The 71,123-nt window shown below is 45.7% G+C and overlaps 2 protein-coding genes across 7 annotated transcripts in view; both read right to left on the bottom strand.

Moving 5' to 3' along the window:
* Positions 1-25,420, bottom strand: part of PAK6 (p21 (RAC1) activated kinase 6) — a 36,995-nt gene extending 11,575 nt beyond the window's left edge. The window contains exons 1-5 of one of the 6 annotated variants that reach the window (XM_081830883.1): positions 24,571-25,420; positions 23,667-23,760; positions 12,408-12,553; positions 1,016-1,224; positions 1-245 (exon numbers count right to left, since the gene is read on the bottom strand). The exon at positions 1-245 is cut by the window's left edge and continues 409 nt beyond it. In XM_081830883.1, the coding sequence (XP_081687009.1) occupies positions 1-245; positions 1,016-1,219 (449 nt within the window). In that variant the 5' untranslated portion in view covers positions 1,220-1,224; positions 12,408-12,553; positions 23,667-23,760; positions 24,571-25,420. The other 5 variants (XM_081830884.1, XM_081830879.1, XM_081830880.1 and 2 more) reach the window with 5 other exon arrangements.
* Positions 25,421-39,207: 13,787 nt separating this feature from the next.
* BUB1B (BUB1 mitotic checkpoint serine/threonine kinase B) lies at positions 39,208-67,784 on the bottom strand. The gene is made up of 18 exons (XM_081830878.1): positions 67,621-67,784; positions 65,913-66,127; positions 65,649-65,740; positions 59,482-59,711; positions 57,655-57,767; positions 56,834-56,949; positions 56,079-56,125; positions 54,466-54,526; positions 54,239-54,344; positions 51,373-51,647; positions 49,433-49,566; positions 49,003-49,143; positions 48,420-48,520; positions 46,250-46,399; positions 44,173-44,315; positions 42,314-42,485; positions 41,407-41,513; positions 39,208-39,857 (listed from the first exon to the last, which is right to left on the bottom strand). Exons 2-18 carry the CDS (start codon positions 66,081-66,083, stop codon positions 39,626-39,628), a joined length of 2,391 nt encoding a protein of 796 aa, XP_081687004.1. The 5' UTR covers positions 66,084-66,127; positions 67,621-67,784; the 3' UTR covers positions 39,208-39,625.
* Positions 67,785-71,123: the final 3,339 nt, after the last annotated feature.

Here is a 71,123-nt window from a genome sequence, read left to right as displayed (position 1 = left end):
CCCCCATTGCAGGTGAGGTAGAGGCCATGGGGGTCGGTGCGCTCAGCCTGGGGGCTCTGCAGGTACATGTCTGGGTCCGTGGCCCAGTGCTCGTCCCCCAGCAGCCCCAGGGACTGTGCCCGCCGCCGGCTGGTGGGGCTGCGGCCACGCAGGGTGTTGGAGCTGATGACCGACAACTTCTGGATGTCGTTGAGCAGCCCTGAGATGTAGCCATCCATGGGCACCGAGCTGCCCCGCACCACGGTCTGTAGGGGAGGGAGAAGAGTGTGAGCGAGCAACCTGTTGTTCACCGCAGGGAGCCCCCACGGGGCTCATGGGGAGGCACCCCAAGGACCTCGCTTGCTGTGTCATCTTAATTTTTCAGCCACTCACTGGGGCCCACAGCAGGTCAGGCCCGTGCGGGGGGCAGAGATACAAGGAGAAAGCCTATTGTCATGGGGCTCGCAGTCCGGCAGGGCAGACAGGGGGTAAGCCCCTCAAATGGTATGGGCAGCTGAGCTTGGGGGCAGGGGGTGGGGTCATTCTCTAGCTCTATCTGTGGCCTTATGGGACATGTACAGAGCGCCCCGAGGAGGTAGCAACCAGTGAAGGGCTCTCCTCCGCATATTCTGACAGGGCCCTGACTCCAACCCCTCTTGCCCTTCTTGACCCACACAACAAAATCCCCCTGGTCTGGGAGCCCCAGCCCCACAGGGGCTGCGGGTCCAAATATTGCATGGGACACACTTAATACGAAAAGATTACATGTTGTTACCTGAAATTCAAATTTTACTGGGCATCCTGTAATTTTATTCGCTAAATCTGGCAACCCTACCAGCCTGCAGAGAGGGGCTCCCCAGGCTCCTCCTCCCTGGAAATGGAGTCTTCACCCTGGGTGAGACTCATGAGTGGGCAATGAAAACAGCCAGCTGATTGATAGCTGGTAATGAGGTGCCTTTGTGGTCTTGCCAGGCACGGTCATCTGTGGAGTGGGAAGGACTAAACTCAGCCCGACCATCCTCGCCGCCCACCTTACCTTCATGGGCTGGAGCTGCACCCTCGTAATGCGAGAAGGGTCCACCACGGGCTTGGGGCGCCGCAGTGTGTCCAGGATGTTCTGCCATTGTGGTGGGAGGCCCACAAACTTGCCTTCTTTGGGGTCGAAGGAGGTGTGGACACGGTGCTGGAAGTTCTGTGGGGCCGAGATCTCAGGGCGTTTCTTCTTTTTCTTTCGGAACATGGTGCCTGCGTGGGGAGAGTCGGGCTGGGCTCCAGTGAGGGGCTTCATGGGCACCTGGCCCCGGGAAGCATAGGCGGCTGCAGTGGGTGCTGCCCCCCCGCCCCATTCAGGGCTCCCTCCCCCCAGCCCAGGGCTTCCCCTCACCTCTCATCCCTACTTCCTCAGGGATATGGCTAGCTCCCAGCAAAGCAGTCCCAGAAACAATAAAAGTGCCAGAAATAAGCCAACACAGACTATAAACAAGGAAAAGAGGTGTCTGTCTTCTTGTCTGTGCCAAATCTCCTGCCGAGCAGGCAGACTCTGGGGGTGTGTTTTTATAAGATCCAAAGCCCATTACAAATATCATTCTGCTGTCAAATAATTGAAAAAGGGGAAAGAGGGAAGAAAGCAGGCAAATTCATTTTATGAAGCAAGTACGACTTTGATTCTTAAACCAGGTAAGAATAGTACAAGAAAAAGAAAATTTGAACCAATCTCACTTATGAACAAAAGTGAAGATCCTAAACAAAACTAATAAATTGAATCCAACAGCATGTTACAGTTTTTTTGTTTAACTCAGGTTCGTCCCAGGATGGTTCAACGACAGAAAACCTATTTATGTGATAAGCCACATTCATAAAAAGCCAACATGTTATCCGGTCTGGGACCACAGATCATAGGACCAGGAACCCCCAAAAGGGCCCTCTTGGTCACCAAGTGCTTGGCTAGTTCCAGAAGGGTCCTGAGTCAAGGCACATCTGGCGTGGGGGAGGGCAGCTGCCTAGGGTTAAGTCTCCCCACTTTGGGCCCTTTTCCCTTGAGTCTCAGAACTCTGTGCAAAACATCACTTGCAGCCAAACCTCTAGCCCTTGCTAATCTGGGCTTTGCCTAAGGCCCTGTGAGCAACGTCAACAACTACTAGTGGCAGGGGCGTGCAGATTTGAGATGGGGAGACTGGAAACCCAGAGTAAAGTGAGGAATCCAGCTTGCCTTCAGGGAGTCCCGGGCCAGGACCACATGTGGATGGAAGACTGGTTGGGAGTGCTCACTTGAATGCTTTTGTATTGGAAGCAGCTCAAAGTAGCTCAATGGTTTTTTTGTTTTTAATTTTCTCTTTATCGTGGTAAATATACTCAATGGGCTCTAATGTCACCTGGAAAGATCACTTCTAGGTTTCAAGAAACAGACATCTTTGTTTCTTGAATTGAATGCTTGGATCATTCATCTAACCAAAGATTTGGTGGTGTGGTTCTGACTGTTCTCTTTTTTGTTGTTTTGTTCTCATTTGCAATAAATACAAGTTCTTGTAAATAAAACAAACAACCAAAACAAACAAACAAAAAAAACCCCACAAAGATTTGGAATACAGACAGAGCCATGGCATTCTCCTTTGGTTCCTGTTCTGGAAACAGCATTTTCCTGGTCACTTTAGCAGGTTCTGGAGTAGGTCACAGATGTGGGCAGCAGCTGGTGCCCACTCAGAAAGGCAGGGGTCCTCAAACGGCCACAGCTTTCCCAGGAGGAATTCAGCACGTGTGAGTCAATCTGAATCTACATCACACCTCTTGGAATGTCAGCCGCTTATGAGGTTTTGACGCTGGCAGTCTACCAAATGCTCCCTGTGGGCAAATCCACGTGTGCAGGAGCCCCAAGGACCAAGGCCTTTGGAATGAAATACACCTGCTGAGTTGCAGGCAAATTGTGGGCAGTCTCCCACTATTTTGGGGAGGCTCTGTGCAAGCTACCTAAATGTTTTGTGCCTCAGGGATCTTCATTTATAAAACAGCGTTAGTAAAGGCTGCCTCACAAGGCTTAGGGAGGTTTAAGTGAGTAGAGCCCCAGTGAATGGGGGCTGATTCTCTTTTCATGTTACCTCTCTGTGCACCTGTTCCCGAGCTCATTGGGACGTGAACAAATACAAATCCAGGAGAGATGCCCAATACCGTTCCTCGCAGATTTGCTGCTCAAGGGGCCATGCCTCATTTGGGGGACCTGGGCACCTCACCACCTCTCCATTATGTAGACGCTTTGTGGTTTGGTAAAACACCCTCCTCCCTCTCAGCCTTTGGCTCCCAAAGTCCTCATTCTGCAATCCTGTGTTTATAGCCTCACAGATAGCCCCTCTGTCTCTAGATTAGCTTCACTGATGGTTTCACCCTCCCTGCCTCGTTCTGTGAACTCAAACTCTTTTGCAGGTGTAGGGACGTATCTGAGAGCTGAAGAAGAGTGGGCTAATACTTTTATCCCCAAACATCCCTCTCCCCGACTTCCCCAGCCCTAACTGAGTGCCCAGCTTTTTCTGTAGGAATGTGCGGGGACAGCATCGTTAGCAAATGGTAAATGGCTCTGGGATTCCCCCTCCTCGGTCCCCTTCTGAGAACAAGTTTTTCCCAGAGGCAGTAGGAAAAGTCTGAGGAAAAAGAAGGACACCACAGAGTCCTAGGACCCAAGGTTGTGGTAGTGAGGGTGGGGAGCTGCTGGAAGGAATGAACTGAGCTCGGGTTTTGGAGGAGGGGGGGAGTAGGGCCAGAAATCAGAGCTAATGGGAAATCCCCACCTAAACAGAGGCTGCTAAGACTCATCCAAAATGTGGTGAGACTAACACTGCCTGGGACAACATGATTGTGTACATAGGAAATCGAGAAAGATCTACATACAAACTATTGGAATTAGGTAAGTGAATTTAGAAGGTCCCTGATTCAAGATCAATATAAAGAAAAAAATCAGTTGTATTTCTTCATACCAACAACAAACAAATAGAAAAAAAATTTTTTTTTAAAGATTTTGTGGTACAATGGGAAATAGATGTCTGGTCTTAGTTTCCTGTTCCTGGGCATACAACTCCTAACACCCTTGCGATCCCAGATGGAAAGAATGTTCCAACTTTCGGACCTGCCCCTGCTCTGGGGAGGGAGTGGGGCTGGAGATTGAGTTGATCTTCAATGGCCAATGCCTTAATCAGTCATGCCTATGCAATGAAGCCTCCATAGAAACCCCTCAACGACAGGATTCAGGGAGCTTCTGGGTTGGTGCACATATCAAGGCGCTGGGAGGGTGAAGCAGGCGGGGAGGGTGGGGAAGAAGTTCTGTGCCTCCTACCCCAGCCCTTCCCCTATGCATCTCTCCCGTCTGGCTGTGGCTGGGTTGCATCTTTTGTAATGAATGAGTGCCATGAGCCATTCTAGCAAATTATAGAATCTGAGGAGGGGCTCATGGGAACCCCCAACTTATAGCCAGTTGGTCAGAGGTATGGGTGGCCTAAGACTCACAACTGGCATCTGCAGTGGAGGGTGGCTTGTGGGACTGAGCCTGGGGGGACTGTGCTGACTCCAGGTAGTGCCAGAATTGAACAGAATTGTTGAAGAGCCAGTTGCTGTCTGAAAGTTGGAGAACGGGCGGCAGGAGGAAGGAAACCCTTCTTATTTGCTGTCAGAAGTGTTACCAGGGAGGGATGCCTGGGTTGCTCAGTCGGTCAAGCACCTGCCTTCAGCTCAGGTCATGATCCCAGGGTCCTGGGATCGAGCCCCTGGATTGGGCTCCCTGCTCAGCAGAGAGTCTGCTTCTCCCTCTGACCCTCCCCCCTCTCACTCTCTCTCTCTCACTCTCTCTCTCTCAAATAAATAAATATCTTAAAAAAATAAATAAAAATGTCAAATACTTGGAAATAAACCTAATCAAAGATGTGCAAGGTCCCTACATTGAGAAGTAGAAAACATTATTAAAGAAATTAAAGAATGTTCATAGATTGGAAGACTCAATGATACAAAGATATCAATTATTTCCAAATTAACCTACAGATTTGTTTCAATCTCAATCAAAATCCCAGCATATTTCTTTTGGTAGAAATTGACAAACTGACTCCAAAATGTACAGAGAAGCATAAAGAATCAGGAATAGTAGAGACCATCTTGAACAACAAGGTCGAAGGATTATACTACTAGATATCAAAATTTATGGGAACAGTACAATACAGTACAATAATTGATATAGGGTGGAACTGGCATAGGATTGACAAATCGCCCAATGGAACAGAAGAGAGAATCCAGAAATAGATCCATTCATAGAAGGTCACTTAATTTATGACAAAGTGACACTGCAATACTCTAGGGAACAGATAATCTTTTCCAAAAATGTAGCTGAAACAATTAGATATCCATATGGAAAAAAAAGAATCCTGAAAAATGAATTCATGTCATACTCCAATTAATTAATCAGATCTAAATGTGAAAGGTAAAATAATAAGCTGGAGGCAGTGATGGGGGGATGAGAGAGGGGGAAACCCACAGTCTGGCCATCACCTGCCCCAGGTCCAGTGTGGGTGACTATGTGGGGGCCCAAGTTTGGTGGGCTCTCCTGGAACCCCTCACATGCTGGGGCCCAAACCACCACACCCATGGGTCCCAGGGATAAATTAAACTACTAAGGTTTTCTTTGTCCAAAGCAGAATGCTCGATGGCAAAGGTTAGGAGTAGGGGATTCTTTCTAGGATTCCTTCCTTCCTTTCTTCCAAGATTTTATTTATTTTAGAGGTGGGGGGCATGGGGAGCAGAGTGAGAGGGACAAGCAGACTCCGCACTGAGTGTAGAGCTCAACACAGGGCTCGATCTCAGGACCCTGAGATCATAACCTGAGCTAAAACCAAGAGTTGGATGCTTAACCGACCAAGCCACCCAGGTGCCCCTCTAGAATTTCTTTCTAAGTGTCTGCCTTCAGCTCAGGTCATGATCTTGGGGACCTGGGATCGAGCCCCATGTCAGACTCTCTGTTCAGCGGGAGCCTGCTTCTCCCTCTCCCTCTGCCTGCCACTCTACCGGCTTGTGGTTGCACTCACTCTCTGTGTCAAATAAATAAATAAATAAATAATAAATCAATCCTTTTAAAAATTAAAAAAAACTAATAAAGAATACAAAACATTTTAGAATAAAGAGTGATCATGAGGTCTGAGTTTCTAAGAGACACACTCACCCGCTCCGGTATCCAGTGTTGCCCAGTCATTCGGCGTGAAACCCCTGAGATGCAGACATCCTGCATCTCTCCAGCAATGGCGCCCGTGTCCTTGGAGCACACCACCCGCCCAGACAGAGGCCTCGATTTGCCATCTCTAGGTCTCCATTTTCCAGCCTGATTTTCTACCTTCCGACCCAAGCCCAAGGGCTCAGGGGCCGAGGGAAGGTGGTTGCTGCATCAGCCATGAGGCCGTAGTGGTAAACCAGCCCATGCCAGCCCTTAAAGTTGCCATCCCAGTATCTCCATCTCTTTGCATGCACACTCAATTCACCTAGTAGAGATTTCCTCAAAGAAGATACCCTGAGGAGGGAGGAGGAAGGAGGAAGGAAGACGATCTTCCCTCCAAGAGCCAGTCCATGCCTTTCCTCCTGCCTAGCCTGACAGAAATCACCTGGACCTGACACTCTGAAGTAGAAACGGCCAGAAGCAGAGCACCAGCTCAGGCTCAGGGTGCCCTCCGCTGCCCTAGCCCCTCCTGTCCCAACACAGGGGAGGGAGATGCCGGTTCTTTCTTAGGCTGGGATCCATCCTTGTGATTGAGGAATGCTTTGAACTTCCCTCTTCTGAATGGCCGCAGACATCACCTGCTGGCTGGCCGGCTGGCCCCAGACTGGACCAGAGGGGGATGCTGAGGACGGGAGGGGAAGAGCCCTGCCCAAACCAGTTTGGGAAGGAAGCTCCCCAGGCACAGCTCCTGCCGAGGCTGCTTCCTCGAGCCAGAGGCTGGCAGATGGGGAGCCTGTCAGTTCCTGGCAGAGGCTTTCTGGAGGAAATCCTGCCATGCCCAGCTCCCGAGGGTGGAGCTGGTGGGAGAGTTCAGGGAGCCACAGGCCTGGCGTCACTGATGGGTAGGGCTGTCATGTCCGAGAAGCAGAAGCCACAAAGGGAATGTGCTTGGCTCTTTCCAAGGATCAATTCATTTCATTTTCTCACCAACCCCAGGGGAATAGGAATTACTATCATTACCCACGATTCTAGATGAGGCTCAGAGAGCCTAAAAAACTTGCCCAAAGGGACAGAATCAGGAAAGGACTGAGTTGGGGGTCTGAACCTACATGTGGTTTCTAAGCCCCTGCTCTGTCCCCCATGCTTGTTCTGAGGGAGTTGGGCGGTTCTTCATCTCTTTCCTGGGGGGTCTCCATGAATAGCCGTGGGGCTGAGCAGCCTGGGTGGACCCATGGGAGTGAAGAGAAGGGGATGGCCAGGGCCAGCTCTCTCAATCAAGATTGCATGGTTTTTTTCCTGGGCTCACCTGTGAGTCAGAGGCCAGAGGAGATCGGGGTTGTCCTGACTTGTAGGCTGACCCTTACTTTGTTTGGCATCAGGTTTTGTTTTTGCCCTGCAAGGGGTGGGTAAAATGTTCCAAAGTGCTCATGTTAATTGCTGTGGCATCAGGGCCTGGCATATATGAGAAAAGCTGCGGGAGCAGCAGGAGTATATTCTCTCCAGCACGGATCCACGGCCCCTCGGTGGGGTCTCAGCCTGAAGCCAGGCAACCTGCACGCTTGGCTCAAGGAATGGTGGGCAGTGCTCTGTGGCTGACACTACTGTTCCATGACTCCAAGGGGTCTGGGTGGTGGGCCCCCCGGAGCAGGGTTCTGTGGTGAGGCTGGTCTAGGGTCCACAGTGGGAATAAGCAGAAGAACCGCAGTGGGTGCATCACCCTCAAACTGCTCCCCTGGGGCGGAGGAGACATCCACCTGCCTGGGCCTGGAGTGCCAGAGCCACCAAGCTGTTTCCCCAGCAGAGTCACCTACCTTACCTTCCACGCCCAGCTTCGAGGGGGGTTTGGCTATTGCCCCACACCAAATCCCTTTCAAAGGAAGGATGTGTAGCCCATGAAGGGATCCACAAGAAGGGGCTGCAGGCTGGGGAGGTGGCTTCCAGAAAGTGAGTCCAGAGGAGTTTGCAGCTAATCTGAGGGGGGCAGGATTTGGTTGGTTGTGTCAGTCCTGAGATCTTGTTAAATTCTTAGGAATGAGCCCCGTGGGATTCCCCTCCTGTCTGGATGACTGGGAAGGAGGCACCATGGGCCCCACTCCAAGTGCTAGTAAGTGAGAGTGGAGGGACACGTGGGCTTCCTCTGAGGGAGGCTCGGCACCCGCTTATCTCAACTGAGCGCTGGCTTGGGGTGGCCCCAGAGAATGGGGTTCCTGAGTTTCTGCTTGTGACCTCAGCCTACTTTCCTCCTTTGTAGGCTGTAGCATTTCCAGTGGCGACGAGGGAATGGACCCATTCACCTCTGCCAGCTTCCCCAGATACACGAGGAGCTAGAACAGGGGGCAATTTTAGGCATCTGTAGTAAATACCCACTCAGTCAATCATCACTCAGGGAGTGCTTAGGGTAAGCACTGTGCTCTGGGCTGATCATGTCACATAGAGGATCTCCTCCTCACAAGCCTATAAGGCAGGGCTACTACTGTACCCATTATGCAGACGAGGAAACCCCAGTTCGCAGCAATCAAGTCATTTGCCCAAGTAAAGCAGCAAAGAAGAGGAAGACCTGCGTCCATCTGACCTGATGTGAATGCGGCTGCGGGCAGATGTCACCCGCCGCCACCACCACCCGTCGTCTCATTCTCAGACCCATTCATGATGCCTTGGGAAAGGAACTATTCTAGACTCATGATGCTGAGGTAGGTAAGCGCCCCTTCTTTTTTTTTAAGTGGGCTCCATGGCATGGAGCCCAATGTGGGGCTTAAACTTACAACCCTGAGATCAAGACCTGAGCTGAGAACAAGAGTCGGACACTTAACTGACTGAGCCACCCAGTGCCCCCCCAACCCCGGCCAAGCCCCAGAGTTCTGTAGCACTTAGAAAGGTACCTCCACGACTGCCACCATCCGGGCACAGAGTGGCCTAAAAAGGACCTTGTCATCTCCAGGGCTGGGCCCTTCCATCCAGAGATCTGTAGCTGGGTTGCCCGACCTCTTTGTAACCCACTTTGCGAACTGTCATCCAACACAGGCTGCTGTGAAGAAGGATGGGCCTCACTGGCCCCTGGTTGAGAACATCATGGACAGAAGCTAGCTTTTCACTGAAGTATTCTTATTGGCCAGGAATATTTTTCTCAAATGTTATGTTCTGGAGTTTGTTTAAGTATAAAAGTATGTTATTCATTCATTGATTCAATAAATTCATTTATTGTACATCAACTCTGCTCTGCGTTCTAGGGACTGTGGTGAATAAAACAAAATTCTTGGTCTCTTGCAGTTGGGCTTGCTATTCCAAATAGATGTTGCTAGACGCCACCCTGATCTGCACCACCTGCCAGAAGAGATGGTGGTGCACGTGCTTGGGGACTTGCTCATGGGGTCTGGCCTCTCCTCTGTCCCTGGCCAGCTTTCAGTCATTCAGTGGCATTCCTGACAGGGACGTGTCTGTGGCCTGCTCCTGTGGCCTGCTAGAATACATTCAGTGATGCGGAGCTCCCCCGCCTTCCTGAGGCCCCTGCCCTCTGTCCTTCTGTCCCCTTGCTGCTCATCCTTTGTATGGAGCTGATCTCTGTCCTCCCTCAGCCTCTAGCAGGGGTCTGGGCCTGCCGCCTACCTCTCTTCACATGACATGAGTCAGGAGACTCATTTCCTGGCCCCCAAGTCTCACCAGGGGGGAGGGCCTGAAGAGAATTTCATGGGCTTTTCTGCCCAAAGGTCACCTGCAGGGTGGCTGGGTCCTAGAGCCAGGCTGTGCCCCTCCCCACCATTGCTCGAGGGCCTCGTAGGATCTGCCCAGGGCCTCCATGCTGAAGCATGCAGGGTCCCCAGGATGCTGAGCAAGACCTTGAGGTTTTGCTGTCGCACTGGAGAGGCCCAGAGAGAAGCTGAGTGTGCAGGGCAGAGGGCATTATGCACATAAGCCAAAATGCCTGGGTTCCCTGCACTTGCCATCATTCTCACACTACAGGTCCCAGCAAATCCCCAGGGGAGAGATAATGGGGCTGTTGTTGAAAAGAATATGATAATAAAGCTCGTTCAATCTCTTGTGTCAACACTCCAGCTGAATGAGAGGCCAAAGAGCCAGGCTGGCCAGCCAGGAAGGTCAATATTGACTCAGGCCCGCCTCGCGGCCCGCTCCAGCCTACTAATGCCCTGCCGTGGTCCGGCAGCGGCGCGAGCCAGAGCAGCCCTCTGACCTCTCTGCACTGTGCTTAGAAGCCACAGCGCTGGGCTTTCCCGGGCTCGGGGTTATCTCCGAAGGAAGAGTAAAGAATGGCCTTCCTGGAAGGGCTGTAGGCCGAGCACTCTTCACTCTCCCCGATTTTCAGCAGCAGATGTCTGAGTCCCTGTCACAGAATACTTAGAGGATGGCCGGAAAGAACCACTAGAGTCCCCAGTCACAGGCTTAAGGCCCCTAATCACACAAAAAGATTATGTTTAGGGGCACCTGGGTGGCTCAGTCGTTAAGCGTCTGCCTTCGGCTCAGGTCATGATCCCAGGGTCGTGGGATCGAGCTCCACATCGGGCTCCTTGTTCAGCGGGGAGCCTGCTTCTCCCTCTCCCACTCACCTGCTTGTGTTCCCTCTCTTGCTGTGTCTCTCTCTATCAAATAAATAAATAAATAAATAAATAAATAAATCTTAAAAAGAAAAAAAGATTATGTTTAACAGCTCTTAATTTCCTGTGTCTCTGTGTTGTTCCCCTCTTCGCTTTATGCTTACAATACTGCGAGATGGGTCGAAGCTGCTTTACTGGGCACATCTTAAAGATGACAGGTGGCTGGGGAGAGGACAGAAGGGACCAGAAAGGGAATACACACACATATGGGTATAAAGTGTGTAGCATGTGTCAGACGCTGTGCTAGGTGCTTCTTTTGAGTGCATTTAATAGCCACAACCCTACAAGCTAGGTATTATGAGCTCTGCTTTATAGGTGAAGAAACTGAGGCTCAGAGAGAAAGACTGTCTGAGATGGTAAGTGTGGAGCTGGTATTCAAACCCAGTGTCTCTAAGCTTCTCTAAAATGCCTGGCGCCCAGAGAAGTCAAACGACCTGCCCCGGATCACACAGCTGCTGAGGACCGAGCTAGGACTAGAAGCCTCAAGCCAGAGGCTCCTTCTGCCCGAGGCAGCCCTGTGGCCACAGTGTGTCCAGGGTCTCCCATGGACATGTGAGTTCATGTGACACATACAGAACATGCTGCTGTCTCTGCCTCGAAAGCTGGACCCTCTTCCAGAAATAGCCCCTCCCCCGGGCCACCTCACTACCTGCACTCCACAGACCCTCTGCCTTTATTCCCATGGCTTGCTCTAACCCCTCCACAGTCTCCTACCACAGAGCCAGACCATTCTCAAATTCTCCAGGAGAACTCAGGGCTTGGGTAGTTTAACCTTTCCTAAGTAATAATTAGAGGCTTGGGGAGGAGGCTCACGACAGGGGCTGTTCGACATTTATTATTTATCACCAGGACTTCTCACAACTATCCTCTGAGGCAGGCTTGATTGCCCCGTTTTATAGGTGAAGACATTCGAGTTTGAAGAGAAGTAAAACAACTTCCTTAAGGAATAGAAGGCAAAGTCAGAATTTGAACCCAGCTCTTTCTGATTCCAAATGTGTTCTCAGCTACTGTCCTATGCATGGCCCGAGGAGAACTCGCAGTATTACAGTGCATGCTGCAACAGTTCCAAAAGGCCCCAGCACAGACATAGACTTGACCCTCCTCTTTTTCCGACCTAGAAAAACAAGTCAGGGGAGCCTAAAACACACCAGAATAGGACAAGATACAGAAAACTCAGCCCACACCCCGGGAGCTCTTCATGTCTTAGCCCTTGGTGTTCCTAGCAGCATCTATATTCCAGATGGGATGCCACTCATCATCCACGGGTGTGGGAACAGCTGGATCCATTTTAGCAGGTTGGAGATCTGGGGAATGAGCTATCAGGCTGGGATGCGCCGGCTACTGCCCTTCCTGTTTGGGAGCTTCTTTCCCAAGCAAGAATTCAGTGCACCAACCTTGGTGACCCTGTCTCGCCCCAGACAGGCATCACACATGACAGCAGAGGCTGGGCCAGGGGCAGGCAGGGCATCTGCCTGGGGCTGGGCTGGTGGAAGTTACAAGGCACACCCACTAAGTTTGGAGAAATGGCACCTAGAAGGGACCACTGCCCCTGCCTAACAGTACCAAGAACATCCCAGGAGGGCCACCTGCCTGCCCACTGTCCCTTCCAGCTTGTCCCTCAAGGAGGTCTTGAGAAGGCTCCTGAATACCTTACCGGGCTGAAGGTTCCTCACTCACTTCCTGGCCGCCTTCCTCGCCTCCTCTTCCTCCGGACTCCTCACCCTTCCGTGGGCAGCGCTCTCAGGCAACGAGGAGAGGGAAGACTGGGGACCTTCCCCGGCCAGTCCTCGGAGGCCTGGGTGGAAACAGATCAGAAAGTCGTTGTGACAAATGTAGCATGTGTCTCTGTGGATTTTGCGACTGGCCGGAATCCAGAGCATTTGGAGCCGCCCCAGGCCTGCCTCCCGACAGAACCATCATCTCAGGTACATGGGGAGGTGGCTGGCTCCCCGCACGGCGCACGGGGAGGAGGGGCGGTGGGCGCAGCTCCGCTTCGGGCCCCTGTCCCCCCGGCCGTCCCACTCAGCGCGGCCACCGGCCCCACCTCGCAGGCCCGAGTGGGGCGCCCCCTGGGACGCGAATTCGCAGGCCCCGCGCCTCAGCAGTCCCAGCCGCGGGGCCAGAAGCGCCGGCGCACACGCGGAGGTCGGTCCGCTCCCGGCTGCGCCGGCTGTCGGTCCCGGCGGCGCTCGGGGGCCCCTCCGCCCCGCGCCCTCCCCACGGCCGCTCCTGGGTGCACGGGGCGCCGGCCAGCCCCGAACTTTGGGGACGGAAAACCCGGGGAAAGGGGGCCGCGCGGGCGGGAGACCTGGCCCCGCGTCCTGGCCCCCGCCCGGGGAGGGGTCGCCGGCCTCCCGGGGTGGCCGGGGCACCCACCTGCCCAGCGGGAAGTCCCTGGAGAGCTCGGGAGGCCGCGGGAGCCGGGCCCGCCCTCGGCGGGAGGGACCTTGGCGCCGGGAACGGCGAAGAGAGGGCGCGCATACTTGTTTGTGCAGCGCAGGCTTCACCTGGCCGCGAGTTTGATTTCAGGGTGTGGCCTCAGGTAGGACAGGGCGAACACAAAGCCCGGGAAAAGTCGCCGAGGAGTGCAGGCGCCGCGGCCAGGAGCCTCTTCGCCCGAGGGGCGCCCCCCTCCTGCTCAACCCTTTCCTTCTAATCACTCGGCTCCAGCTCCGGTCGGCCCTTCGCTTTGGGGCCCTGATCCGGGTTGGGCCCACTGCGACCTGCCGGTGGCCCCCTGGCCCCTGGACGGCCGCGCAGGGGCCTGACCTGGATTATCCGCTGAGCGCCTCGCGGTGTAATTAACTAATTTGCATTGCAGATGCACATCTGGAGGCCGCGGGTCGACTCCTCTCGGATACCAGAGGTGCAGCGGGGCGAGTGCACCCACCCACATACTGCGGAGTCTCAGCCGCAGTCCCCAAACCTGGCATCTTGGCCTGTCTGTCCCATCTGGACAAGGCCCTAAGACTGTTTTGAGGTAGTTCCCATACGCTGGCAGGAAAGCCAAGATTTAAAGAGATTCCAATTCCCTTGTCACACCCGGCCTCAAGATACCCCCCCAGAAGGAGACCTTCCGGGCGCCCTGAACTCCCAGGGAATGGGCCTGGTTCCAGAGCTGGCATCTCCTGGTTGTCCCCAGCAGTGCCCTGGCCTAGGAGCAGGATGGCCATTCAGAGTGGTGGCTCCCTCCTGGCTGCCCTTTACCCTGCTTCTTTTGAATTAGAGGGTAGCTATGTTGTGGGGGAGAGGCAGGGCCACCCCTCTGTCTCTTCCCTAAACAAGGAAGTGAGCAGACCCTTGCTGTCCTGGGTTTGGGCCCCCAGAGAGGGCGGTGTCCTACGGAGTGCTAGGGGGATTCTGGCTTGGAAATTCAGTATATCTAGACCTCGAGTGGCTGCCCCAAGCAGTGGCTGGATGGCTGCCAATGTCACAGAGGGGACTGAGGACAATGCTGGGATTTTTGTCATTGTTGGGTGCCTCAGTCTTTCCTTATTGAGTTCACTATTGCCATGTCTCATCTTTATTCACTGATTTTTTAGATCTATCAATGCAATTTCTAGATAAAGCATTTGCATATGGACTCTATTGCTTATGCATGATTTACTATAGGGACCTGCCAAACCAGCTAAGGTGGCTAGCGGGAATTCGCCAGCCCAGAACACCTGCAGCCTGTCTGGCTACACCACAGCAGCCCCCCCGCCCCCCCCGCCTACGGAAGGTATGTGGTGGAGATGCTGTCCCTGGTGAGCCCTGGGTTAGTGTGTGGAAGCTGGGCAGCTAACTACAGGACCCCTGCCTGCCCATGAAGTATGCACTCATACTTACGTTTAGTCTCTGCTCCTCTCCTCCCCTCCTCCTCTTTGTGTCTTTCCCAAGAAGATTCCTTCTCTTTCCTCTGACAGGGCAACACTGAGGCCTGACCCCGTGACCCAACCCCTGACCTCCTGTGGCCCCTCAGGAAGCTGCCTGCTGAGCCTAGGCTGAGGGGGGCCATGTGTTGGGGAGGGGGCAGCTTTCCCCACAGAGTAGGTACCTAGCCATGTGGGAACACTGGCTGAATGCTAGCTACTGGAAGCAGGTTGTGTTGGGTGGGAGCGTTTGGGAAACTGGTTGTTGAGGATTTGAGATGAACCAGGAACTAGGCTAGAATGAATGGCATGACGTTGTTGAACCTAGAATCAACACCCTAAATTATTTTTACTGACTCAACAAATGCACACATGAATTATTTTCTTTTAATACAAATAACTTATATACCAAAACCAGAGCTCCAAGCAGTGCTTTTGAACTGTTGAACTATGACAAAGCATGACTGATCATTAGAATATTATCACAGTTGAACTGGTATTTAATTTGGTTTGAATCCAGGCTTGGGTGTCCCAGAAAGGCTACTAGTCAAGTCCCATCCTCACCCTGTAGGAGTGAGTCTAGGAAACCCTGGGGTCCTTTGGGAGCAGAGATGGGGTTTGGGGCCTCAAGAGAGGCAGAGACTCCCCAATATAACTGACCTGAAAGGTAATGAATCCCCCATCTCTGGAGGTATTCAAGAACCCAGATAACTATCAGTAGATATGCTAGAGAAAAAGTTCCCATCCTGGATACTAGACAAGACTAGGGGACCTCTTGGGCCTATCCCAACCTCAACTTTCTGCACTTCCAGTCCCATCTACAGGTGGATCTGCTGCACTGGGTTGGATGACCCTTTGCAAAATGGGACAACTGGGATGTGCAGAATGTGTCCTGAGTGATTAACTCCCCCACCCCCCGCACGCCCATCCTCCTCTGATCCACGCCCGACTCAGCCTTGCCCAGGCAGTGGCAGGAATAGTCTGGGGGACAGTGTCTCCTCCAGCAGCCATGTGCCTCCCTCTGGCCCTGTTCCCAGGTTGCAGTGCTGAGCATGGGGAAATGGACCAGGCACAGCCTTATTTGAAGAGCCCTGGTGGCTGGCCTAGGCTTCCTGCTTGTCCGTGCACTGCCATTCTACGGAGCAGACAGGAGCTCTGTACAGGGACACTGACAACTGAAATTTCACCATGGGCAATGCGGTTGGAGCCTCTCCAGCTCCGGGGCACTGGCCAGCAGAACTGTGAGAGGGCAGCGGGGCAGCCCCAGGGAGCAGGGTGGCTGCTGCCCAGCAAGCTCTCTCTTAGCCTTTGGCTCTTGGGGCCTGTTGGAACATCTGAGCACCTACAGCCAAGGCTGAGAGCCCAGGTTAAGGCCAAAGAAGAAAGATACAGATCTGCTTGTGGTTTAGAAACAAAAACACATTATCCTTTCCCTGTATCTTTCTGCTCCGTGACTCGAGAAGCTTCCTGGGGATCAAGAAAACTACTGACAGGCTCACTTACTCCTTCCAGGGCTCCTTCCTCTGGGTGACTCTGCCCTCTTCTAGTAATAGAAATAGCAATGCCTGCCAGGTAGTGAAGATTTACACCTGTCTCACTCAAGTCTTCACAACAGCCCCAGCACAGAAGCACTATACTATTATATTCTCACTTCACAGGCGAGGAAACAGGCTCGGAGTGGTTAAGGAACTAGCTCAAGGTCTTGTAGTCACTGAGCGGCGGAGCCAGAATTTCAACCCAAGTGTATCTGCCCCCAGCTTGTTCTCTTATTTAGGCTGCTCAGAGGTCCCTGGTTCCAAGGACTGTTGGATATGACTTGACCATGTGGGGTCAAGTCCCAGGGAACAGTTTGGGGGGAACATTGGCCTCCTTGCCAACTCTGACCACCACCCAGGATGGGTGAGCCACGTGACACAGTGTATGTGGGGGCTATCCCGCCCCCATTTCTGAGAAGGGCATGAGGACTTCCACGTGGCAGTGGGTATGTGGGGCAGAGGGGGCCTCAGTTTCTTCTACCCTGTCACTGGCTAGGAGCCAGGTGCTAGATTTCCCGTCATGAACCAGAACCCTGCTTGAAGTCCCTGCATCAAGCCATCTGTCCTTCACAGACCCAGACTTGGCCTGGTGTTCCCGGGCCCGCATGCAGCCCTGGCTGGGCCAGTGGGCACTGGCGTACGTGCTTGCTACTTGACTGGAGGAGCTCCTGGAGCCTGGGCCCCAGGAAGGGTAGCTGCGCGCTCACCCTGCAGCCCTCAGCCCGAAGAGAGAGGCACACTTGGGAAAAGTCTGCTTCCTCTCCCTCTCCTCCGGGGTGCCCAATACCTGTCCCTTCCTGCTCGTGGGACAGCCTGGGCCAGTGTCCCTCACCTGATGGGGCCGCCCGTCTACTTCTGCTGATGGGGCCGAGAGGCAGGTGCAAACCTCTAACGGTCTGGGAGTGTGAATGGAGGGGCCCTTAGGCAGGAGAGAGGTAGAGAGTCTTGCTGCAGAGACCATGGGTTCTTGCAGGATTGGAGCCCTCTGTCTCTTTAGGCTTCCAACATGTCTCAGTCTCAGTTTCTTGATGTGTATAACAGGGGAAACAGCGTCCCTTTCTCTTGGGAAGGGGATGGAATGACAAGGCTAAAGCATTGAGGTACCGGAGTCCCAAGGACCTGCACCCCCAGACAGGGTGAGAGGTTCTTGACCTTCACCCCTTATAGCTGCTGAAGCCAGGCAGAAACTCCCCTCCCCCTTGCCATGCATGCACACAGCTGCTACAAGGAGCAATAGAGCCCAGGAACACTTGCTACTAGGTCAACCCAATCGCTCTATCCACTACAGATCCCAGAGAGAGAACCCTAGCCCCAGGTGGCAGCCCTGCCTAGGCCCAGTTAGGTGTTTGGGAAAAGCCTATGGGACTCACCTGCCCAGCTGCTGGACAGATGTGTCCTTGTGCCATCCTGAACCTTAGCAGAGGTGAACCATACCCAGAAGCCTCCAGCCTCTCTCTGCCTGCCTTTTTCTCAAGTTCTGCATCTGTACTAGATTTTCAATGCTGCTGGGAATACAGAGGCCTGTCCTCCCCAAATGCAAACTGACACTGGAGGCTGAGCTTGCCCGACCTGGTGATGTGGCCAAGCTCTCAGACTCAGGGGCCACTGTCCACCCGCCTCAAGAGGCCAAAGCAGGGATGGAGCCGGCTTTGGCGCCCTTCCCAGTTTCATGGGGGTAGGAGCTACCCTGGGGACGACTGGAAACAGAAAGGGCCACCTACCTGCCAGGGACACTCATTTTAGAGACATGATGAATTCACTTAACATCTTCTCACTATGATCGCTTTGCAGCCCTTGCTCTTAATGGGCTCCAAAGTTCCATCCAAATGTCTGTTGCTGGTAGTTTAGCTCTCTGGCTGGCATTTTTGCTGGCAGAACTAACAGCTGGAAGCTGCTTGAATGGAAACCCTTCACTGTCCTTTCCTCTCTTCTGAGCCTCTCGCAGTTGTCCCTGGTCTAAGGCTGGGTCAGGGCCTGGCTTTCGGGAAGGACAGGTGAGTGCGGGGGAGCAGAAGGCTTGTGCCTGACCCGGAAAGGGTCCAGACTAGAGCCCAAGGGAAGGGAGGAGTCTGAGGAAATATGCTGTTGGTTGCCCAAGCCTGGTCCACAACCCTCTGGGGGGCAAAACCTTAGCTCTAAATGCACAAAGTTCATACACTCTGGGCTGTGGCCTCTTGGGAGCATTGACTCTGGCTATAGTGCTCCCCGAACTCTGCCTTCTGCATCTGCACCGGGTCAGTGTTGGAAGGCATGGCCTGTCTAACTGCCACTTGGCTGGGCCGGCCCATCTTTAGAGGGGTCTGCAGGGGCCCAGGCAGCTACTGCCATCCGATCGTGGGGGCTTTCCTTCCTTAGCCTCTGGCCCTGGCCTTGACTACCCCAGGGATGGTGCCTGCGGGAACTTTATGTGAACACGGACATGGCAGGGGTCCTCACCAGTGGCTGGCACAATGGTCTTTGCCGGGATGATGGACCGTGTGGGGCCAGCTCTTCCTGTCTGATCATCCTCTCCTCCACGGGAGCTCTGCATGCACACTCACTCCTGGCCTTGCCTTCTTGCCTCTGGGCCGGGCTTCGTCCCTCCCCAGGGTATGGGACCCCACGTATCTGAATCCCAGACACACCATCTTCCAGCAAGACCCACTATAGTGGAACATAAAAGTCTTCTTGTCCAGTTTGGGCCTGGTGACAGGGTGACAGATGACAGGCGACAGGCCTCCTGCTTCCGGGACCTAACCTCTGGTGGTGGCCGTCAGACATTTAATTTCCTGCCTGGGGTCAGAGTATATACCGGTGAAAAAACCAGCAGAAATAAAGGGTCTCCTGTGTGCCTCCTCTGACTTCTGCCCCAGAATTGCTCTTTCATTCCTAGAGAGCTTCATCATTACTTTCTTCTTTGGCTTCAGACGCTGCCAGCCTATGGTTAAAAGGTAAAATGCTTTCCAGGACAAGGAGAACTTAAATCAGTCCATTTACGAAACTTAAATCAATCTGTTTACGAATTAGCTGGATCTGTATATCAGAGAGTATCCTGGGGGGGGCGGGGGGGGCAAAGCCTCTCCTTGGGGGGCACTGGGGAATGAACTTGGGCTGAGCTGGGGCTGCATGCTGAGCAAGATGCAGGGGTGGGGAGGCACTGGGGCGGCTGGTGTGGCAGGGCCAGCCCCCTGTTAAGGCAGGAGGCACAGATGAGCATCAGGGCCTGTCTGGCCTCTTAGTGTATTGGGCCAGGCTGCGTCCTCAAGTCGTCAGGTTTTGCTTGCCCCTGCTTGGGGGTCACCTTTGATGCTGCTGCTGACAGAAAGGCAGCCTGGGTAGTGAGGGAGTACAGCACTGGGAGGTGGGGACCCCCAAGGCCTGAAACCAAGGCTTTGCCACCAGTTAGCTGTGTGATCTCAGGACCCACTTTCCTTCTCGGGGCCTCTGCTTCCCCCCATAAAATTATAGGGCTTGATTAAACATTCTTAGGGACTCCTTTTGGCTTGAATGTGCTACAGCCATCCAAGATGGCGAGCTCCTTTCAGGGGGCAGTCCTTTCCTCCTCTGCACCCCACCTCACTGACCCCGGACTGCACTCTGGATGCCCGTGAGGCTGTGGAATAAATGGTCCCCCAGTTCCCTTCCCTCTCTGTGCCTTCCTGTACAATTCCTCATCTGAAGCTAAAAGAAAGAAAATGGAGGCTGGAGGCTCCAGGCCAGGAAGCTGAAGCAGAGAACCAGTCCTCCCAGTTTTAACCCTGCTGCTGCTCCTGCAGCCTTCAGGAGTTGGGGCAGGCCGGCAGGCAGCACCTTTGTAATAGCTGGTTGCTATTTGCCCCGGGGCGGGGCGTGTGTGTGTGTGTGTGTGTGTGTGTGTGTAGTAAAAAAATAGCTGGTTGCTATTTGCCCTGGGGCGGGGCGTGTGTGTGTGTGTGTGTGTGTGTGTGTGTGTGTAGCAGACTGGGCTGGGTCCCTGCTGCACTGGAATCAGAGACCAGAACAACTCACTACCTGACCTGAACTTTTGGGACCTGCTTCCCCCAGCACCCAGAGGTCCCCCTCTCCACGTCCTGATCAGCCTGAGTGTGCAAGAGAGCACAGATCTGCCTCCACCCGCTTAGCCAGAGGCCCCAACACTTGGGCAAACCAGAGCCAAGCAGAACGATGCCTGCATTTCCTGACAGAGGCAGCACTTCGAGGGGAAAAGGTTACCGCAGAAAAACCCACAGGTGTTCCAAAAAAACCCATCATTGTCTTCCCTCTGTAAAGACCTGGGTCTCTGTACTGCCTGATGTGTTATAATGAGGTTTTATAGAAAACGCTGGCCAGCACGGATGTTCCTTTGCTGGGGCTAATGGTGCTCCATGCAGTTTGGGTGGACCCGGAACCCGTTTTTTGCATGCGAATTCCCCCCAGCATATGAAAGTATGTCATGTTCTGGGACATGCTTTGTTCTTGTTCTTTTAGGCGAATAGAACCTGGGATTACCTTTCCCAAATCCATAGAACAGATAACTTCGGCAGAAAAAGCATAAAGTCTCTGAATCTGCACCTTATGGTTCCTGGGCATTTCTAAGTCACTTGTCAGAGTGATCAAGAAGTCCCCTGTAGTCTTTGGTCTGGCCCCTTGCATGCAGCCCCTCCAAGTTTGTGCTTCAGATGGGGCTCATGAGTACATAGTTCCTCAACGAATCAGGGCTCCCATGTGACAAAATTCTAGACTCAAAGAGGGGACCAGGCCTCTTGATTCCTTCACTGTCTAATGCCTGTTTTAAGTCCTCAGGACCTGAAACTAGACCCCAGATGGAGAAGGAAACGCTCCACAGACTCAAGTCATTCCTTAGAGAAACTCAGTGGCAGACAATTTGCTATTCAGGAAAAACTGGAGTTGGTACCACATTGCTTCCCAGCGTTCCCCCTCTTGCATTTGTATATCTCCTTGAGCACGTATTCTCTACCCATTGCTGTTCAAACTGCTTCTTCCTTTGCCTTCCATTCTCAACAAATCTGTTTTTGCCCATCTTTGTTAAGTTCTATGTTAAGATCCATCTCCCAGTGTTGGTCAAAATTTATAAATTATCTGGGCTGGATGGGTCATGCCTGACAGCTTTAGCCACGAGTCTGGGGCCCAGGGTGGGCAAAAGAACGCCACCACCCTGTTGCCGATCAAGGCTCTGTAGCTCAGCTGGTTTCTGGTGGGGTTGGCTCCAAGCTCAGCTTCCCTTTCCACTCCTCTGTTGAAGAGCTGTTAACTCCCCAGGGGAAGGGCTCGGTCCTTCCTTTATCAGCATTTTCCCTCATTTCCTGTCTCCGCCACCTGTGTTTTGTACTTAGTAGTGAGGCAGCCCTGTTCCCTGCAAGCCAGTGAGCCAGGACCAGGTGCCAATTGCCATCTCCACGTGCTGCCTTGAACCCACGTCTTGCCAAGAACAGACAAGTCAAGTTCCCCTTTATCTCACATCTCGTGTCTCACCTTAGCCCTGAGTGGGCCCTCAGGCAGAGCTCAGAAGGGGGCAGCTTCCAGTTGGCATGCTCCCCTGGGGCAGCAGGGCCAGCTCGGCTTCAGGAAGTGGAAAGCTCTTTCCACCTCCAAAGCTTCCATTTTCCATGCTCCATTCCAACCTGTTGGCTATGCCTGTTTATGAGGTTTGCTAGCAAACTTCCTACTGCTCAAGTCAGTCCTGAAACCTGTGTGGAGGGTATCCTACGGGAAGGGCTCTGCTTCAGGCCACAAGACAGTGCACCCAGGACACACTGTGTTAGAAGCAACTCTGGGTGCACCTGGATGGCTCAGTCGGTTAAGCGCCTGCGTTCAGCTCAGGTCATGATCCCGGGGTCCTGGGATCGAGCCCCGCATCGGGCTTCCTGCTCTACGGGAATCTGCTTCTCCCGCTCCCTCAGCCCCTCTCCCTGCTCGTGCTCTCTCTCTCTCAAATAAATAAAATCTAAAAAAAAAAAAAAAGAGGCATCTCTGGGACTGTTTGGGTAAGGAGCACAGTCTCCTAGTGTCTCCACCTCTTTCCTGCCCAGCCCCCCTCTCATGGAGGTGGGCAGGTATAAGAAAGCCAGCCATCCAGAGCCCTCCCTGAGCCCTCTTAAAAGCCCAGGCAACCTTTTCTCCTACTGCCCCTTATGCCCCCTATGCCCTGCCCTCTATCCTCCGCTTCCTCCTCACCCAGGCAGCTGGTCTGCTGTTTGTCTGGCACTCCATAACCTCCACCACTCTGCCCCCAGCTGGGTACCAACAGCTGCTCAGCTCTGCACCCGTGGGAGACCCCTAGGCTTGGAGTCACCTTTTGCAAGGAGGCAAATGCCCCCACAGCTGGGTCATTTTCCTCATACTGGAGCCAGGTATGGAGATTAATTGCATGGGAGACACTTACGGTTCATCTGGACTCCAGTCCCATGTGCTCCTCTAGGACCGAGGGCATTCTTGGTCATCCTCGGGAATTATGCTGAGTGAGGTTTGCTGTTGCTTAGAGGCCCCAGACCTGCCTGCCCTTTCCCTGTGCCTGGTACACCCCACAGAGCTCAGCTCACAAAGAATCAATCTGTCTTTGGAAGGAACTGGAAGGCCTGTGCAGCCCCCACACTCCCACCTTGTGCCCATTCTCAGGTGTGCAGAGCTTTTCACCCCAGTCAGGTGTTTCCAGAGCCTTGCTCCTGGTGCCAAGCCCCTCCTGGTTAGGCACGCCTGTCAGTAGGGTTCCCAGGTTTGCCACTCCTAAGCTGCAGTGGGGACCACTTGCTTGGCCCAAAGGCCTTATTCCTAGCTAGATGAGCTTCTGTGGGGCTGTCGGGCAGCCCCGAGTCCATGCTCTACTCCTGGAACCCTGTTCCCACCAAAACCAGCTCAGGGAAAGACCCCCAAGCAGGACCCTCCAACCTTGCTCTGTGACACCAGGGAAAGAACAAACTGTGTACGCTGATTTGTCTGGCTTCTCAGTGGGGCCCCAGCACTTTAAACCGCAAACTCAGTGGGCGTGACCCCCTGGAACCAACCAGGTCCTTAACCCTACAGCAGAAGTGGGGAACCTGAGGCCTGTGAGAAGGGATGGTGCCTAGCCAGGCAGCCCTCCCCCAAAACCTGACCTGATGCCAAGTTTCAGAGTCAGAATCTCTGCCAGGTCAAACTCTGCATCAGGGTGTGACTGGGAGCCGGGTCCCAGCAATGCTCCATAAATATTTGTGGGATGACTAGTTGAGCGGAATGTCCCAGAGGTGGTGGGGTGAGAGCGGCCTCCCTGAGGGGCATCCCGGTGGCACAACACCAGCTTGGCCCGGCAGGAGGGGGAGGTAAGGGCAGGAAGAGCAGAAACAAGCATTTCTTCCTCCGGCCGGGAAGCCAGAAGCCAGCTTGCACGGGGCTGTTTCAAAATCAACCTGGAAAGGTGGCGGCAGGTCGGGTGGGGTGTTGGGGCTCCTTCTCCTAGAAACCCGCAGCCTCTGCTGCTGTCCCGGGTGGTGGGCAGCCCGGACGCTTGCCCCCTACCCACAGCCCTGCCTGGGGAGCCTGAACCCACCTCGGGCTGCAGGGACCTTACCGTGGCCACTCCTCGGGGGGGCGTCACACCTCGTCACACCTCGAGCTCCTCACTGCAGGCCGGTGCTTGTCTCTAGCCCAGGAAGAGGCACTCCCTTCAGGCAGAAAAAGAGAAAAAGGAAAAGAAAACAACCTCAGTGCTTTGCTCGCGGAGCCACTTCTCCCGAAGGCTCCTGGTCGGTGTCCTGCCTCTGTGGGCACACAGCCTTCCTCCCCCTGGCCGCTTACTCACCGGTGTGCCCGGGAGGCTGCCAGCTACACGGGGGAGGCGGCCCACGCCCCTCTGCCTGACACACTGGAGCATGCTCTGTGGGCGCGGGGGAGCGGTGGGCTCTGGCCTGGGCACCGGGCCGGGCGGTGGCCCCCAGCTGGGGCCTGAGTATGAGAAAGCCATGCCCGGCCCGCACCCCGCTTGGGGGAGTGCGTCCCTGTGGGCTGGGCAGAGGACACGACACGGTGGAATGACACAATTCCTAGGTAGGAGGCTATCTCCTTAGTTCCCTGGGGCTGTCAGAAGAGGGGAGAGTCAAGGCCCTGTCTGGCCCCCCCACCCCAAGGTTGGCTTCCATCCTCTGGACCATTCCCTACTTGGAAATCCTCCCGCGTCTCTGTCCTATGGGCTCAGAGAGGGCCTGGGCCTGTCTGAGCTGGAGCTGCTCCTCACCCTGTTGAGGCCGGGCGCCTGGTGTCCCTTCTCTACAGAGCCCAGCTCAGAGCCTGGGTGGGCCCAGCATCAGTTAGGATGAACTGCTGCCAAGTCCCCAGTCCCCAGCCCTCTGTCCTCAGCTGGAGGGGGGGAGGTGCCGACATGCACACTCTCTCTCTCTCTCTCTCTCTCTCTCTCTCTCACACACACACACACACACACACACACGTGGGGCCACACCCAGCACAGAGCCACCTACCTGCCCAGGCCAGCCTAAGCCAATCCAGCCTTGCTCTCCAAATGCCACTCTGACCCTAGAAGCCACTCATGTGCAGCAGTATCCTGCGGGAGGGGAGTTCAAAGCCAGCCCGGGAGGACTCCAGTTAGCACGCACCGCTCTCGCCTTCTCTCCTGACACGTCCAGAGGACACAGCAGCCCGATCACCATATCTGCTATTGCACTTGGCCGGCCAGCATCTCTCTCCCGGAACCTCGGGCCCCCACAGCATTCTCCATATCCTTAGGGGGTGGCAGCAGATTCCTGATAGGTCCCATCTTCCTCGGAGCCCAAGGTAGAGAGGGGAGAACTAGAAGGGGCGGGACCCAGGTGCAGCTCGGAGTTTCCAGCTCCCAAAATAATCAGATGCGAAAAGGAAGGAAGAAATCTCAGGGCCAGCAGGTGAGTCAGTGCCAGGGGGCCGGCTTAGTCACCTGGATGGCTGCTCCCAGCTCTTGGCACATCAGGCCAGTGCCCTCCCCCATCTGCTGTCGACAGAAGGGAGCGTGGCCTTGGCCAGGGAGCGCCAGCTGGCCCGGGGCTGCCTGGCAGGCTGGACCGTGAGCTCCTCGAGCTCCTGGAGCTCCTCGGGCCTCCTTCCCAACCGCAGCGCGCCCCTCCTCCACCACGCACCCAGGCTCACTTTGGGATTTCTCCATTAAATCCTCAGGCAACGACCTGCTCGTTTGGGGCGCTGAGCTGCTCCAACGTTGCTTGGCAATTTTGATATCGTCGGGGGTTGCTATGGGGAGGAGGGTGATGTCATTGACACAAAAAACCCACTGAATTTACAAATCAGCTGGGGCTGGAGCTATTTATAAAAACACGTTTTTCCCTGCCTTCCTTGACTGAGGGGGAGGGAAAGGAAGGGCTGCCTGCCAGGCTCAGTGGAAGCCTCCCCCAGCCCGCAGAAGCCAGACCCACCCCCCGAGCCCCCAGGCTCCCCACAGCACAGAACTGGCTGGCCCTGGCTGCAGCTGGGCCGAACTCCCCTTGCAGGGTCTCAGCTGGTGTTGCCGTGAAGGGCATGGGGAGGGCGGCACACGGTGGGTGCTGGGCAGCATGGGCGCCAGCTTCCTGGGTTCGCAGGGGCCAGAAGCCAGCCACTCGGACGGACCCTTCAGAACCAGGGGCATGTGCGGGTCAGCGGCCTGAGCCCCTCTGGGCGCCCACAGGCCAGCTCCCCTGAATACACCAGGTGGAGCCTGGTCTTCCAAAATGCCCTCCTGGTTTCTGAGCCCCTCGGGCTCCTTCCCTAGCCCCTTTCCTCCTGCCAGCGTCCAAGTGTGGGGCCCCCGGGGTTGGCCCCCTGCTCCTCTCTCACCACACTCGCCGAGACCCCATCTTCCCCGTGGCTTTGACTGTCAACCTGGACAGGCTCCCGCAGAACCCGTGTCTGGCTGCCCTGCAGCAGACACCACCCCTGATGAGGCAGCCTCTGCTCCGAGCACCCACTGTTGCTGACAGCCGGACGGAGGCCGCTGTCCTCCTGGGCTCTTCCCAGCCCTAGGCCCTATATCCAAGGTGGCACTGGGCTGCTCGTATTATTTTTGAGAACTCTCTCATAAATCTTTCATAGTGAAGTACTGTGGCGTCTGATTAAAAGCCCAGGTTCTGAGTTTTCCCAGTCCCGAGTTCACATCCCAGCTCTGCTGGTCCTCAGCCGAGTGACCTTTGGCCTGTGATTTAACCAGCTGAACTCAATTTCCTCATCCACAAAATGGGGATAATTTCACCTGCCTCAGAGGGCTGTGGGAATTAAGTGAACAAAGCTCCTGGCACAGGGACTGCTCATCCTGAGAGCTTAAATAAACATTAATCTTATGATGAGTGTTGCTCATCCTTAGCCACCCACCGAATGGTGGCAGGTTCACCTTCCAAAACCATGACCCCCTCAGTCACCTCCTGAGCTAAGGTCTCAAGCTGCACACATAGACACTTTGACTGAACTGCACAATACTGGACCTCATGGCATTAAGCATAAAAATTTCGATGAGTCAGGTCCCCCAACTACCAGCGGTGGAAACCTACTCCAGCTCCATCCTGAGCAGGAAAGGAATTTTTTGATGGCTGTCAGGTAACTAAATCCTAGCACTGATGAGAAGTCTGGAGAATCAAGTAAGTCTAAGGCAGAAGCCAGTGCTCCAGGCATCAGGATTGACCGCACCTGGCCGGAAGGTGCCCCTACCATGTGCCCCACCGAGGGCACCTTTGCATCTACTGCAAGAGCAAGGGAGTGGTCACGTGCAGAGGCTTAGGTCACGTGCGAGGAGGGGCACCCTCGGCACGGTGCTCCTGTTCCCACACATGAGGTGGGGAAGAAAAGTAGGGTGCTATTATTGAAGGAAAGGGGAACGGGTGCCGGGGGCCAAAAACCAGCTGATGCTCAAAACAGCATCTTTGCTATTTTTTTAAAAAGATTTTATTTGTCAGAGAGAGAGAGAGAGAGTGCGCACAAGTGTGCATAAGAGCAGGGGCAGCGGCAGGCAGAGGGAGAGGGAGAAGCAGACTCCTCGAGGAGCAGGGAGCCCGATGCGGGGCTCGATCCCAGGACCCTGAGACCATGACCTGAGCAGAAGGCAGACGCTTAATGACTGAGCCACCCAGGCGCCCCTTTGCTCTTTTTTTCTATTCATTTTCAATTCCTGAGCATGGTAATCAGTAATTGCTGATTCTTTTCTTCTTCTTATCTTCCTGAGCTTCTGACAACTGATGGCCTGCCCAAACGGAGACCTACTCCTCTGCTCCATCATGTGGCATGACTTACTGATTTGGTGAGAAAACCTGCCCACTGAGATCCATTTCTTTCAGAGGTTGTACAAGGGGCAGAGGGACCTGCCAGCCATTGGAAGACCCCCTAAGAAGCTTGACTTGGGTGGGCAGATGCCCAGATGTTCCTGGGCCAGTGGCTGCGCCCTGTTGCCCTCCTTTATCCCAGGCGAGTCACGTCTCTGCTAGTTCCAGCAGGCTCCGAGCTCCCCAGGGCAGGAAAGCCAGCATGGGGCTTGGCACATAGTAAACGCTCCTGGAAACGTGGTGGAATGAATGAACATCTGAAGAGGTTCTGTGCTCTGGCCAGCCTTACTTAGAATATGGTGAATCACGGAGCTGAAAGGGACTCTAGAATCACCAGCACCTACCCGCCCCCCCACCCTGCCCAGGTTCAACAGGTGTGAAAACTGCAGCCCCGAGAGATTAAGTGACTCAGCAAAGCTGCAGAGGAAATGAGAGGCAGAGTCATGACTGGAACTCTCTTTCCCTCCTCGCAGGCTCGGATGGTTCCCTTTGCTGCCCACACAGGCCCACTCCGGCCCGGCCCTGAGTGTGTGACATCTCTGTCATTCAGTGAAAGGCAGAGGTGGTGGTGTCACACTGGAGGCCTTTCCGCCTTTCAGTCTCGGCTCCCTGGGAGTGGCAGTCATGGCGAATCTGCCAAGACGGTGGCCTTACGATCTCTTCATAGCAGTTTTCCACTTTATTCTTTTATTCTTGACAATGGAGATGTACTTAGAGCCTCAAAGGTAACGTGCCTCGTTTTGGTTCAGTCGGGTGCAGCTGGGATGATTGCTGACATCAACAGTGTCCTGCTACGTGGTTTAAGGAAACCAGTGGGGACGTGCTCAGAAAGGCCATGCAGCAGTGACATCAGAACGTTTGATAAACGAATGCTTCCCAGGTTTTCCCAGAGGATGAAAACTTTCAGAAACAAAATCGAGGGTTCTAGTCCATGGCAAGAATTCCTTTTTCCAGACGATTTTTTCCAGATATTTAGGTTCTTCCCCACACTTGCCCTTGTGCTGTGTATCTAGGAAGCCTTACGAAGACCTTCCTAATGGCTGTGTGGGCCTGTCTCCACCTGCCTACACTTGTCAACCGCACTACTGCAGGGCCAGGAAGGGAGGGACAGATCCATCCCACCTTCATCCCCTACCGGGAAAGGAAGGGCTTGGATTAATGAGCGCGTGTGTCCTGCACTCTGGGGCGGCCTCACCTCAGAGGTGCCCCTAAACCTTGGGCCTCCAGGAGAACCAGACCAAGGGAGAGGCCCACCTTCAAGAGATTTTCCCAAATGGCTTTCTTCATGGCAGGTGGGCTGCCTGGGAAGCGGAGGTTTCCAGGATCTCTGCCCGCCCTCCAAGGTGTTGGTAGTAAAGGGGAAGATGGTCAAGTAAAGGTCAAGTCCTGAGGGGGTCCTCAGTGGGAAGGCAGCTTAAGGGCCCCGTCAGATAGGGATGCGCTGGGTCCCTTTGGTGCCCTCTCTGGCCCTGCTCCTCCGTCCATCCTGGGGGTGGGGGGCAGGGAGCCCAGGTAGTGAGGTGACCTGGGGGCTGCGCAAGGCGCGTGGAAGACAGCTGGTGGCAGGGAATTTTCTCTGCCGGGACTCCATGGGGGTAGGCATGCCTGCGGGCTGCCGATTAAGGGATTTCTCCTCAACGAAAGCAAATTGGGAAAGCCCAGGCAGAGTTACTACTGCTGCTGGCTAGCAGGCTTGCTGCCTGGCCGCTGACCCTCTGGCCTTGATCAGAAGGCCCAGTGCTGCCTGAAAGTGAGGAGGGAATGCCGAGGCCTTCCAGGGGCCCAGTTTGGGTCGCAGAACCTGTCTGGATACCAATGGGCACGGGAAGCCGGGAGGAGGTCAAGGGACCATAGTGCAGTTTGAGGGAAGACAGGGATTATTCCGAGAAACTGGTTTAGCAGCCCCCCATGCCTCCATCCCCACAGTGCCTCTGCCTCTGGGCCATCCAGGGGGAGCAAGAAGAGAGGCGGTTCAGGGGATTGACCCTGAGGAGTTAACAACAATGTGAAGGCCAGCTCAGAAACTGGTCAGAGCTACGAACTGCAGAGTCCCAAGTATTGGACTCAGAAGTGTTATCCTCTTTCCAGCCGAGGATGTGATGGGCCTTTGCTGTCCCAGCCCCAGTTCACCAGGAGCAGAGCCTTCTCGACACATCTCAGCTTCTGCATGAGCAACGGCTTTCGTGAACAATGTGGCAGCCCAGGTGAAACAAAGCAGCAAGAGGACAATTGTGGAGGGTTCCCACGGTCTCTATAACGTGACTAAAAGCTCATTTCCTTGGGCACAATGTATAGGCTATGCATTGTGCTAAACCCTTGCCATATATTAACTCAATTAATCCTCACAACAATCTAATTTATGAATCCATTCAACAAATATCTATTGAGTACCTGCTAGGTGCAAAGCTCTGTGCTAGGTGCTGAGGATAACTCAGTGAACAAGACAAGTCGCTGTCCTCATGAAGTTTACAATCTAGGTAGGACCTATTATCCCATTCCAGAGATGAGAAAACTAAGCCCTCCTGAATTTAACTTACTTGCTCAGGTCACTAAGTGACAGGGCAGGGCATTGAATCCAGGCAATCTGTTTCAGAATCCAGCATGCTATTTGCTACCAAATGCTTCCTTCTTTTCTTCCCAACACCACCCGTGTGGCAGACACTATTGCTTACCTCTCTGAATCCGTCTCCCTTCTTACTTGCTGGCAGAAACCCGGTTTATTTGGATGTACCCTTTCATACCTGTGTGCTTGGGGAAGGGCCCCTTCCCAGCCTCAGCCCCACGATCGAATGGTGATTAGTTTGAACTAATCTTCATAATTCCCTTCCTGTTGCCACGGGTTAGTTTAGGCCCCAGGGATCCCCCATGTGGATGACAAGGGGGGAAGTTTGCTGGGAGGGTTTCTGGGCAAAGTTTTCTTGTGCTGTTCCAAGTTGTGGCTCTGGGAACTGTGGTCACCAGCTGGGTTCCATAAGGTGACCAGCCTGAGGACTAAAGCCAACATGCTGAAGATGGCAGACTAGAAACTTGTGCCCTCCGCATTTGCTGAGCTGCAGGCTTGTTATGAGATAACAGATATTCTTACCCCTTATGAAATTTTGGATTGTTTTTCCGACTTTTGTAGCTGAAAACTTCCTAACACCAACCAGCTCCAATCCCTGCCACGCAATGACACCCCAACCTCGTCTGGCCCTCACAGTTCCTGAGTGTCTTCAAACACATCTGCTCCACTCCTTTGACCTTTGGTCGCTTACCTCGAGATGTCCTTTGACTTTTTTCTCTCTACATCTATTGGTTTTAACCTGTAATATCCTGTTTCTCTAACTAAATCATAAACTCCCTGAAGGGAGTGAGCATCCTTACATTTCTATCGGCCCTTCGTGGTGCTTGTCATTAATATGGAACCCCAGTAGAGCTTAATAAATATTTCTTGGCTCATCTTCTTTGACACATTCTGAGAGATTATTTGCTGCCCTAGAGGGGTAAATGAACACATTTCAACAAAGAATAAAACAGGCGTCAACAGGTTGCTGCTGGAGGCCTGAGTGAGTAAGAATGTCAGGCATCTCCATCTTGGCTTAGACTCCCCAGTGGGTGACACCAGCTCCAACTTCCTCCTATGCACCCAGCTCTGGGGGCCGCTGCGGAGACAGAGGAATCTGCTGCTTGCTATGAGCCCAGGAACTTTCATGCGGAGCAACCACATCTTATTTTTAATTCTCACGATGGCGCTTTGGGGTAGGAGCCATGCAGTAGTTTCTAGATGACAGACTGACCTGCCCAGCTCAAGTAGCGGGTAAGGAGCAGACCTAGGGTTTGAGTCCAAGTTTTCTAGTTCCTGAATTGAGTTTATAGGGCTCCCTCTGTTCCCCTTTTTCTTTTTCCTATTAAGCAAGCAGTCTATCTTTTACTCATTAGCTCAGGAGAGGGAGATAGCAGAGGGTAAAACAAATCGTTTCCAAAAGCCTAAGCTCTAGCAGGAAGAATGTCAGCCTCAGAAAGAGACTAAATGTCTTGGCCTTAAGTGGGGTGAGTAGGCCCTGCTCCCTAAGCTGGACAGTCTTTCCCCTGGTGGGGGAGGGGAGGGAGCCAGACCTGTCAGTGGCTAGAGGGAAGGAAATCTGCATCCTGCTGCCCACCACCCAAGGGCAGCAAGACCCTGCCTGATGCGTCAGAACAAACTGACCAGAGGCAGCCCTTTAAGGATTCCTGTGTTTTGAACACGGCATAGAAGCAGCAGAGAGCCATAAGCCAGAGGAGACCCTACAGACTGAAATGCCCTTGTGGACTGAAGACTGGGGACCAGACGGAGCTTCCTGATAGCTTGGTTACTTGGCTGATCTTGAGACTTGTCTTAAGGACAAAGATTTGGTTTCCTGAAGGTCACCTCCAACAGAAACAACTCCTTTCCCCTTATCTTTAGATTACAGAACACCATGCTTCTTTCGCCTACCTTTATCATATTACAGATTTGGCTATACTATAAATGAACTCAAAAGACAGTAAAGGTAGAATCAACTAGCTGGGATCCCAGTGTACTTGAGAGGACTCCAGAGAACTTTAGACCGTTCAAGCAACATTAGAACTAAATCAGTACAGCTATCTACAAGTTATCTGTACTAAAAACTTTCATTCCCAATTTTCTATAAGGTAGGCACTCATGCTATCCTCATTTCACAGAGGACACTAGCTCAGAACGGGTAAGTAACTGTTCAATGCCACACAGCCAGGACTCAAGCGTAGGTATTCTGGCTCTCGACGCATTTCTAACCACCATGCTAGTATTTGATTCGGCACCATAGGCAGGAGCCACCTCAATACTGAGGACGTTCTAGCAAGCCCTGGGCCTGTGCAATTGACCCCCTATAGTATGAGCACTACATACAAGTTATAACTAAGGTATAAAAAAACCCCACAGATCTTGTCCCCAAGAGCTCATCTGAGTGAGAGAGGTAAGGCATGTACCTGCGCCTGTAATGCAGCCGGGAAATGGTACAGGTAGGAGCTATGGGGCGGCCCCTAGTGGCCTCTACCGTGGAACCTCAACCACGGGTCCCCACATGCTAGGATGCTGGATGTGCCTGTCTGGGTGAGTCCTGAGCAAGGGGAGTGGCTTCCCTATCTATTCAATGATGGAGTCCAGTAGACGGGGAAGGTATCTCCCAGCAACACTAGTTAACTTTCATGTACTTTGCCTCCTAGCTCCTATTCCTGCCCGCCTAACCCCCTCGATTTGCTGGGACTCCTTGACTCCACTGTACCAGCTCATTTCCTTGAATGAGCCAATCTCATTGAAGGTTCACATGTCCCCTTTTCAATGTTTTTATCACCTGATTCTAACATTACCAGATTTTTCAATTTTGTTTGGAAAAAAATGCAAAAGCAAACAAGTAAATGTATATATTCATCTTTTTGTTCACAGATTTTAATGGGTATTTGGTTTTATGACATGCCATTCTCACTTGGCTAATTGCAGGAGTGAAGCAATTAACTAGAAACACATCACGTGACCAGGTCAGTAAGCTTGAAATCGCAGCATACGCGGATTCACATAACTTTCAAATGAATGTGAGGCTGAATTAAACACATGTGGGAAATAAAGTACACATTCCAGTGGAATAAATACACCTGTGGAAATAACATTTAATTTTAAAAGGAGTAAACAGGACAACGAGATGAATCACAACGTAAGGTCAGCAGTCAATAACAACAAAAGGTTATGGAACATAAAGTGACACAGAAAAGTGAGAAGGTGCCATGCTCATCTAGAGCCGAGGATAGATTTTACCCCCCCTCCCCAAGGCTCCAGTGCGACTAGTTTTTGAACTCATAGCTGCTCTTTTCCAACATTTTAATTCACGACTTATTTTTGAAAACTATGTGCTAATTTCTGGGAGTATATAAAATTAATAGATGCATAGTCCTTTGTTCACAGGGGATTTGAGAAACAGCAGTTTGGGCAGCCACTCCATTCCCATGGAGAAACCAATCTGAACTTATGGGACAATACTGCTCAGCAGCCGAAAATCTGCCACCGGAGCCTCTGAGGAGCAGGATTCTTGACAGTGGTATGCTTTGATAGAAAAAAGGCATATGGGGCGCCTGGGTGGCTCAGTCGGTTAAGCGACTGCCTTCGGCTCAGGTCATGATCCTGGAGTCCCGGGATCGAGTCCCGCATCGGGCTCCCTGCTCAGCAGGGAGTCTGCTTCTCCCTCTGACCCTCCTCCCTCTCGTGCTCTCTGTCTCTCATTCTCTCTCTCGCAAATAAATTAAAAAAAAAAAAGAAAAAAGGCATATGTTTGGGGCGCCTGGGTGGCTCAGTCGTTAAGCGTCTGCCTTCAGCTCAGGTCATGATCCCAGGGTCCTGGGATCGAGCCCCGCATCGGGCTTCCTGCTCTGCGGGAAGCCTCCTTCTCCCTCTCCCGCTCCTCCTGCTTGTGTTCCCTCTCTTGCTATGTCTCTCTCTGTCAAATAAATAAATAAAATCTTTAAAAAAAAAAAAAGAAAAAAGAGAAAAGGTATATGTTTGTAGAAGTTTAGCCTAAGTTCATCATGGTCTGTCTGTTCCTTTCTTAATGTCAGTTTGTAGAAACTCAAGTTTCTATATGAAAGCCATAAAATGCACTTTGTTTTGAAAAAAGTCAAGTTTTATGTAATTCACTCCCTTGTTCACAGACATAGGAAATTATAATATAAGGAAGATGGTAATTTTGGAAAGCACGTCTCAAATAGAAAAATTACAAGATATTTGAATATATATGAATTTTTAGCATACTAAAAATGTAAGTTTAGATATATTATCTTTAATTATTTAAAATACTTTCTCTTCTTTTTTTTTTTTTAAGATTTTATTTATTTATTCATGAGAGAGAGAGAGAGAGAGAGGCAGAGGCAGAGAGAGAAGCAGGCTCCCCACGGAGCAGGGAGCCCAATGCGGGACTCGATCCCAGGACCCTGGGATCATGACCTGAGCTGAAGGCAGACACTTAACCGACTGAACCACCCAGGCGTCCCCTTTCTCTTATTTTCTTAAGAGATTTTATTTATTTGAGAGCGAGAGAGAGCATGAGCAGGCGGGAGGGGCAGAGGGAGAAGGAGAAGCAGACTCCCCACTCATAAGGGAGCCTGATGTGGGGCTTGGTCCCAGGACCCTGAGATCATGACCTGAGCCAAAGGCAGACGCTTAACACACTGAGCCACCCAGGCGCCCCTCAGTCCCTCATTTTAATTCCAAATTAATCTTGCTTTGATATTTAGATGATAAAGCTTCCCAAATTTCCCATTAAAAACAAAACAAAACAAAACTAATAGCTATTAGGCTTTTTATTTCTTAATATAAAGAAAAGATCACAAAACTATGGCCCATTATTTCTTAGACAATAGACAAAAAAAAAGAAAAAAGTAATCCACGGGTATGGTCAGAAAATTCAAAAGGTGCAGAAATGCACAAAATGAAAAGTAAAAGCCTTCGTTCTTTTCTCTCCCCACTCCTATGGCTCTCCCCAAAGGTAATCACGTTTCCTCGTCAGCTTCTTTTTTGTTTTTAACCAAGGCTGAAACGTCTGCAGTTTCCCCCTCCAAGCCCAAGGCAAGTTCTGCCATCTCTATGCCAACCGGGAAGACTGGTTGTCAGCACCAGTGCCAGAGCACCCCTGCGGTCTACGCAAATGGTCGCATGTCACCTCTGCACTGGCGGGGCTCCTGTTTTCCTGGGGTCTGTCCTACTGATCATCCCTTTGGGACTAAGGAGCCTTGCAAGCAGGAAGACAACAATACAAATGGTGCTTTTCTTTGAGTGTGCCAACCTGTGTCAATGTTTCTTTAAGATAAGTTCTTAGAAAACTTTCTCAGCTGGAGGGAATATTCAAATTTAATAAATATTGCCAAATCACCTTCTGATAATGTACAATTTGCACTCCAGCTAATAATACAAATAATATATGGGTACCTGCTTCCCTTCACTGTCACAAATACAATTTTCAACTATTTCCTATGTGAATGATAAAAATTTCAGGTTTATTTTGCATCTTATTTAGTTAGGAATGAAGGGTGACTATCTCAGGTAAGTGGGCCATTAAAATGTTTTTAATGGATTATGTCCTTTGTCTATTTCTATTGGTTTTCAAAAATTTTTAAGGAGTTCTTTGTACTTTAGGGTTAAATAGTGCTTTGTCAATATTTTATTCATTCAGACACTTGGGTTAAAACAGGAAACAAAGTAAATCCCCACCTTTAAGGAAGTTAAATTCTAGTAGTGGGATACAGAAAAAAAAATTTACACACACACGAGGTTGTGATAGGTGCTTTGGAAAAAACAAAGCAGGTAAAAAGGGACAGAAAGTAGCAGCAGTGTGGGGGGGGGGGATGCTGCTGTGTACAGAATGGCCAGGGAAGACCTCTCTGATAAGGTGGCGACTACTCTCTGAAGGGAGTAATCCAAGTGAAGATACAGGCAGAAGAAATGGCAGGCTAAAAGGCCATAAAGAGAGAAACTAGGAGGAGGTGGACAGGCTAGGGAGGAGTGAGTGAGGAAAAGGAGAGTCAGGGAAGAAGTCAGGGGATAGTGGGGCAGACCGGTAGGGTCTCACAGGCTGTAATAAGGGTTCTGTTATGACTGTGGGTGGGTAGGGAAGCATAGAGATCAGTTATGAGACCTTGAAATAATGCAATTGAAAGATGATGCAAATATATGTTGCAAGTTATTTTTCCTAGTTTCAGTTTATGGCATTTTTTTTTTTTTGGAGGGGAGAGATAGGTAGCCATTAGATTTTGGTTTTTATCTACTATAGTAATAAATAGCAATATTCTTCCCTATATCTTGGTTTTACGTCACAGTGACAAAAGATTACAAAGTCATCTAGTATTTTATATTTTCTTTTTTTTTTCAAAGATTTTATTTATTTATTTTTCAAAGACTTATTTATTTTAGAGAGAGAGCACGAGTAGGTGGGGCAGAGGGAGAAGGAGAGAGAATCTCAAGCAGACTCTGCACTGAGCACGTGTGTGCGGAGCCCAATGCAGGGCTCAATCTCACGACACTGAGATCACGACCTGAGCCAAAACCAAGAGTCGGATGCTTAACCGAATGTGCCACCCAGGCGTCCCCAATATTTTACATTTTCATTTTCTTCCATCAACGTTTTTGATCTAAGATGGTTTTGCAGATTAGCAGTGAAACAGACAAGCCCACTACATACGGCTATGCAAACAAGGGCAGCAGGCTGACGGGCTAAGTGGGGGCTGAAATCCAGTAAGGCTACGGCACACTGGGAGGTACAGAATCCACTAGAGGAAGGGGCCTTTGTCTAATTTGCACAAAGGTATGACTCGTGGTGGCACTGGTGACAGAGTTCAAACTCTAACCCATTGTTTGAACACCAGTTATTGAATACCCTATCTTTTCCCACACTGATAGGAAATGCCACCCTTGTCCTATTAAGTATTCATAGCTTCTTCTGTCTTTGGTGGAACCAAGGACCTCATTAAGGTCAAAGTTTGCTATATTAAAAAAGTTTTTAAAATACATCTTCCTCACTAGGGAAGTCTTAATTTTGGAGACTGGCAGCAATTTTGGCATGTTAGAAAGAGTTGGTGCAGTTGGAGGAAGAATCCCACATTTTCCAATGCAACAGAAAAGAAGCCTTTCTTGGGTGTCTTTGCTTAAAGACTTCAGCTTAAACACATCAAGCGTCATTTCAAAGAGCCCTGTGCTAACCATCTGGAAGGCTTCCTTATCTACTTTGAGATAATAGCTCAACTAATAGTCTAAAGTCCTACTCCTATAGGAAAACCTTTTTATTTCCAGATTCAGGTTTGGCATCAGTTAGAGCACTTTGACTTGGATGGAAGGTTTCTTATTCAAGCGGCACAGAAAGACGAGGGCTCTAACAGTGGTAGAAGATTAGTGGGTGCAGCCTTCGTGAATGGTGGGGCACTATATATCCCATGGTCTCTTTTCAGACAAAAGTAAAAAGCCTGCCTTTTCAGCTGTTTCCCCTGCCAGGTCCATTGTTGTGCTACTTCTGCCTTAGTGAGACAAGAAACAAGAACCATTTGAAGCTTCTGCCAAAAAACAGAGGCTTCCTTCTTCCAAGACAAACAAGCATAAAATACAAGGGAAATGGAAGCGCGCCCACTTTGTGGTTTTATGCCCAGGCAAAGAGGAAACTAAGACATCACAGGTCCTAACTGTTTTCTTCCCCCTACAGAGAAGGGTCAGGGTTGGAGGAGATGGGGAATGGAGGGAGAGTTGCAAGTTCTCTGATAAAGGAACTTCCCCAGATTCTCTTCCCTCTCCTTTCAGAGACAAAGCTCTGGTTTTTCAGCCTTGCTGCCAAGGTTCTTGAAGAAGTCACTAATTGATAGCTAAGCCTATGTTAAGAAAGAATCTAAATTTACTGTCCATCCTCAGACTAAGGGTTTTATGTGTCGAAACGGTGGACTGAGAAATGAGGAGAGCAGAGGGGTAGAAGGGCTCAATCACAGCAAAGATACAGATATATAATTTTACATCATCAGTTGTACAAGAAGCAAACATAAAAATGTTTGAAAAGTTGTATTTTGGTTAAGAGCAAAAATTTCTAAGTTGATTATCTTTCAGACTCAAGTCATATTTCAGTGCATCAACTATATATGCTTAAATATTTTTAGTTGAGATATACTTAGAATTTTCTGCTTTCCAGCAATCTTAGAGCAGTAACAGTGACAACTAGAGTAAAGAAAAAAAAAAAAAAAATCAGGCACCAGCAATGGAGGGAGGCACAGTTGAGAATTTTGATATTTGGATATGAAATAGATGATTTTCATTGCCCCTTTCTTCCAATTTTCCTCCCTCTACCCAAAGCCAGGTATAATCCATGCTTCTGTTTGGGGATCTAATACTTCTTCTAGATCTAGTCTCCCCCGAATTATTACATGCTTCCAAGTTATCTTTTTATCCTGGCCTCTATCTCTTCAAATCTTCCAATCAACAAAACTTCGTTCCATTCCTTTATTAACTCTGGCCCCACCAAGTCATTCTGCAGGTAGTAGAAGGGTGATTGTCCTATTTCTGCAAGGTTGCTACACCCCATTCAAAACCTTTTCTCTTCCTTTCTAACAGCCACAGTTCTAATCAAGAGACCCAGTAGCCGCAGCACCACGAGATTATATAAATAGACGAAAGGGTTTGGTGGATAAAAAAATGAAAATATTAAAATAGAATCAGAACAAACAACTTCGCCACTTGAAATTTAAGAAAATTTGGCCTTGTATTAAATCATTTTATCTACTTTTATTTTTTTTTAAAGATTTTATTTATTTATTTGACAGGGAGATAGCGAGAGCAGGAACACAAGCAGGGGGAGTGGGAGAGCGAGAAGCAGGCTTCCTGCCGAGCAGGGAGCCCGATGTGGGACTCGATCTCAGGACCCTGGGATCATGACCTGAGCCGAAGGCAGACGCTTAACGACTGAGCCACCCAGGTGCCCCATTTTATCTACTTTTAAATCTAGACCACTTAGTGGAAGGTCAAGAACACCCAAAGGAGGGGCGCCTGGGTGGCTCAGTTGGTTAAGCCACTGCCTTCGGCTCAGGTCATGATCCTGGAGTCCCGGGATCGGGTCCCGCGTCAGGCTCCCTGCTCGGCAGGGAGTCTGCTTCTCCCTCTGACCCTCCCCCCTCTCATGTGCTCTCTCTCTCATTCTCTCTCTCAAATAAATAAATAAAAATCTTTAAAAAAAAAAAAGAACACCCAAAGGAATGGTTGGCTATTCTGTCTTGTTATGATTCTATCATGGCAGTTCCATGTCTAGGATATATAAATTTCCATGGTACAACAGCTCCTGTCTGTGAAATCAAGCCATTTATTATCTTAGTTGGCAAAAAGTGGATGAGATGTTAGAAGCACAAATTTAACAAATACTATTTTATTACTTAAAAATACATAGTGATCAAAAAAAAATACATAGTGATCGTAAGGGCACATGTCACAAATTACAAAAGAAAAATGTACAGGGAAAAGTAGAGACAAATGTGTTAAATGACAATAAGGTACCCATTCATATGGAGTCCATTAAGAATAAAACACTTCTTTGTTAGTTAGACAAGGCCAAGGATAGATACAGCGCTATGCAGAAAATGCCAGTTACCTAGAACTGTATCTTTACTAAAAAGTAGCAATGTGTTGGTAGTGTATCTAAACATGTCCTAAACTGAATTATAGCATACACAGGTCCAGTGTTCCACAATACAACCATTGGTTTTAGGCAGGAATCTGTGAGAGATTTGGTTGCCTATCCTGCTGAAAGAGCAAAGCCCCGGGACTGATTAACTTCCCTACCTTCCACAAAGCTTTGTTCAGGTGATTTTGGAACGTGGTGTCAAACACCCCACTCATTGCTGCTCCAAGTTCCCTCAGAACAGACACTGTGGACTCATCACTGGCATTCAGAATCCGTACAAAGAATTTACTCCACAATTCACCATCTTTTAGCCTAAAAATATATAAAACCATTTCCATCAAGATTAGACATACAAAAGAATTCTGTATTTAAATCAGTGGTACATATATGCACTAAATGATTTAAGGTAATAGCTAGAAGTCTAGGGTTAGAACTCATTCAAGTAATCCTTTCAAAGCCCAGGGTGGAACTATGAAAAAGAGAGGAGAGCCGTAATACAATGCACGTAAAGAGAAAGTCTCTGATCTGAATCCACACATTGCCTCTGTGTGCTAAGATGCAGTACTGCTCTACAAAAAGAAGACAAGCGAATTTTGCGCATCTCCTCTAACTTTCCTAAAGTCTAGGTCATTAGACAGACTGCAGTTCTCCTTTTCCCCCTGCCCAGAGTTTTATTATCTTCACAGTCCTCCGAGAATCCTAAGCTTGACTGAAGTAACTACTGCTATGATGTTTAACTTCCTTGGTGTTTTAAATAAGAGAAGCTTCTATTATCGTACAAGGCAGGGTTGTTAGGAAACGCCAGCTGACCCTACCTGTTTGTTTGTGTTCAACCCACCTAGGACCACAGCCCACTGGAGATACCTGAATTTATCTATAGGTCTTACATTATACTTAAAGCCTATTTTTAATAAAGTATGTTTCAGAGACAAATAAGACTGGCCAAATTCTGAATTAAATAAATAAAAAAATACAATTCACTTGTTGGGAGTAGGGGGAATGGAGAAGGGGTATTAAATTCCCAACACTGTTTTCTTGTTTTGTTTTTTTTTTTAGCCAAAGAATATACAAATAAGTTGATATATGGGGAGCTTATTCTGGGAAGTTATTAGCTATGATAAGCTAAAGTGGAACATGGGATATTTAATAAGTTTTATAAGTAGGCTTGAGGGAATACTATGGTTCTGAGACCAAGCAGCTCTTATGAAGGGAGCATTTACTTCTCCAAGGAGACTCAGTTCTCTGCTTTGGTTCCCATTCATTAAATAAATAACAGTCTAAAATTAGTATATAATTTAGAAATTTAATTCTCTTCAAGAGATGCTTATTAACTTTGATAACAATAGCTATTAAAAAGGGGTATAAGACTAACGTCAATTCGGCTCAGGTCATGATCCCAGAGTCCTGGGATCGAGTCCCGCATCGGGCTCCCTGCTCCTTGGGAGCCTGCTTCTCCCTCTGCCTCTCTCTCTCTCTCTGTCTCTCATGAATGAATAAATAAAATCTTAAAAAAAAATAAAATAAAAAAAAGACTAACGTCAATTGATTATAAAATTATTCTCACGAAATGTTTCTATTAACACTTCTAGAATGAGAGGCTTCCGCACCACAGTCACAATCTACAGGATACATCTAGGTCCAGAATGATGTCCTGAAGTCTGAATGATTTGATTCTTATTTTTAATTAGCAATTCCTCTGTTCTGCACTAGATGCTCCACTGACACTCTAGTGAAAACTGGTTGAAATTAATAGAATCATGGCATTTGGACTAAGAAAACTAAGGCTGCCCAAGCAGAGGGCACCCAAGAGGAAGAGAAAATTATTTGGATAGGCAAAGACCCTGAAATCGCCAATACTTACTCAGAAATATTTTGGCTAAGTTTCCAGAGGGACCCATCCCAGAAGACCTGTAGGTGTTCCTTGAACAATAGTAAATGTGCTAAATCTGCTATACCAAACAGATCTACCTGAAATCACAAAAAGCACCATCAGCTAAAATAATTCTCTGCTACTATCATGGCAATCTATTTATGTAGAAAGTTGAAAGTTATTATAGTGTTTAAGTTTATCTTATGACATACATTTTAGTAGACTGTTCCCTACCCTTACCATAAAGGGAGAAGCTCCTCAAAGAAGTGATCAATAGAGCTAACTCTAGGAATTATCCTTAAGAACAAAAGATGAGAACAAAAGTATCCTGAAGAACAAAAATATACGGACTGTCAAATTCAAATTTGTAGACCTACTGAATGTGCATGGACTCTAGCTGTGATCTAAACGTGGTCCACATGACTAGCTCAAGTTCATGATACATTTTCAATCAGCAAATGCCAAACGTCCAGAGATGAGTCAGAAGGGGTTTTGTATATAACGCTACCATACAAAGCACTTTACACTTGTAATGTTCTTTTTATATACATTATTTCATTTAATCCTCGCAACAATTCTGATACACACAGAGCAGATTGTTATCCTTATTTTACAAAGATTACAGAAAATTACTTACAAAAGATCACACAGATGAGTGATGGAAATGGCCCTGACACTTAAGTTACTGAGTTAGTCATGTGTCTGCACGTGTATGTGTACCGTCTTCAATGCTGTGACAGAAAAATGGTATATTTTGCTTGACTTGGTGAAATTTGAAAACTAGGTCATCTATTCCAGGGGAGACAATATCAGTAAACACTAGCTTTCATGGTTTATCTATGGAAGAAAGAGATTAAGAAACCCTCTCCATATTTGCTCAGGCTTGTTTTACACTTACCTGGTAGGGAGAAGAACAGTTAGCCAGGATCTTTTGTCCTTCCAGGATGTGTACAGTCCGAAAGCCACTGAGGATAAAAACATCAGGCTGCACCCTGAGGTCAACACTGTAGGAAAAGTCCACTATCTTCAAAGCTTGATCGTTCTTATTATAATCATAGGGATCGTGGATTCTAAGCCCAGATTTAAGAGAAAGAGATAATAAAAATAGGCCATGAAAGAAGCTGCAGAGCTGCTCTTTAAAAAAAAGAGAAAAAAAAAAGAAAAAAAAAAAGGTATTGCAGGTGCGTCTTAGCTATGCCAACAGCTCCCTCCAGTGGTTAGCTATGAAAATGCAACTGTAAGAGCAGTGGCGGTGTCCAGCTAAGGGGGGAATGTTGAGATTAGCCTAGTGACGCAAGGATATCTAAACCATAATGCACAGCCACCACAAAACATTTATCATATTATATTTATTACATAAAACAAGTACTGGAAGTAGAGTACAAGCCTCTGTCTTATACTAGACACATTAATATGAACAGCAGCAATGATTTACACACTGATGAGAATTATGAAAGAAATTAAGCTTTTATAGATGTCATAGCCTTTCTTGTTCACTACTATAGATTAGGCTTTCCAAGTGTCATTCAGATTCCTCCTTCTCAGAGTTTAACTGAAATAACAATAAGGCTGTTTTTGTGTAAGATGCCACCTATACTGTAAACTATCCTGTTTTTATTAAACTAACACCTCTCTTACTCTTATCTGTAATGCCAACCGTTATTTATAACTCCCAAAACAAACAAACAAAAGAAAACCTAATAACAATAACTCACTACTAATTATATTTTCCTTGGGTTTATCTATCCCATGCAATAAAGCTACTCTCCAAGGAGACATATAACTATTTATGTGAGAGAAAAGAACGAATTATTTTTGTGTTCCTTGTCTCTGCTTTCCTCAGTTCCCTCAAATCCCTGATTAGTATCAGTGATAGATGCTATATTTTTAAATACAGGCTTTGACTAATCCCATCACATACCTCCACAGCACAGAATGATATATTTTACTTTAAAATTTACAATTGCGGGGCACCTGAGTGGCTCAGTTGTTAAGTGTCTGCCTTCGGCTCAGGTCACAATCCCAGAGTTCTGGGATCGAGCCCCGCATCGGGCTCCCTGCTTGGCGGGAAGCCTGCTTCTCCTCTCCCACTCCCCCTGCTTGTGTTCCCTCTCTCGCTACGTCTCTCTCTGTCAAATAAATAAACAAAATCTTAAAAAAAAAAAAAAATTTACAATTGCTCCCATTTTTCCATAGCACAAGATACAACATTTTTTGGCCATCATAAAACTATTTATTTGCTGCTCTGTGTTCACCCCTTGCATTTGATGGCTAAATGGGGTTTAATTTGAACACTAAGCCCTTTTTCTTGGCATAGTTTGCATTTGCACTCTGGTTTAGCCACTTCTCTTGGCAATTACCTCAATTTGGCCTGACTTAAGCTTTGGTTTTGAAACTGAGAAGTGCCCTGGTTTTGCTAGCATCCTCCCTCAATCCGCACTGGCCCCACTCAAAGAAAAACTACACAATCTATTTCACAGTCCTCCAAATCTTCATATTTTATATCTCTTCTTGCCAGGAATCATCACAATACTCAAGAGTGGTCAATTTTTTTTTCTGAATTAATGTATTTCCTCAATGTATTTTTTTCTTTGAACTCTTTTAAACTATTCCCCTTGATTATTGACTTTTAGATAGCAAATACTTTAACATACTGTGTTCCTCAATATGGCATTTATCGAGAGGCAAAAGGAAATGGAAACTGTCCATATTTTAAGAGAAAGTTGACAGAATTTTAAGAGAATGAAAAGGACCAACCTGTTTCTAAGAATCAGACTCCTTGGACTCAAGTCACCATGGATTATTTCTGCTCTGTGTAATTTCTCCACTATTGTCAAAAGGTTATAAATAACCAACATTATTATTTCATGGGTAATAAGTTCACTGTGTTCAAGAAGATCCTAGAAACAAAGGACAGAAAATTCACTACTTCTTAAGTTGCGGTGACTGTACTTACACTCAATACCTTGCCACCTGCTGCTTTGTACTCCTTGTTGCTCTCTACTAGGATCTGGCTCTTTCACAGGCTGGGTCTTTGTCCCAGTTCTAACAACACTGCTCTCCTCTAAGACTATAAGGATTTATTGAAATAAGGGATGAAGAGCATCGAGGATTAGCCAGGCCCATAATAGGTGCTCTATAAATGGTAGTTTCAAAATACCCTCATTCCAACCTTTTTAGAAAATTCATATTACCACCAAAATATGCAACAACACCTCTTAAGAACATTCCAGGGGCACCTGGGTGGCTCAGTCAGTTGAGCGGCCAACTCTTGGTTTTGACTCAGGTCATGATCTCAGGGTTCTGGGATCAAGCCCTGCATTAGACTCCGCACTCAGCACAGAGTCTGTCCCCCTCCCTCCCCCTCTGCTCCTCCCCCTTCCTTGGCACGTACATGCATGCATGCTCTCTCTCTCTCAAATAAATAAAATCTTAAAAAAAAAAAAAGAACATTCCTAAGAATAAAATGATATACTGTGTTTGGGTTCTAAAAATAATCTACTGGGGGACAGCATAGATAAAACAAGAGTAGCAAAAATAGACCATTCCTTATGTAAAGAGTTTGGAAGTTGCCACTCTGTCCTAACAAATAAAAAGCTGAACAGACTGAAAAATCAACTCTTCTAGGATCTGTAAGCATGGTGGTGGTGGTGGAGGGGGTTCCTCACACTTCTGTGAGTTTTAGGTCTAGGAGCTAGATCAGGTTCTCACAGCAAATGTTGGAGAAAAATTCTCCTTGTGCTTCCAGAGGTGGAGGGAGAGAGGAACCATTTTGAAACAGGCCAGAGCACTCTGTTCTTAAAAAGCTCTGTCGTCAGGAGAAACTAGTTAACTGGAGCCTAACCTGCTAGAGTATTATCTGAGCCTACTTGACCTGGGGAAGGGAAATACCCAACTCCAGCCCACTCTAGTCATCATGCACCTAAGGGAGGGGAAATACTTGTGAGGTGCACAGTCCAGAGGCATAGGCTCACTATAAAAGAACATAAAGCACAGAATTATGCAATGCTTTCCTTCCCTTCACACCTTATCACCACATTATTAAAGGCCTATCTATAGCAATTCCTTTTACCCAGTACTTCATGTCTGGCTATCAGGAAAAGTTAGGGGTGCCTGGGTGGCTCGGTCAGTTAAGTGTTGCCTCTTGGTTTTGGCTCAGGTCATGATCTCAGGGGTGGTGAGATGGAGCCCCGCCTCAGGCTCTGGGCTCAGCAGGGAGTCTGCTTGAGATTCTCTCCCTCTGCCCCTCCTCCCACTCACACACGTGCATGTGCTCTCTCTCAAATAAGTAAATCTTTAAAAAAGAAAAAGAAAAATTTTATGATACACTAAAAGTCCAAAAACACAATTCGAACAGACAAAGCAAATATCAAAACCAGACATGGAAAGAATATTGGAATTATCACACCAGGAATTTAACATAAGAGTGGCCATGAGCCGATGATGAACACAGTTAGATGACTGGGTCATTGCACAATTCTGTCTATTTTTGTCCATGTTTGAAAACTGACATACTAGGGGTGCCTGCCTGGCTCAGTCAGTGGAGCGCGTGACTCTTGGCCGCAGGGTCGTGAGTTCAAGCCCCATCTTTCTTGGGTATAGAGATTATGTTCTTTTAAAAAAAAAAGAAAAAGAAAATTGACATAATAAAAAGTTAAAAAAAAAGTACCAAAGAAGTTTTTGGCCAAAACAACTTGGGAAAGGAAAATGATCAATGCTTTTAGTTTATAATTTAGTTGGTCTATTTCTAGAAGGTTAACAGGAATCTCGCACTAAATTCCCTTGGTAAATGGAGCACAAATCTATTTAAGGACTCTATTCATATTATTCAAACCTGAAGGGTGAAGCAGTTTATATACTGGTGCCAAACAATACAACCATCTTGGTACTGGTAACAGCTGCACAGATGATCATACTCCTCATTTAAACGTTCCTTTAACTTGAGGTTGATATAAAAGTCCCATGGGACAGGGTGAGCTGATACCTGTAAGAAATTTTAAAAATAAGAGCTATGAGAATCTCTGGTTATGGCTGGCAGGTTGAAAACATTCCCTCCAGCCTTTATGATACCCCAACAGAAATAATAGTAAAGGAATGTTTTAAAAGTCATAAATCTATAATAAAAAACACAGCAGCAGCAAATTCTGGAAGCTGGAAAGGGAACAGTAAGAGGTAACAATCCACTTAGCTGACCCAAGGAAAGCCGATTCTAGCAGTAGAGAAAGCTGAGGGCAACCAACTTTACACTACAGGACCATCTTCCCACAGTATAAAACTGATGGCACCAATTACCTAGAGAAGGGTGGAGGTGGGGCTACCACAGCAGTGGTTGAACTGTATTAGGAGGAAGTTAAACCCCAGATTCCCCTGCCTCTCCTCCATTCTAGAAGACCAGAAGTCTACCCCTAGAAAGTATAAAGCCGAAGGGCTCTGGGCTAGAGGTCACCAGGCACTGTTAACGGGGGTTGGGGGGAGTTTATACATCAAATGTTAAGATGCACCTGTCCGCCCCTCCACTCTCCAGACTAATTTTCCCACTTAGCTTCCAAGAAGCTAGCAACCAGGATTATTTGCTCCAGAAAGGATATTAGAAGTTTTCTCTGAAGGATCTGATCAGCTCAAAAGAAAAGACCTCAAAGATTGAGGCCTTTTATTGAATGGCTAAGCAAGATCTTCTTACAGTGAGGCCCAACAGCTGTCCAGGTCCTGTATACACAGAGCTTTCAATTAGCTTTTAGAGTCCCACACTTAAATATGAATAGAGAGTCCAAGACTTGAAGAAAGCCTCTAATATGAAAGACAGAGCTCAAAACAGACAAAAGGAAACAGATGATGCAGGGAGAAAAAAGTTTAAAGCATCGTAAATGCACGCAGAGAAAGAATATTCCATCTTTGAAATGAAGTGCAGAATGTTTTAAAGAAGAAAATTCTGAGAATAAAAAAGAGCTCTGGCAAATCAAATGCATGACAAAAGAAATGAAAAACCCAATAACAAGTCTGGAAATAAAGCTGACAAAACATTCCAGAAAGTAAAGCAAAAAGACAAAGAGAAAAGGAGAAAAAAAGATAAGATTTTTAAAGGATCTCTAAGATACCCCATATCCTAATAAAAGGAATTCTAGAAGGAGAGAACAGAAGACTGAAAAGAAGAAATAATTTATTCTTTGAAGAAAATTTCTCAAAACTGAAGGAGTTTCCACATTGAAATGGCCATCCAGTGTCTAGCATATGGGCAATAATAGATTTTTACCAAAACATGTATTTGTGGAATTTCAGAATACTGGGGACAATTCTGGGGATAAACAGAAGAAGATTCTACAAGGATTCAGGGAGAGGGAAAAATAGTCTTACACAAAAAATGGCAAAAGACTTTAAAAAGAAAGGCCACAAGCCAAAAGATAATCAACCTTATCTTCAAAATTCCAAGGAAAAAAAGTTTTGAACCTAGAATTCTAATATCCAGCCAAACTACCAATCAAGTAAAGATGTGGAATAAAAAATTTTCTGACATGAAAGGTTTCAAAAAAATGTATATCCCATGCATCCTTTCCCGGGAGGCTACTAAAATATGAGGGCTTAAACCAAAAAGAAATAAAAATGGGAGCCAATATTACTGGGCGTCTAACATAAGAAAGAGGTAATGTGATTCCCTAGGATAATGGTGAATGGAAATGTCAAAAGGTGTGTGTGTGTGTGTGTCCCAGAATGTAATCTGTCCAGATTGGAGCAGGCCAGAAAATTTCAGCATATTTCCTCAAAAAGATAGAATTAATAGAATATTTAGTATGTTTGGACATACTAAGAGATTTACATGATTGCCTCTCCTTTTTGATATCTGATCCTGGCACATAATGCTGAGTGATTTTTTGATGTCTCACCGACTTTTCTATCAAGAAACTTATGGACTATTCAAAGGATTTGATGGTACCATGGGACCATAGTTACTGCTTCAACCCACATTATTTTTTTAAAAGGTAACTCAAATGACAAAGAATCAGTCCCACCTTTATTATGGTTAACTCTGCAGAGTTTCTTGGTGTCACCCAGAATAATCTGTAATCTTCACATATTAGGTATTCTTGTTTAATGCAATAATCTTCATTACCTGTTGAGAAGGTTTGATTCCATTTAAAAATCACTGTGAATATGTACAGCCCCTTAGCTTTTACCTCCTGGTTTAAGGGCTAAAGGTACTTTATATCTGCCAGTGAGCAGTCAGTTAGAACACTTTTCAAAATCATTTGTTAAAAGTTGAAAGAGGGGAAGACAGACTCCATATTGTTACCGGGACATGAACTTATCAATGTGTCAACCTCTATAATGTTTCTTTTTCATTTGTCTTTTTACATGAGTTTTTTTGTTTTGTTTTAATTAAGTAAACTCTACCCCCAATGTGGGGCTCGAACTTACGACCCTGAGATCAAGAGTTGCATGCTCTACTGATTGAGCCAGCCAGGTGACCCTATAATGCTGTTTCTTCTAATCTAAAAATACTTACTGTGCTCAAGCAACAAGCTCAAGTACAAATAATCACTTACTTGTATAGTATCATACAAAAAAAAAACCCATTCGTTCAATGATACTTACCCAATTCAATTTCCTTTTCTATTTCCAACTTAGGCATTGGTCTATCTTCTATAAAAAACTCTGCAGAGGCCCTCAGCTCCATTAGAGATTTTAGTAGTTGTCTGCGATACTGTGGACACCAGGGTGACTGAGTAGGGTTGTCTGGGGGGAAAAAAAAGTTAAAAAACCCCATCACCCCCCAAACCTAAAATGGGTGTTATAAACAGAGGAGAGGAAAAAACACAAGACTGCACAATCAACACGGCTAACCTAACAAAACTCATCTACTTCAGGTCTTTATGGTGTTCAGTTAATACTGATTCATTCTAGAAATTGCACAATTTATGGGAACTTTTCTAGAGAAAAAAACCACATAGCTCAGTTTGCTGAGATAAATAAGTGTTCAGTAGACATGGAGGTAGAGGTTTGCTTACAAGTGGTATGAAGCTACCTGCAGTCTCATTAGTAAGCTCCAGTTTCTCAGGAATTTGAAGACATCTGATGGAGGAGGAACTTGTAACTGAGGCAGAAGACCCTGAGAGCCCAGAGGAGTGTGTGGCTTCGCGGCTGTCTTCAATAATTGGGCTGAAAGAACCACAAATAAGTCAGTCCTCATAGGGATAACAGATATCACTTTATCTTTGTTATTTTATTTTATTTGATATTCATTAGTCTAATTTTCAAAGTCTATTATCTTCCTGAAACAGATATAGATTCATAATCAGAATTTATCTACTCTGGTTGACAGGCAATGCTCAGCATTAGATTTTCTAAATTTATGCTTTATTTACCTAATCTATAGCAAATGCCTAATCTACATCTATTCTAAACTACTGAGAAACATTGACTAAGATACTAACTTTTTTCTTGTTTATCCTTTCTCTAGACATTTTACTCTTTTTTTTTTTTTTTAAAGATTTTATTTATTTATTTGAGAGAGAGAACGAGATAGAGAGAACATGAGAGGGGGGAGGGTCAGAGGCAGAAGCAGGCTCCCTGCCGAGCAGGGAGCCCGATGCGGGACTCGATCCCGGGACTCCGGGATCATGACCTGAGCCGAAGGCAGTCGCTTAACCAACTGAGCCACCCAGGCGCCCGACATTTTACTCTTTAATAAGAAAAGATCAAGAAAGAAAAAGGGAAACCCAAATCACTCAAGGTGAATACATGCTAAGCAAATGTGATAAAAAGTTTATTGGACAAAAATTTGAAAATGCAGTTTTAAAAGCACAAATTGGCAAATTAAAGAATATTCCTAAAACCAACATTCATTTAGCCAACTTTTAAATATACAGATTCTATGCGATTCCTTCATACCATTCTTTATTCATTTCCACCTCTCCATTAAAAGAGACTTTATTTTTTTTTAAAGATTTTATTTAGGGGCACCTGGGTGGCTCAGCCATTAAGCATCTGCCTTCGGCTCAGGTCATGATCTCAGGGTCCTGGTATTGAGCCCTGCATTGGGCTCCCTGCTCAGCGGGAAGCCTGCTTCTCCCTCTCTCACTCCCCTTGCTTGTGTTCCCTCTCTCATTGTCTCTCTCTCTATCAAATAAATAAGTAAACTCTTTAAAAAAAATAAAGATTTTATCCATCTATTTATTTATTTTTGAGAGAGAGAGAGAGAGCGAGCGAGAGAGAGCAGGGGGAGGGGCACAGGCAGAGGGATAATCTCAGCAGACTCCACGCTAAGCATGGAGCCTGACCCGGGGCCTGATCTCATGACCCTGAGATCATAACCTGAGCTGAAATCAAGAGTCGGATACTTAACTGACTGAGCCACCCAAGCGCCCCTAAAAGATACTTTAAAAAAGTACACTTCTGGGCACCTGGGTGGCTCGGTGGGTTAAGCTTCTGCCTTCAGCTCAGGTCATGATCCCAGAGTCGTGGGATCGAGTCACACATCCGGCTCCCTGCTTAGCAGGAACTCTGCTTCTCCCTCTGCCCCACCCCGCCCCTCCACCCCAAGCTAATGTTCTCTCTCTCTCTCTCAAATAAATAAAATCTTTAAAAAAAAAAAAAGTACACTTTTAGTTGCCTATCTGAAATTAGTATCAAGCTATTTTACCATTATTTAAAATTTAATATTAAAGGAAAAATAAAATGCCCCCTGTCTCCCCATCAGGTATACTTTGCCAAGTTTTCTCAAAGACACCAGAATCCTCTGGGGGCTCTCAGTCTCATAACCATCCAAATTTACTTCTTCTAACCCTCATATTCAAATCAATTACCAAATCCCACCACCACTTTATCAGGGGGAGTCCTACTGTCATGTAAAGCACTTAGCACGGTACCTGGCAGGTAGTGAGAACCTGATAAATGATCGCTCTGACAAGCACACACAGAATAAGAGATCACTCAAACAATCTGGTTTGTGCAACCTACAATCACCTGAGCTTCTTGACGCTGAGAGTTGGATTGTAGATGGTGCCACAAGCAGTCTGCTGGTCCTCAGAGATCTTCACATCTAGATCCTCCTCCTGCAGCAGTCTCTCAGGATCAGAAGGGAGATCCTTCAAGGACACTATCTCATGAAAAGGAGTGGATACAAAACGAGCTGCTCTGGCGAAGTCACAAGTGTCTTCTGGGTTAGGACATATAGTTACATTCCTGAAACCTGTGATAATAGCATCCTCACTCAAGGGCTCAATTCCTGTAAATTCATCCTGAAATAAAAAACACATAAAGTTTAGCTGAAATATTTCAGTGAGAATATGGAGGACCTACCTTTTTTACTCAGAGAGACAAACATTAGATAAGTGATTTTCAACATAGGGTACAGAAGTAGCATATTAGAATCTCTAGGAAAGATAATTTTAAAAAGCACATCATAATATCTGAGGAAAAAAGTTTTATATCATGAAAATAGCAAACTATGTATTATCAAAAAAATATACTGTGAGGATTCTCCAAAGGAAAAATACTGGATAATGATTTTTTGCCCAACCAATTTCACCTAAGAACTAGAGGAATAATATTTTTCTTCTGGCTTTGACCTAGAAAATGTTCTGATAATCTGCTATCCTCCTAGCTTTTAAGTTTTCTTCTACACCAAATATTGAATTTTTATTTTATTTCTTAAAGATAATTCACAGTCACAGTAGAAAATATGGAATAGATGGGCGCCTGGGTGGCTCAGTTGGTTAAGCGACTGCCTTCAGCTCAGGTCATGATCCCAGGGTCCTGGGATCGAGTCCCGCATCAGGCTCCCTGCTCTGCGGCGAGCCTGCTTCTCCCTCTCCCACTCCCCCTGCTTGTGTTCCCTCTCTCGCTGTGTCTCTCTCTGTCAAATAAATAAATAAAATCTTTAAAAAAAAAAAAATATGGAATACAAAGTATAAAAAAAAGGAAAATTTTTAAAATATTCCTTTGTCTTTCAAAGATTTATTTATTTATTTTAGAGACCGTGTATGTGCAAGCAGGGGAAGGGGCAAAGGGAGAGAGAATCTCAAGCACACTCCCTGGATGAACGTGGAGCCTGACACAGGAGGCTCCATCCCAGGATCCCGAGATCATGACCTCAGCTGAAATCAGGAGTCAGACACTTAAGTGAATCAGCCACCCCTTCGTCTTTCAAAGTAATACATGTTGGGGCGCCTGGGTGGCTCAGTCGTTAAGTGTCTGCCTTCGGCTCAGGTCATGATCCCAGAGTCCTGGGATCAAATCCCGCATTGGGCTCCCTGCTCTGCGGGGAGCCTGCTTCTCCCTCTCCCACTCTCCCTGCTTGTGTTCCTTCTCTCGCTGGGTCTCTCCTCTGTCAAAATAAAATAAAATAAAATCTTTAAAAATAAACAAAAACCAAAAAACAAAGTAATACATGTATATGGTTTAAAAAGTCAACTAGTTGAAAAGAATATATAGTGAAAAAGTCTCCCTCTGGCACTTGACCCTCATCTCCCCTCCAATTACTATTCCCCAGAGGCAACGGTTGTTACCATACATATCTGGTAGGTTACATGCATACATTTAAGTGCATATACTTTTTTTTTTTTTTAAAGATTTTTTATTTATTTATTTGACAGAGAGATAGAGAGAAAGAGAACAAGTAGGCAGAGAGGCAGGCCGAGGGAGAGGGAGAAGCAGGCTTCCTGCAGAGCAGGGAGCCCGATGCGGGGCCCGATCCCAGGACCCCAGGATCATGACCTGAGCCGAAGGCAGTCGCTTAACCAACTGAGCCACCCAGGCACCCCTTAAGTGCATATACTTAAAAAAGGGGTTTTAGGGCCATTTGGCTGGCTCAGTTGGTGGAGCACGTGACTCTTGGTCTTGGGGTCATGAGTTCAAGCTCCGTGTTGCATGTGGAGCCTACTTAAAAAAATAATAATAATAATAAATAAATGGGTTTTATAACAAGTAAAATTATAGCATATATGCTAGTATATTTTGGCTATTATAAATAATGTTGCTGTGATCATTCATGTACAGTATTTTTAAAAATGTAAACATGTTTTTAATTGTCTTGGATATATACCTAGGAGAGAATTGCTAGGTCATATATATGGTAACTCTATGTTTAACATTTTGAGAGACTACCAAACTGTTTTCCAAAGTGGCTGCACCATTTTATAATCCTACCAGCACTGTATGAGGGTTCTAATTTCTCCACATCCTCACCAACACTTGTTATTTTCTTTTTTTTTTTTTTAAAGATTTTATTTATTTATTTGAGAGAGAGAGAATGAGAGACAGAGAGCACGAGAGGGAAGAGGGCAGAGGGAGAAGCAGACCCCCTGCTGAGCAGGGAGCCTGATGTGGGACTCGATCCCGGGACTCCAGGATCATGACCTGAGCCGAAGGCAGTCGCTTAACCAACTGAGCCACCCAGGCGCCCCTATTTTCTTTGATTATAGCCATCACAGTGCATGTGAAGTAGTATCTCACTGTGGTTGTGGATCTACATTCTCTAATGAATAATGACATTAAGCATCTTTTCATGTGCTTAAATTTTAAGCCAGTGTTTTTATTTTTATTTATTTATTTAAAGATTTTATTTATTTATTTGACAGAGAGAGTGCGCGCACAAGTAGGCAGAGTGACAGGCAGAGGGAGAAGCAGACTCCCCGCCGAGCAGAGAGGCCAAAGCGGGACTCGATCCCAGGACTCTGGGATCATGACCCGAGCCAAAGGCAGACGCTTAACTGACTGAACCACCCAGGCGCCCCAAGCCAGTGATTTTAATTTTAACCCTAACTTTATGAGAATTGAATGAAACAATTCATCAGTCTGCTTATATTAACTTAGGAATACGGTTCCTTACACAAACATCTGGAGACACATCCTCATTTGAGTTGATGCTTTCTGAAGTTTTGAGAATTGCAAAGGGTCTTCGTTGGGCTAAAACCCGTGGGGGATCTGCAGGATGACTGGAAAAAAACATACCCCACTTATTTTTCTGTTCACATAGATAACAGTAACCCTTATTGCATCCTCATTTATAATAATAGAAGACTTTTAAGTATCAAAACAAAACAAAAAACTTCAAACCTGGTAGTTTTTTTGTCTGAAAGAAGAAACTCATCAAAAATGGAGAAAGGTATACTGGGACCTATAAAAAAAGAGAACAGATTTATGCTCTTAAGAGTAAATGCCTATTTTTCAAGACATCTAGGTCAATTAATATTTTGTGCTGTTTGGAAGCAGAAAGGTAACCTGTTCTTTATAATGAACAATTTCAAACATATAAAAGTAGACATCATTTAATAAGTTATCTAAACATGGATGATTGTGTCTCATCTTTCTTTATTCCCCACCACTACCACTACTTTCCAAACCCAACCCAACTCTGAATTATCTTAAAGCAAATCTAAGACATCATATCATTTCATTTGTAAATATTTCAGGATGTAATTCTAAAAGAGAGAGACTTGTTCAAAAAAGCATAATCTCAAAACATAACCATACCTATAGGATTAATAATTTCTGAGTATCATATATCTAATCAGAAGACTCACATTTTACCAAAATTATTTAGAAAGTTTGAATTGGGAATGCAGATTCATATACTGTGACTGGTTGAAATACCTCCTAAATCACTTTGATTCTATAGGGTTTGTTGTTGTTTTAGTAATTTTCTGTTGAAGAAACTAGGTTGTTTGCCCCATAATGCTGGATTTTTTGCCAATTACATCTTCCTATGTTGTTTAACATGTTCCTCCATGCTTTGTATTTCCTATAAATTGGTGGTTAGAGTTAGAGGTTTAATCAGATATTTAATTTGTTTTCAACTACTACTAGGTAGATATTCATGTCTTTACCATTTTTAACGTATTTTTAAATGAAGAGAATAAATTTGGGGCACCTGGGTGGCTCAGTTGGTTAGGCGTCTGCCTTCGGCTCAGGTCATGATCCCAGGATCCTAGGATCAAGCCCTGCATTGGGGTCCCTGCTCCATGGGGAGCTGGGGAGCCTGCTTCTCCCTCTCCCTCTGCCTGCCACTCCCTCTGCTTGCTCTCTCTGTCAAATAAATAAAATCTTAAAAAAAAAAGAATAAATTTGAGTATAAATACCTCTAGTTTTGTTCTTTTTTTAAGATTTTATTTTATTTTACTTATTTTATTTGAGAGAGAGAGAGAGAGGGCACAAGCAGGGGGAGCGGTAGTGGGAGAAGCAGGCTCCCCGCTGAGCAGGGAGCCCGATGCGGGGCTCGATCCCAGGACCCTGGGATCATGACCTGAGCTGAAGGCAGACGCTTAACAGTCTGAGCCACCCAGGTGCCCCTAAATAGCTTTAGTTTTAGACATTTTTTCTTTCTTCTGAAAAACTACTTTCTTGGCTGCTGGATACTACTGATAGGTTTAGCTCAGTGTACACTGCTAAGGTGGAAGATAGTATTTGGTAGTTAACATAAATCTAAATCTACATTTAAACTAAACATTTCAAAGCACTGAGGAGTCTTACAAAAACACTCTTTTAAATGCCTATCCTATCTCAAATCATATGCTTAAATGAATTCCATGATTCAAAGATACGATAAGATCTCAGTTCCCCTCTGTCTTCTTACAACTCCCTTTACCATAATTAAGAAAAATATTTACCACATATTACATAATGTGTTTGTTACTGGTAAGTTTTTCATGACATTGTCAAATATAACTCACCTTTAGAATGAGGTTCTTGCCAAAAGTTTTCTGCAAGTGAAGTCTCCCTGTAAAGAAACTTGTTTTAAAATATGTCAGAAGTACCCACAAAAAGAATTATTTAACTCTTATAAGTCCAAGAGGCTTTTTCATTAAATATAATCTTCTTCACTCTAGATTAAAAAAATTCTAGTAGTCAATCCAAATTCTTTAAGAAGATCGAACCTTCAGTCATTAAAATTGTTATATAAGTATATTTGATAATAGATGTTATAACATTAACAGTATAAGTGATGGCAAACTCTCATTTTTATCAAATAAAACAAAAAACAGAACACATAAGGATATACATATGTTAATAACAGTAATCACTTGGTGGTAAAAATGGGTGGTTTTATCTTTAAAAAATTATATTTGAGGAGTGACTGGGTGGCTCAGTCGGTTAAGCCTCTGACTCTTGATCTCGGTTCTGGTCTTAATCTCAGGGTCGTGAGTTCAAGCCCCATGTTGGGCTCCATGCTGGGCGTGAAGACTACTTTAAAAAAATTTGTTTTTAATTTAAAAATTATATTTGATTGTTTCTGTAAGAAACATGTATTTTTTTTAACAGAAAAATGTCAGTACCCTGTCTTACCACATCAGTATCAGAGCTTATGTTGTGACAGAGACTTGCAAACATTGTCTTAATATTATAAAAGACTTCAAGTCATTAGAGTCAAAGGTTGGTTTTAAGTGCCCTCCTATAAGAATCATCCCTCCCACCAATGCAGTCCTACCTGGCACAAGAGTTTACTGGACAAACAGAATTGGATAGAGCCATTCCTGGTATTTCCTGAGACTCTGAAGCAATTTGCAGTTCAGCTGTCTCCTTTGTAGGCATCTTCTCTTCTTGCTATTTGCATTAAAGAAACAAAATCAATGTGTCCCTCCTATCTAAAAAATCCTACCTATTTTCAAGCTTTAGTTCCAAAATTAGGTTCACTATACTCTTCGCCTAGATACCCACTAACCATATAAAATATCTATGCTATAAAAGTTCTTTCTAATAATTTACATTCCTAGGATAAACCGTTTCTGTTGTACTCAACTGAGCAGTGCCAAGCATATACCAAATTTCTTTGGGTGACCCCATTTCAATGCAACATGACTAGAATAAAAAGCTAAAGTCCAGAAGTTATAAAACAATGCTTTAGGGTCTAACTAAGAAGTCAATAAATTGCATCACTTCTAGTGACACAAGTTCCATTTGAGGTCACTTGTTAAATTACTTTCCTGCTGGACTTTGTTGCCACTAATAGCTATGAAACTACCAGAAACTCTGAATGGGGGTTGGGAGGATTTTTATCTTCTATGCTTTTATATTGTTTAAATTTGTTTCAATAATTATAGTTTTCTGTATTAAAAAAAGAGAAATGGGGGCATCTGGGTGGCACGGTTAAGCATGTGACTCTTGGTTTCAGCTCAGGTCATGATCTCAGGGTGTGAGATGGAGCCCTGCATGACACCCTCTGCCCTTCTCCCTGCTTACACACACTCTCCCTCTAAAATAAATAAATAAATCTTAAAAAAACAAAACAAAACGAGAGAGAGAAACGACCTGATCACCCATTCTTTCTCGCTGAGTAGTTTGAATTTCTTTCAGCTTCTTCTCCATCTCTTCAATCTGTTTCTGCATTTCTGCTCTCTTCTCTGCACTGGTCAGTAGCTCAGCTAGAAACAGTAAGGTTGGCTAATGCATTACTCCTTATAGCAACTTATTCTGTCAAAAACTGTCTTTGGAGCTCATGGCTTCAACATACATGCTAATATTACAGATGAGAATAATATAAATGGAGCAAAGTCCTCTACTTGAGGTCTGGGTCTCTATTCTTTCATTTATTTAATCAATAAGAACCAGAATATCTATGATGTGCCAAGAACAATTCGGAGCATTTACATGTCAGTGGTGCATAATACAAAGTCCTTAGTCATGTGACACTAACACTCAATTTGGGGAAGACACACACACAAATTAATAAGAAAATCAGTGTTAAAAATAAAATAGGTGGGGCGTCTGGGTGGCTCAGTCGATTGAGCATCTGCCGTCGGCTCAGGTCATGGTCCCAGCGTCCTGGGATGGAGCCCCGCATCGGGCTCCCTGCTCTGCGGGGAGCCGCTTCTCCCTCCCCCTCTGTCTCCCAGCTCTTGCTCTCACTCTCTATCTCAAATAAATAAATAAAATAAAATAGGTGATGTGAGAATGTGTGACTGAGTAGGAGGATTGGAGGTCAAGAGCTACTTACGACAGGTGAGCAGGGAAGATCATTTTAAGAGAGGGACATTGATAAGGCTGTAACCCGAATGACAAGGAGCCAGTGATATAAAGATCTGGGGAAAGATTCTAGGCCAGAGCTGGCACAAAGGCTTTAATGCAGGAACAAGGTCACTGTGCTCAAGAGTGAGTTCCAGAGAAGGCCAGTATGACTGTAGCAAAGTAAGAGGGAGAAAAGTAAAAGATGAGGTTGGAGAGGTAGGCAGGAGCCAAGTCATGGGTGGGTAGAGTTCGTACTGCATGGTAAGACAATGAGAAAACACTGAAGAATTTTAAGTAAATTAATGATAGGACCTGGACTTTTTATAAAGATCATCTGCTATGAGCAAAATGGACTGTAGTAAGGCCAGACTGAAGTTTGCAGAAAGTCTAGCTGCAGTAGTCTACCTAAAAGATGGCAGTTTGGATTAATAATGAGAATGGTGATAAATGAAAGATCTGGGAAATTTTTTGGTGGTACAGTTGATAGGCTTATTCATTTAGATGTGGGAGAATGGTACAGAAAGAGGGATCAGAGATGACTTATGGGTTTTTTTGGCTTGAACCAACTGGGTGCATGGTGTTCCCTTTTACTGAAATGGGTAAGCCTATGGTACGTGTTGGGGTGTGGTTTTTGGCAGAAATCAGTAATTCTGTTTTGGCTATGTTGAGTTGAAAATGTCTGTCGGAATAGCCAATAGATATAGGTAACTAAATAGGAGTCTGGAGTTCAGGTGAAATGTCAGGGATAGAGATATAAATTTGAGAGTCCCCAGCTTGTAAAGAGTATTTAATCCATTACCTAGTGATAGTTGTGATTGGAATATTCCAAGACTCTATCCTGGGCCTCAGGAATAGCAGTGAAGGAAATTGAGAGGGATAATATGCACCAAGGAAAAAGCCAAGAGAAGCATTTCATAAACAAGCATTTCATCAACTGTGTCAAATGAAGCCAAGAGGTCAAAAAAGATCAAGACTGATAAATGGCCACTGGATTTGGCGAAAAGGACGTTTCTGGTGACCATGATCAGAGCTGCTTCACTGGAATAGAGGGAATGCTTGAGAAAATAATGGGCAGTGACGAAGATTACAATTCCCAAGAAATTTTGCTGTGAACTAGATCAATATACATACCTTCCCTTCGCTCTTTTAATTTCTTCCGGAAAACTTCAGCCCGGATCTCTTCAAAGGAGAACTCCCCAACTCCGGCATAAATCTTTTCCTTACAATACATCATCTTTTCTTTCTTCTCCTGAGACTCTTGCTGATGGCTTTGAACTCTTTGCAGAGGATCTCCTTCTTCCTTTCCAGGCTTCCTTGTGCTTAGAATGTGGTTTATACTAGGTTCAATTTTACATGGTGTCCTAAAGAAGCAAAATAATTATTATTCACCATACAGGTCAAATGAGTTATTTCTTACATGTTTTGACAGAACACAGGGACAATGTCAGTAGCAAGACTATGTATAATTGATTTCAAAAAATAAAGAAGATTGAGAAAAGAGGCTAAAAAATAATTTACATGGATTATCAACAATTATGTTCTGAGTACTACTCTGTTAATGATGAAGAATGAAATTAGCCATAAGTTAGGGTCATCAGATAGCTTATATTCCTTATAGGTAAAATAAATCTGAATATCATATCTTAATCAAACCCAGTGTATGAAAGAAAATTAACCCATGCAATATAGCCTATTTGCTACTGTTTATCACCAAAAATAATTTGAGTTAGGAATACAACATTTAGGGAATTGACAATGTGACAAGTTCAAGGTTCTCAGCTGAGGGGGAAGAATGGAAGTGATAATACAGGTTTGAAAAGAATGAAGCATGAAGTACTTCAGTGAAAATAGGGCAGATATTCTCAATCCTCGCTATGGACAGAATTACTTATATACCTTTTATTTTATTTATATGTGCCTTTTTACAACTAAAGATATCTGGTCCCGGGGTACCTAGTTAAGTCAGTTAAGCATCTGACTCTTGATTATGGCTCAGGTCATGATCTAAGGGTCCTGAGATGGAGCCCGTTAGACTCTGCGCTCAGTGCAGAGTCTGCTTGAGATTCTCTCTCTCTCCCCCTCTCCCTTTGCCTCTCCCCCTGCTCATGCTTTCTTTAAATAAACAAATAAATAAAATCTTAAAAAACAAAACAAAACAAAAAAACCAGACATCTCGTCCTTACCCCAGATCACTAAATCAGAACCTTTAATGATAGGGTCTAAACATCTACATACCTAAAACGCTTCCTCAACTTGTTCAACCTGATAAAGGACATCTACAAAAAACCCACACAAACATCATACTTAATGATAAAAGACTGAATGCTTCTCCTCTAAGATCAGGAACAAGATAAGAATGTCCATTCTTGCCACTTCTATTCAAAACTGTCCTGGAATTTCTAGCCAGGGCAATCAGAAAAAAAAAAAAGAAACAAAGCATAAAAAAAGAAACAAGACATCCAAGTGGGAAAAGAAGTAAAATGATCTCTACTTGCAGATGACATGATCTTATATATAGAAAATCCTAAGAATCTATAAAAACTACTAGGGCTAATAATGAGTTCACCAAAGAAGTAGGATATAAAATCAATATATGAAAATCAACTGTATTTTATACACTTGCAATGAACGGAAAAGGAAATTAAGAAAACATTACTATTTACAGAAGCACCAAAAAGAATGAAGTACTTCAGAATAAATTTTTTAAAAAGAAGTGTGAATAGACAGACACCAAAGAAGATATACAGAAGGCAAATAAACATATAAAAGATATTCAATATCATATGTTATCAAGAAATTACAATTAAAATAATGCGATACCACTACACAACTATTAGAATGGTTTAAATCTAAACTATTGACAACACCAAGTATTGCCAAGGATGTGGAGATATGAATGAATGCAAAATGGTGCAGCCACTTTGGAAGAGTTTGGCACTTTCTTACAAAACTGAGTCTTATGATAGAATCCAGCTATATGAGTTGAAAACTTATGTCCACATAAAACCCTGCACACAAGGGTTTATAGCAACTTTATTCATAATTGCCAAAATTGGAAGCAACCAAGATGTCCTCCCATAAATGGATAAACATCCACACAATGGAATATCATTCAGTACTAAAAATAAATGAGCTCTTAGCCTCAAAAAAGACATGAAGAAACCTTAAATGCATATTACTGAGAAAAGCCAGTCTGAAAAGCTTCCATACTGTTTATTTCCAACTATACGACTTCTGGAAAAGGCAGAATTGTAAAGACAATATAAAGATCAATGATTGCCAGGGATTTGAGGGAAGGATAAATGAACAGGCGGAGTAGAGGAAAGTTTTAAGGCACTGAAACTATTTTATGTGACACTGTAATGATGGACACATGAAAAACCCATAGAACTGTAAAACACATTGGAGTGAACCCTAATGTAAACTATGAACATTGGTTAATAATGTATCAGTTACAACAAATGAACCACACTGATGCAAGATATTAATAGGGAGAACTGTGTATGGGGTTGGGGAGGAGGAAGTATATGGGAACTCTCTGTACTTTCTGTACAAGTTTTCTATATACCTAAAATAGCTCAAAAAATAACATCTATTCATTTTTTTAAAAAGTGCAAAACTTGTATTCTGAAAACTATGAAACACTGTTGTAAGAAATGAAAGAAGATATAAATAAAAGATATTTCATGTCCATGGATCAGAAGATTTAATAGTATCAAGATGGCAATATTCATTACATTGATCAACAAATTCAGAGCACAATCTGTAACACAATCCCAGCAGTTATTTTGCAGAAATTACCAAAACAATCCTAAAATTCAGATGGAATTGCAAGGGGACCAGAATGGTCAAAACAATCTTTAAAAAGAAGAACTAAGTTGGGAGACTCAAACTTCTAGATTTCAAAAGTTACAACAAATCCACAGTAATCAAGGCTATGGCATAAGGACACATGTAGATCAATGGAATAGAAAAGTCTCAAAAATAAACCCATACATTATGGTCAGCTGATTTTCAACAAGAGTACCAAGACCATTTGTGGCACCTGGGTGTCTCAGTCAGTTAAGCATCCGACTCTTGATTTCGGCTCAGGTCATGATCTCAGGGTTGTGAGATTGAGCCCTGCAGCGGGCTCTGCACTGGGTGTGGAGCCTGCTTGAGATTCTCTCTCTCTCCCTCTGTCCCTCCCCACCCCCTCTCTGAAAAAAAAAAAGAAGAAGAAGAGTACCAAGACCATCTAATGATGAAAGAAGTTTTTTCAAGCAACAACTGTATATCCACATGCAGAAGAATGAAGTAGGACTCCTTCCTTATATCACACACAAACATTAGCTAAGAATGGATCACAGATCTAAATGTAAGAGCTAGAACTATAGAACTTTCAGAAGAAAACACAGGAGTAAATCTTCATGACCTTGAATTAGGCAAAGCCTTCTTGGATACAACGCCAAAAATGTAAGAAACAAAAGAAAAAATAAATTACACTTCATTAAAATTTTTAAACCTTTTGGGATTCAAGAGATAACATCAAGAAAGTGAAAAGAAAAACAAAGAAAGTGAAAAGACAACTGACAGAATGGGAAAAAATATTTGCAAACCGTGTATCTGCTAAGGGACTTGTACTCAGAATATATAAATTCTTACAATTCAAAAAGACAGGGGCACCTGGGTGGCTCAGTGGGTTGGGCGACCAACTCTTGATTTCACCTCAGGGCATGATCTCAGGGTCATGGGATCAAGCCCTGCATCAGGCTCAGACATCAGTGTGGAGTCCACTTGGGATTTTCTCCCTCTCTCTCTGCCCCTCTCCCCCACTCACACTCACTCTCTCTCTCTCTCAAATAAAATCGATAAAAAAATAAATAAAAGACAAATAATCCAGTTGAAAAATAGGCAAAGGATTTGAATAGGCACTTCTCCAAAGAAATACAAATGGCTAATAATCCCATGAAAAGATGTTCAACATCATTAATCATTAGAAAAATGCAAATCAAAACCACAATGAGATACCACTTCACACCCAATAGGATGGCAATAACCAAAAAAACAAAACCAAAAGAAAGTGAATAAGAACAAGTGTTGGTGAGGATGTGGAGAAATTGGAACCCTCATTCATTATGGCAATTTGGGAACAGAAAATGGTGCCACCTCTTTGGAAAACAGTTTGACAGTTCCTGAAAATGTTAAACATGGAGTTACTATATGACTCAGCAATTCCCTTCCGAGGTATATACTCATAGGAAATGAAAACATATGTCCACAAAAAAACCATTTACACAAATGTTCACAGAAGCATTATTCATAATTAGCCAAAAAGTAAAAACAACCCAAACGTCCAAAGGGTAGCTGCTCTAGACAAGTTCAGGAACTTGCAAACAGTCTGGTTTGACTATATGAGGGGGAGGAAACTGGAGATGTTAAGGGGCGCCTGGGTGGCTCAGTCAGTTAAGCGTCTGCCTTCAGCTCAGGTCATGATCCTGGGGTCCTGGGACGGAGCCCCACATCGGGCTCCCTGCTCAGTGGGGAGTCTGCTTCTCCCTCTCCCTCTGCCTTTCCCTCTCTGCTCATGCTCTGTCTCTTGCTTTCTCTCTCTCAAATAAAGAAATAAAATCTTAAAAAACAAACAAACAAGGAAACTGGAGATGTTAGCAGAGGCCAAATCAAGAACAGTCTTATAATTAATCTTAAGGAGTTTTGGGTTCATCCCAAAGGTTATGGGGACCTAGCAAGGGATTCTGATCAGGAAAATGAAACAATCAGATTTGCAATGCAGACCTGTCACAGCCTAAAGAATGAATGGGATGAGTAACACTAGAAGTAGACAGATTAGGTAGCTTGCAGTATCCCAGCAAAGAATGATGGAGACACAGAAACCATAAAAAAGACTGTTAAATCTATATAGGAATTAGAAATATATTTTTAGTGGTTACTGCTAAACAATATCAAAAAACAAGTGACAAATTAGGGGGAAATATTCACAACTCCTATTAAAGATTTTAGCTGATTAATCTATAATAACATGTATATATAATTTATAAAGAGCCCCTGGAACATACCATTAAGAAAAGCACAAACTAAAGAAAATGTTGCAGACAGGTCAAATAAGACAGCCATGAAGAAGAGTTCAAATAAAAATAAAGTTCAACATTTTCTATACCATATTTATTTTGCCATAATTCTATCTATAGGTGATTTGAAACATTCGAAAAATTAAATATCCACAAATGTGTGCTATCAATTTCTTCCAGTAATCCTTTGTAAAGGCTCATAGGATTTTTTTCTTTTCTTCTTTTTTTAAAAGATTTATTCATCTGCTTGAGAGAGCAAGTGCAGTGGGGAGGAGCAGGGGAAAGTCTCAAGCAGTCTCCATCAGACGATCCCAAGACCCTGATATCACAACCTGACCCAAAACCAAGAGTCAGACACCCAACCAAGTGTACCACCCAGATGCCCCTCATAGAAATTTCTTAAGAATATCCCCCCTTGGGGCGCCTGGGTGGCTCAGTCGTTGGGCATCTGCCTTCGGCTCGGGTCATGATCCCAGGGTCCTGGGATCGAGCCCTGTGTTGGGCTCCCTGCTCAGCAGGAAGCCTGCTTCTCTCTCTCCCGCTCCCCCTGCTTGTGTTCCCTCTCTCGCTGTATCTCTGTCAAATAAATAAATAAATAAATCTTTAAAAAAAAAAAAAAAAAAGAATATCCTCCCTTGTGTTGAACTCATATCAGGCAGAATTTTTTGCTATAAATCTTATCTATTTTTGCATTCCTATAGTACCTAGCATATAGTGATGAGGGGTTATAGATTAGTTATGAGAAAACTCTTGCACGGGGACACAGACTCTGACCGTAGTATTATATGCTCTGCAGTGTGTATTAGAGTAGATCTCACACTGCCTGATGATCTAAGTATCACCTATCATTCTTTTTCTTATAACAGAAATACTAAAGGTTAGGAAGAAAAAGAAAAAGACATCCAGAAGGAAAGAGCAGGGTAAAAGGAAAAACTATCATATTTTCTAATTACTGTCAATAACAAAGGTAGAACATCTCACTTAAGTCAAAGTGATTATCTTTGACTAAAACAATGTAAATATAAGCCTATGAAGTTTATTCCTTAATAAGAATATTATCAAATGGTCTTTTGGCCCTAACATACTCTAAAGAACATAGACATTTAAAAAACACAATTTGTCTGGTTACTTTCATCCCCACAAAGAAGGAAATGCTTTTGGGAACCAGAATAGGTGCTCCTGCTCACTCTTAATAATTCCCACCTCAAAATATCAGGAAATCAAACTCACATCACTGGCTGTTGTGCAGTTTCTTCAACATATGGAGTAAAACTGGGAAGCAGAGAGGGTATAGTGGTCACAGAAGCTGTACCACCATGAGGCTGGCGACAAAGAAGAAGATGACAATTACCACAGTTATACATTCTGACAAAGTATATGCAGGTCAGGCCTAATCATTCAGGAGGAATCAAAAGAGATGCTAAAAACACTCCTCTACTCTAAATCTGAAGTTTTTGTTATGTTGGCAAGTACACTGGATCTAAGAGTCCTTACCCTGTATTCCAAAGGCCTGCCTGTGTTCCAAGGGCCTGGCTGCAGCTCGTTCTCTTTGGCCCTGGACACAGGGGGTGCTATCCATGGCTGAACTGTAGGCTTAGACAACTCTGCTCTAGAAGCCTCATCAGCATTTTCATCAAAAATAGTAATTCTGGAATTACTTTGCATCTGTTGAGGAACTGGATTTTGGAGTCCTCTGTTCTGGTTTGGAGCTAGGAGAAAAATATTAAAATTTTATGTAAAATCTTTAATTATCAACTCAGATGCCAGATAAGGAATACCTAATCCTTCCTAAAATCAAGGAGATTATTACCTCTACCACCATAGAAACAAAGAGATTTTTTTAAACAATTTTTTTAAAACTTTACATGAATTAAATTAACTTTTTAATCCATTCTGTTTGTTACTTATACTCTCCCTCCTTTACCTCACCTCCAGTCTTTTATTTATAGATATGTTAAAAAAAACTTGGGATGCCTGGGTGGTTCAGATGGTTAAACGTCTGCCTTCGGCTCAGGTCATGATCCCAGGGTCCTGGGTTTGAGTCCCACATTGGGCTCCTTGCTCAGCAGGAAGCTGATCACTCTCTCTCTCTCTGACAAATAAATAAATAAAATCTTAAAAAAAAAAAATTCTACATCTTCCTTCAATCATCATTCTAACACTATCTAGTTTTCTCAGAGACTACCCTAACCTAAATCCTCATTTGTCAATTTAAAATTTTTCTCTCAATGGAAATCAGCTGAAATGTGCTGAATCTAGAGAAGACAAATTAGCCCATTTATTAGGGGTGTTCTCTGTTGTGGGGCTCCTTATTACAATCGAGCTTCATTATGATCTGGATAAAATACTCTTTTTTTTTTTTTTTTAAAGATTTTATTTATTTATTTGACACAGAGAGACACAGAGAGAGAGGAACACAAGCAGGGGGTAGTGGGAGAGGGAGAAGCAGGCTTCCCGCTGAGCAGGGAGCCTGATGTGGGGCTCGATCCCAGGACCCTGGGATCATGACCTGAGCTGAAGGCAGACGCTTAGACTGAGCCACCCAGGCGCCCCTGGATGAAATATTCTTTAGGTCTATATACTCCCTATACCCTAATTCTAGGATCTACAAGTAATATTTTGAATACTGGTAAGTTGATACCGTAAAAGGAATAAGAGAGTTTTTTAAATTCTGGTCTATCCATCTAACTGCTATAAATGTAGTTAGTAAAAGCTTACTGCTCTCTGTACTTTCTACTCAATTTTGCTGTGAATCTAAAACTTCCCTAAACATAGTTAATTAAAAAAAAAGAAAGAAAGCTTATTAGTGATCATCTTTAGGTATACAAAGAGAGTCCAATTTCTGGCCCCAAAAACCTGAAGACCACGTTAATATATTCTCTGAGGCTCTGGTACATGTAAGCTTCACTTTGACAATACTGGCTATATTACTGCATTCTTCTTTCGACTAACAATTCAAACTCAGAAACTCTTGATGCTTCCTATATATTAGGTTTTTCTTAATTAAGACACAAAATTGCTGACATGTTTTGCTTTTACTGCATACTGTAATCTCAGCTCTCTGAAGACTTCCTTCTTTTTGCTACCTAGTATTCAGAAAACTAGGACAGCGTCCACATATATATTTATACATTATCTCTTTACATAATTTGCCTACCACCCGAGACTAAGAGCTTCCCATAATAACACTTAACAAACTTACCCTTAAGAGCACCTCCTACACGGCTGATTGGAGCTCTTGCTGTCTTTTTTCCTTTGCTTTTTAGTTCAGCCAGTGTGCTTCGTTGTGGTACAGAAGATCCAAAAACTTCCTCCTCCTCTTCTTTCTCAAGTGCCAAAACAGTTTGCCGAGACACTCGAGCTTGGAATTGTCTAAAAGTAAGAGAATGGACAATTAACTTTTGGGGGAGATGAACACTACTCACCAGAATCAAAATTTCTAATTTATTAAACAAGGGAGAAGAAATATAGAGAAACAGCCCAAAGAAAGTGTTTTTCTCTCAGGAATAAAGAAAGCTATCCTGAAATCAGAGAAAGTTTGGAATAGGATGATTTAACTTCCCCTTTAAATGTCCACGTTCAACCAATTAGCATACTCTGAAGAGCACCATTAGGCTGATTTGAGGATCAGATCAGGGTGACTAAGATTAAAGAATTTATTAAGGCCGGAGTTTCCCATCAACTTTTTAAACTTACAAAATAGTTGGAAGAGTAAATGAGCACCCATATACTCTTCACCTAGATTCACAACTGTCAATGTCTTGCCACATCTCTTTTATCACTATGTCTCTTGCTCTCACTAGGCACATTGCTCAGCTCCATACCATTTTTTCCCAAACCATATGAAATGAAGTTGTATCCCACATGTCATTTTACTTTAGCACAGCTGGCAGAAGTTTGAAGATTTAACTTCCTGTGCTGCTGTCAAAGCTTTACGTATTATCAAAAGGGTAAAAAACCAGAATAAACTGCAAGTGCTGGCCAAGACGGAATAAGCCCATGATAGCCTCTCTCTCACTGGGTAGAATTAAAAACTCTAAACAACTCTAAACAAAATACAAAAAAAAGCAACTGAGGCCTCTGAAAAGTAAACAAAAGCAAGTGGACTGTAGAGAGGAGTCAAACTTGAAGAAACAAACCACACAGGGTTGTTTCCTGTTTTTTTTTTTTTCTTCTTCTCTTTTCTCTTGTGGTTTAAAATTGTTGCAACGATGGTGTGGGAAGCTAAAACCTCATCTTTCTGTCCAGAGTACTGGGAAAAGGGGACTCTGAGGGCCAACGAATGTGGGAGAGGTACTAGAGAGGATGAGCTGAAGAAGGGGATCTCCTAATTCTCTACATGAATTGGCACAAGCCCTGGACTCACTCCTGAGCGATACATGCAGAAGGCAGGCCCAAAGTAGCACAAAAAAGGCTTTGAGAAGTGAACTATGATATAAAACATTGCGCAAGTCCTAGACTAACCCCTGAGCAGCCTACATGTGGGATAGACCCAAATGTCTTGAAAATTGAACTGTCAATGGAACCACTATCCATCAGAGAAAGAACTTGTGATACCTGAGGGTTGGTTGCCTACTAAGACAAGAATATCAACATTCCCCAGAGAAAAATCAACCAATAGGACTCAGAGTCTAATAACATAGTAACAGGATAAATGTCCAGGATATAATCCAAAATGACCTGACAGACAAAGAACCAGGAAAATGTGATCAATTCTCAAAGAAAAAGGCAATCAATCAAAATCAAAATGACCTAGGTGTTGGGAATTTCCAGACAGAAATTTAAAAGCAGCTATTATAACGACGTTCTGAGAGATAAAGGTAAAAATATCTGAAATAAATAGAAAGACAGAAGTTCTCAGCAGAGACACAAACACTATAAAAAAGAATCAAATGGAAAATTTAGACCTGAAAAACACATTATCTGAAATAAAAAATTCACTGGATGAACTCAATATCAGAATGGAGATGGCTAAGGAAAGAGTAAATGAACTTGAGGACCAATCAACAAAAATTAGCCATTCTGAAGAACAGAAAAAAGAAAGGTTAAAAAATTAAAAACAAAAACAGGGGCGCCTGGGTGGCTCAGTCGGTTAAGCGTCTGCCTCAGCTCAGGTCATGATCCCAGGGTCCTGGGATCGAGTCTTGCATTGGGCTCCTTGCTCAGCAGGAAGCCTGCTTCTCCCTCTCCCTCTCCCCTTGCTTGTGCTCTCTCACTTTCTCTCTCTCTCTGTCAAATAAATAAATAAAATCTTAAAAAAAAAAAAGTGTCTACCTTCGGCTCAGGTCATGATCCCAGGGTCCTGGGATCGAGTCCCGCATCAGGCTCCCTGCTCAGCGGGAAGTCTGCTTTGCCCTCTACAACCCCCACCCCTGGCTTGTGCGCACGCTCTCTTTCTCTGTCAAATAAATAACATCTTAAAAAAAGAAAAGAGAAAAATCTTAAATGCACCCAGAGAAAATCAACATATTACATATAGAGAAGGAACCATTCTCATCAGAAATCATGGAGTCCAGAAGACAGTGCAACAACATTTTTAAAGCATCGAAATTAAAGAACTATTGAGGGGTGTCTGGGTGGCTCAGTCATTAAGCGTCTGCCTTCATCTCAGGTCATGATCCCAGGGTCCTGGGATGGAGCCCCGCTTCCGGCTCTCTGCTCAGCGGGGAGTCTGCTCTTCTCCCTTGCCCTCTGCCCCATCCCACTGCTCATGGTCTCTCTCTCTCTCAAATAAATAAATTAAATTTAAAAAGAGAAAAAAGAAAAGAACTGTTGGGGTGCCTGGGTGGCTCAGTCGTTAAGCGTCTGCCTTCGGCTCAGGTCATGATCCCAGAGTCCTGGGATCGAGCCCGCATCGGGCTCCGTGCTCCGCGGGAAGCCTGCTTCTCCCTCTCCCATTCCCCCTGCTTGTATTCCCTCTTTCGCTGTGTCTCTCTCTGTCAAATAAATAAATAAAATCTTTAAAAAAAAAAAAAAAGAAAAGAACTGTTGACCCAGAATTCTACATCCAGTGAAAATATCCTTCAGGAATGAGGATGAAATGAAATCATTCTCAGATGAAGAAAAACTAAGGAAATTTATTAGCCATAGGCTCACTCTAAATGAATGTCTAAACAAACCTCTTCAGGCTAAAGGGAAATTATACTAGAGGAGAACTTGGGACTTCAAGAATGAAGGAAGAACAAAAATGATAAATACAAAAGACCATTTTCCTCCAAAGTTCTTTAAATATGTTAAGGCTGTTGAAAACAAAAATTATAACATTGTCTGGTGGGGTTTTCAATGTATGTAGATGTAATACATATGACAAGTATACCAAAAAAGTAGGGAAGATCAAGGGACCTATATGGTTATAAAGCTTCTTTATTTTTTTACTTGAAGTGGTAAAATATCAACCCTAAGTAGACCATGAAAGGTCAGGTCTGTTTATAATATACCCTAGACAACCACTAAAAAAATAGTAACAGACAAAAAAAAGCCAATAAAATAAATTAAAATGAAATATTAAAAAATATTCACACAATCCAAAAGAAGGCAGGAAAGAGGCAACAGAGGAACAAAAGATAGAGAACAAATTGAGAACAAATAAGAAAATAATAGATCTAAATCCAATACAATTAATAATTAAAGTAAATGTTCTAAATACACCATTTAAAAAGATATTGTGAGAGCTGAGGAAAAAACAAGACCCAACTATTTGCTGTG

The sequence above is a fragment of the Leptonychotes weddellii genome, chromosome 9 (assembly GCF_054177405.1).
Source record: "Leptonychotes weddellii isolate Sample4059 chromosome 9, ASM5417740v2, whole genome shotgun sequence".
In the NCBI taxonomy this organism is placed as follows: domain Eukaryota; kingdom Metazoa; phylum Chordata; class Mammalia; order Carnivora; family Phocidae; genus Leptonychotes; species Leptonychotes weddellii.
Note: the sequence above shows the minus strand (reverse complement) of the source record. Positions and strands in the feature narration are given on the sequence as shown.

Excerpts from the sequence above, each read along its gene's own strand:
- BUB1B (XM_081830878.1), bottom strand. The coding sequence starts at position 66,083 with ATGCAAAGTAATTCCAGAATTACTATTTTTGATGAAAATGCTGATGAG. Across the intron at positions 57,768-59,481 it reads ATTAAAAGAGCGAAGGGAAG|CTGAGCTACTGACCAGTGCA; the intron begins GTATGTATATTG and ends TACTGTTTCTAG. Across the intron at positions 56,126-56,833 it reads CCAGTAAACTCTTGTGCCAG|GGAGACTTCACTTGCAGAAA; the intron begins GTAGGACTGCAT and ends GTTTCTTTACAG.